This window comes from Oryza brachyantha, chromosome 4, assembly GCF_000231095.2.
Source record: "Oryza brachyantha chromosome 4, ObraRS2, whole genome shotgun sequence".
In the NCBI taxonomy this organism is placed as follows: Eukaryota; Viridiplantae; Streptophyta; class Magnoliopsida; order Poales; family Poaceae; genus Oryza; species Oryza brachyantha.
The window spans coordinates 3,702,885-3,772,141 of record NC_023166.2 but is presented as its reverse complement, the minus strand read 5'-3'; the positions used below and the strand labels follow the sequence as shown (position 1 = coordinate 3,772,141).

At 46.0% G+C, this 69,257-nt stretch overlaps 1 protein-coding gene across 1 annotated transcript; it reads left to right on the top strand.

Moving 5' to 3' along the window:
* Window positions 1-23,194: 23,194 nt before the first annotated feature.
* On the top strand, window positions 23,195-27,925 carry LOC102711880. Its single transcript, XM_015835893.1, has 5 exons — window positions 23,195-23,614; window positions 23,691-23,771; window positions 26,287-26,518; window positions 26,780-26,856; window positions 27,724-27,925. The coding sequence occupies exons 1-5, from the start codon at window positions 23,195-23,197 to the stop codon at window positions 27,793-27,795; spliced, it is 882 nt and encodes a 293-aa protein (XP_015691379.1). The 3' UTR covers window positions 27,796-27,925.
* Window positions 27,926-69,257: the final 41,332 nt, after the last annotated feature.

The window sequence follows — 69,257 nt, the reverse complement described above, 5'->3', positions numbered from 1 at the left end:
TCAGGGCTTGGATGTGTGCTGATGCAAGAAGGAAAGGTGGTTGCTTATGCCTCTCGTCAGTTGAGACCACATGAGGGTAACTACCCAACCCATGATTTGGAACTAGTAGCCATAGTGCATGCCCTAAAAATCTGGCGACACTACCTAATTGGTAACAAGTGTGAAGTGTATACGGACCACAAGAGCTTAAAGTATATCTTTACACAGCCGGATTTGAACCTTCGCCAGCGAAGATGGTTGGAATTGATCAAGGATTATGATTTAAGTATCCATTATCATTCGGGCAAAGCAAATGTAGTTGCAGATGCTTTAAGCCGGAAGAATTACTGCAATGCTGCGGTATCAACGGAAGTTTGTGAGCAGTTACAGCAGGACTTTGAATGACTAAATTTGGGTATAGTCGAAGAAGGTTTTGTGGCAGCCCTAGAAGCGCAACCCACATTGGTGGATCAAGTTCACCAATTTCAAGCAATTGACCCGGAGATAGCTGAACTAAAGAAAAATATGCGAGTTGGTAAAGCTCGAGATTTTTCAGAAGATGAACATGGAACAATCTGGATGGGAAACAGGTTGTGTGTACCGGATAACAAGAAGCTAAAGGAGTTTATTCTTCAAGAGGCTCATCAAACCCAGTACTCTATTCATCCCGAGAGTACCAAAATGTATCAGGATCTCAAGGAAAAGTTTTGGTGGGTCAATATGAAGAGAGAAATTGCAGAATATGTCGCCTTGTGCGATGTTTGTCAACGAGTCAAAGCAGAACACCAAAGGCCAACAGGACTGTTGCAGCCACTTTAGATTCCAGAATGGAAATGGGAAGAAATTGGGATGGATTTCATCACTGGTTTACCGAGGACCGCTGCCAGTCATGACTTGATTTGGGTAATCGTTGATTGATTGACGAAGGTCGCCCATTTCATATCAGTTCACACTACCTACTCAGGGAAAAGACTAGCTGAGATTTACTTGGCTAGGATCATGTGTCTACATGGAGTACCTAAAAAGATCATTTCTGACCGAGGAAGTCAGTTTACCTCAAAGTTTTGGCAGAAGTTGTAGGAAGAATTGAGAACCCGACTAAATTTTAGTACAGCTTATCACCCGCAGACAGATGGTCAGACGGAAAGGGTAAACCAGATTCTTGAAGACATGCTCAGAGCTTGCGCTCTCGACTTTGGTGGAACTTGGGATAAGAATTTGCCGTATGCAGAGTTCTCATACAACAACAGTTATCAAGCCAGTTTGCAGATGACACCTTTTGAAGCGTTGTATGGTAGGAAGTGTCGTACACCCCTCTTCTGGGATCAAAGAGGAGAACGTCAAGTTTTTGGTACTGAAGTTTTAAGTCAGGCGGAAGAAAAAGTCAGAATAATCCGTGAAAGATTGAAAACAGCCCAAACCAGACAGAAAAGTTATGCAGATAATCATCAAAGGGACTTAGCCTTCGTAGCAGGAGACTATGTGTACCTCCGCGTCACACCTTTGTGAGGAGTACACCGGTTTCAAACCAAAGGAAAGTTGGCACCATGTTTCGTGGAACCATACCGAATAGTGGAACGCAGGGGAGAAGTTGTGTATCAGTTAGAACTCCCTGCTAACATGGCCGGAATCTATGACGTGTTCCATGTGTCGTAGCTCAGGAAGTGTCTCCGTGTGCTTGAAGAGCAGACCAATTCCGAGCACATCGATTTACAGGAAGATCTGACTTATGTGGAGAAACTAGCACGGGTTCTAGAAACCAGTGAAAGGAAGACTCGGAACAGTGTGATCAGATTCTGCAGACTTCAGTGGAGTCACCACTTAGAAGAAGAAGCGACATGGGAAAGACAAGATGAGCTCAAGGACGCCCATCCGCACCTCTTCGCCAGTACCTTCGAATCTCGGGGTCAAGATTCCGTTTATGGGGGTAGGTTTGTCACACCCGGAGTTTTGTCCCAAGCCTAAATTTGTAAAAGAAATCCGTAAATAATAATTGGCTTAATTAACCTAGAAAAATCCCTCTAAAAAAACTTAATTTAATTAAATTGAGGTTCGCAAATCGATTAACTGGATTTAAACTCAAATTGAAGAAGTATAAAATTTGGCCAAACAAATTAATTTAAAATTCCGCAAAAGTGGGGTTCCCTTTTTCCCTTCTTTTTCCTTTCTTTTTCCCTTCCTCCTCAAATTGGGCCGAAGTCCAATTTTCCTCCTCTCTCTTTTTCTTTTTCCTTTTTCTTTTTCCCCTCTTCCTTCCCGGGCCGGCCCAGCCGAGCCGGCCCATCCCTCCGCCCGTCCAGGCCGGCCCAGCCGAGCCGGTAACTCTCCCGCACGTGCCTCCTCCCTCCTTCCTTGCGCCACTGACAGGCGGGGCTCGTCTGTCAGCGACCGCACCCAGCTATGCCGGCCGCGCCCGAGTCCGCCTCTGCCTCGCCTTCGCCTCGCCGTCGTCGCACGGTTGCCGTGCCGTCACGCCGTGCGCCGCCGCTGTCATCGTCGCTGGTTGCCGCCGTCGGCCGAGCACCCGCTCCCCGCTCCCCTGCTCTCCTCTCTGACCGACGGGCCCCACCCGTCGGCCTCACCCTCTCTCCCTCGCCCCGTGGCCCACCTGGCAGCCGCTCGCCCCTCTCTCCCTCTCTCTCCTCCCCCGGGCCCGCTTGCCAGCCTCTCTCTCCCTCTCTCCCACCGACAGGTGGTCCCCACCTGTCGACGCGCCTCCTCTCTCCTCACTGATGTCAGCAGCCCTATTAATTGCGTAATAATTGATTTAGGACTTTTCTGTTTAGTTAAAAAACCCAGAAAACTTCTAAAATTCATAAGTAATTCATCTAGTCTCCGTTTAGGTCCATTCAAATTTCATTAAATTCATAAAATTGTCAAGAATCCATTAAAAATACTTTCTTTTACTGTTTCAGTAGAGTTTGTGCCTGTTTTATTTATTTTTGTGCTTTGTCGCTTAGATTCTGTCACGCCCGGAGTTTTATCCCAAGCCTAAATCGTAAAAAGAAATTCGTAAATAACAATTGGTTTAATTAACTCAGGAAAAATCCCTCTAAAAGAACCTAATTCAATTAAATCGAGGCTCGCAAATCGACTAACTGGATTTAAATTTAAATTGCAGAAGTATAAAATTTGGCCAAACAAATTAATTTAAAACTCGGCAAAAGTGGGGTTTTCCTTTTTCCCTCCTTTTTCCTTTCTTTTTCCCTTCCTTCTCAAATTGGGCCGAAGTCCAATTTTCCTCCCTCTCTTTTCTTTTTCCTTTTTCTTTTTCCTCTCCTCCTTCCCGGGCCGGCCCAGCCGAGCCGGCCCACCTTTCCCCGCTCGGCCGGCCTTCCGGCTCCGGCCTCCTCCGCCCGCGCGCGCCTCCGCCTGGGCCGCCGCCCGGCCCAGCTCGCCAGCTCGCCCGCTCGCTCGCCCGCGCTCGCGGCGAAGTCCGTCTCGCCTCCCTCCTCCCTTGCGCCACTGACAGGTGGGTCCCACCTGTCAGCGACCAGGTTTCGCCAGCGCCCCCGCCTCCGCGCCGCGCCGCGCCGGCCGAGTCCGCCGCCGCCCCGAGTCCTCCGCTCGCGCCGCCACCGCAACTCCCGCCGCCGAGTTCGCCGCGTCGTCGACTCGGTCTCCACCGGCCGCTCCGCCCTAGCCGGCGCCACCATCTATAAAATCCTCGCGCCGCCGCCCCGCCGCCACTTTCCCCCTCTCCGCCGAAGCTTCCCTCCGTCGCCGTCAGCCGCCGATCTCCCCGTCGGCCATCGGACGTCGCCGCCCACCCGCGTCAACACCTCCGCCTCGGCTTCGCCGACCTTCCGCCGGCCTTCGTCGCCACCGGTGGTCGCCGAGCTTCGTCGCCGCCCCTTCGTCCCTCCCGCCGCCGTGCCCCGTCGTCTCGACGCCGTTGGCCGGTCTCGCCACCGAACGTCGCAAGCCGTCGCTCGTCCGCGTCTCCACCTCCGCCTCTTCCTCGCCGACGTGCTGTCGCCTTCCGTCGCCGTTGGTGAGCTCTCCTCTCCTCTCTCCCTCTTTCTTCCCTCTTCGCCGCCGCTGCAGACCTCCCCGTGCCGTCGGCAAGCGCCAGGAGCCACGCACCGCCGCCGCCGGGTAGCCGCCTGACGTCGTCGTCGTCACGCCGTCGTTTTGCCGCCCCCGCTTTCCCGCACCGCCGCCCTGCTGCATCCCCCCTGCTCTTCCTTCGTGCGCGCGCCGCCCGGCCGACACCGCCGTCGCCGCGATGCGCCGTCACCGCCTCCCCACCATACGCGCAGTAGCCACCACCTCTAAATTCCCCTCTCCCTCGCGCCACCGACGCTGCTCCGCCGCCGAGTCTGCCGCGCCACCGTCGCCCAGCGCCGATCGATCTTGTCGCATCGGCCGTCGTCGCCGCGCCACCCCGGTGAGCCCGCTCTCCTCCCTTCCTCTGTTTCTTCGTGCCACCACGAGTGCGCCCCGCCGCTCGCCATCGGCCAACGTCCTCCGCCGCCACCCGATCCCACCGACTCGTCGTCGCCGTTCTCGTCGCCGGTGAGCCACCGCCATCCTTTTCCCCTCTTTCTCCCCCGGCGGGCACCACTGCCAAGCTGACGCAGCCGCCACGCGCGTGCGCGCTCTTGTTGTTGTCGTAGTCCCTTCGCCCGGTTGTCGCCGTCGCGCCGTCGGACGTCACCACCTGTCCCGCCTCCTCGCCGACCTGTCACCATTGTTCCCATCGCCGGTGAGCCTCTCCGCTCCCCTCCTCCCCTCATTTTCCTCTCCGCAGGATGCGCGCGCGTGCCTTGGGCGTTGCCATCGCCCCTCCGCTTGCCGCTCGTTCCCGCCATTCGCCTCACCGCCGCGCTCGTCGCGCCGTCGTTGCCTCCCCGACCTGCCCGGCGTCCCCGTCGTGCCGCTGCGACGCATCTGCTGCCGGCCGCCGGCCTCTGTCCCGCGCCGTTGCCGCTGGTCGCGTCGTCGCCGGTCGTCGTCGGGCGCCGTTGCCGCCGTCGGCCATGTGCCTCCTCTCTTCCTCGGTCCCCGCCTAACCGCCGATCCTTAGCACCGCCCCTCGCCGCGCCGTCGGTCGTCGCCGCCGTCCGCTGCCGTCGCGCCGACGTCGCCGACCACCGTTCGCCCGGCCGCCTGCCGCCTAACCGCGCCACCTCCTCCCATACGCAACCATCGCTCTGCTTTCCCCCGGTCGCGCCGTCGCTCGCAACGGTCGCCGCCGATCCCGCCGCTCCGCTTGCGCTGGCCCAACAGTCGTGCCGCTTTTCCCGTCTGTGCCGTCGTGCCGTCGTCGCCGTGCGCCGCGCTCGGTCGCGCGCCACGCGCTGTCGTCGGACGCCGGTCGTCCTCGTCGCGCCGTCGTCGCCGTCGCCGCCCGCTTGTCGCCGCCCGACGTCGTCGCCGACGCCGTCGTTGCTACGCCGTCGCCGCCTCCCCGGCTGAACGCCGCATCCCATCCCCCTCTCCCTCGCGATGCCGTCGCTGAGCTCCTCCGCCCGCCGCGCTGCTGGCTGACTCACCGCCGTGCCGCCCCGATCCCTCTCCCTCTCGGCCGTGTCTCCACGCCGCCGTTCACCACTTCGTCGCAATCGTCATCTTTGCGTCGCCGTCGCATCTCCGCCCTTCGTCACCGTCGTCGCACGGTCGCCAAGCCCCGCTGCCGGCGTCCGTCACCGTCTTTCCCTCCCGCCGCTCGTCGCCGCTCCGAGCCGCGCCACCCCATCGCTGTCTCCGCCTCCTCCGTGCCGACTCGTCGTCGCCGTTCTCGTCACCACCTTCGCCATCGCCGCCTTCCCCGTCGCCTCGTGCCAGCGCTCGCCGACGCCGTCGTCGCCCCCCCCCGTCGCGCCGTCGTCGTCATCCTCCGCGAGCCGCCGCTGTTCTCCCTTCGTCGTCGCCGCTCCTAGCGCCGTCGCCAGCTCTCGCGTGGCCACCCACTGGGTCGCCGCCGTCCGCCGCATACCCGCCGGTCCCCGCCGCCGTCCGCCGGTCGCCGCCCGCCGCGCCGTCGCGCCGCGAGCCGCGAGCCGCGCGCTCTGCTCCCTTCCTCTCTGTTCCTCTCTCGCTGACGAGCGGGACCCACTCGTCAGTCGCCACCCCGCCAGCCCCTTCCTCTCTCTCCTCCCCGGGCCCGCGTGTCAGCCGCCCATTTCCCTCTCTCTCTCACCGACAGGTGGTCCCCACCTGTCAGCCGTCAGCCTCCTCTCTCCTCGCTGACGTCAGCAGCCCCATTAATTGCGCAATAATTGATTTAGGACTTTTCTGTTTAGCTAAAAAACCCAGAAAACTTCTAAAATTTATAAGTAATTCATCTAGTCTCCGTTTAGGTCCATTCAAGTTTCATTAAATTCATAAAATTGCCAAGAATCCATTAAAAATAGTTTCTTTTTCTGTTTCAGTAGTTTTACAGCCTGTTTTGTTGGTTTTGCCTTGTTGGTCGTAGGTTTTGACCCCGTCGCAGCGCCGTTCGCTCCCGAGGTCGTCGCCGAAGTTCCTCGTGGGTCTAAGCAAGGCAAGTGGCACCCTTCTTTGGTCATATTGAACCTATGTTTATAAAATCCCCCGCTTTTACATTCAAACATGCATTGTATTCAAATGTATTTACTTTATTTATCTATTGGGAATTTACCAATATATCCGTTGATTCCCATTTATTATTGTCATCCCAGGGTTAATTTGACTAGAATTAGGGTTAGTCAATGCTTAGCCATGCTTAGTTCAACTAGCTCACCAATTATTATTTAATTATTGTTGCACTTTGGTACACCTTCAATGGTTGTTAGCATTATTAATCTCCCGATGTGGATTAATACAACTAAAATATTGCTTATGGTGGGCTGTGGGTGCATGGTTTTGAGAGTCGCACCCATGACAATCAAGGACCGGTTCTCAGGAAACCCTGAAAGTCTTACACGTACTAACCACAAGCCAGAATGGGCAACGGTGAGACTCGTAATCTAGCTTGTCCCTATTCGACGTACCCAGGCAAGGGTAGGCATGATGGAGTATGGACGGGCAATCGTGGTGTAACGAAAGCTTCTCCTGCTTCCGGATCTACCAAGGCACAAGAGGGGACTGCCCGACTTGGTGTAAAGGAGGGGGTGAAACCTGAAGTGTGGTGCGATTGTCTAGGGAGGGTTAGGTGAAAGGTCTTATCATGGTTTCCGTACTGAGGTATCGTGGTGATATGTTGGGGCATGGTAACATACTTGGGAGCCATGTCTTGTGGGTAAAGTTGTACACCTCTGCAGAGTAAAACTATTCGAATAGCCGTGCCCGCGGTTATTGGGCGAACTGACAGATTCACTGGGATTAGTTGAACCTCTTTAATAATTTTATTAATCTTGGAATTGGTTTGACCCTGCGCAATGTGGTGTAACGTTGGCAGTGGTTTGGGTCTGTCGCAACGTGGTTTAACGTTGGGCAGAGGGTTGACCTTGTCGCTACGTGGTGTAACGTTCGACAGTGGTTTGGGCCTGTTGCAACGTGGTGTAACGTTGGACAGTGGATGATTATTTTAAATATTACTTTACTTTTATTTCAATCTATTTTATCTACTGTTTTGCTAAATTACTGCAGCTTTGTGCAATTTAACCTTAGCCTATCCTTGATACCCTATTGCATTCATTATTCTCCCTCTCTTGGGTGTTACTTGTTGAGTACGGTGGTTTGTACTCAGCCTTGCTTAATTTTTCCCCACCAGAGCAAGTGCCAGAGCCTGTGTCAGAAGAAGGTTGTTCCGAAGGTTGAAGTAAGGTTCAGTCCGCCGTCGAGAGTGCCTGTGGTGTGGAGCCGTCACCGCCAGCTAAAGCTGAAGATTAGATGGTCTAGTCTTGTTTTCCTCTTTCCGCTGCATTTCGATAGATAATTGTTTTTATTTGTTTTTAAGTCGTGGAACTGTGTATTAATTTGTCATAGTGTGTACTCGGGCTGATGCCTGGACCGAGATTTAATACATGCTATTGTTCAGAAATTTGGTGTAAATTTCTGGGCGTGACAGATTCGGACCCCACCGAAGAGCCGGTTTACTTCGAGATCATCACCGAAGTACCCCAGGGGCCAGAGCAAGGCAAGTGGCACTCATCTTTGATCATATTGAACCCATTATTGCAAATTCCCCGCTTTGTTTATTCAAATATGCATTGTTTTAATTAAAGTATTTACTGTATTTATTTTTCGGGTAATCCTTATTATTATGCCGTTGATTATCCAACTTTATTCATGATGGACCAGGGGTAACTTGATTAGAGTTAGGCCTAGGTTAATGCTTAGCCGTGCTTAGAACAAGTAGCTCATGGGATCACATTTAATCATGATTAGCTCTGAATAGCTGTAATAATGATTCATTACCCGGTTCGGGCTAATGTCAACTAAAATATTGATAATGGTGGGCTGTGGGTGCATGGTTTTGAGAGTCGCACCCACGGCAATTAAGGACCGGTTCACAGGAAACCCTGGAAATAAGTTAGTGCTAACCACATGCCGAATGGGTAAGGTGGGATTTGAAGCATGGCTTCGAACTATTTGACGTACCAAGGCAAGGGTAGGCGTGATGGAGTATGGATGGGCAATCGTGGTGTAACGAAAGCCTCTGCTGCTTCCGGATCTACCAAGGCACAAGAGGGGACTACCCGACTTGGTGTAAAGGAGGGGGTAAAACCTGAAGTGCGGTGCGATTAAATAGGGAGAGTTATGTGACGGGTCCTATCATGGTCTCCTTTCCGGTATACCATGGTGGTATGTCGGCGCACGTTCAAGTGTAGTGGAGTCTCATGTCTTGTGGGTACAGTAGTACACCTCTGATCAGAGTATAACCTATTCGAATAGTCGTGCTCACGGTTACGGGCGAACTCCTAGCTTCACTGTGATTAGTGAACCTTTAATGACCTGAGTAAACTAGTTTTCACTTGGGACTACTGCAACGTGGTGTAACGTTACTGCAATGTGGTGTAACGTTGAGTAGTGGTCGGGCCTGTTGCAACGTGGTATAACGTTGGACAGTGTTGTGGTATTTAACAACTGTTATTTACTTATCCTTTAATGTATTTAATTACATTTATTCGGTTTATTCTCTGTTATTTATTTAAGTGTTGCTTTATTGCAACTAACCCTAAGCCTGTCCTTGATAGTCCTTATGCATCATTTATTACCCTCTTTTTACTGCTACTTGTTGAGTACGGTGGTTTGTACTCAGCCTTGCCCAATTTCCCCCTCCAGAGCTAGAAGTTGAGTCCGATGGAGGTGACTCTTAGGAGTGAGCTGGTCTGCCGTCGAAGCTTTGCCTGTGGACTGGAGCCGTACCCGCTGGAGCTAGTCTACTTTTCTTTCCGCTGCATTTTCGTTAGAATAAGTGTTATTTTCAGTTGTTTCTAAGAATGATGGTTATGTAATCAACATTGTGTTTTTTGTACCCTGGCTGGTCCTGGATAGGGATTTTAATACACAATTATGTTCAGAAATTTATGTGAGGAATTTCTGGGCGTGACAATGTAACACCGAATATATACAATCAATCAACTCTTCCATCACAATATATGATAGTTAAATAGGTACATTGAAAAATTTGAACAAAATTTAAGACATTCAGTTATCCCTTATACTTGCTAGCGTGAAATTGCCCCTTTGGATTGATTACATCGGTTAACAAGAATGCGGCAATTTCTCCTCGGATCTTGCTCGCATCAAAGGTTGTTGACTTCACGGAAGCTAGCTATAGGATAAAAGGTTTAGTTATTAGTTAAGTTAGGAAATACGTAAGATGGTGGCATAGTTCGGGTGCTTTCGACAACCTCAGGATCTAACGTGTTCACCTGCTGGGATAAGTTGCTCATGTGGTGACAAACATGAAAACCACACATGAGTCTAGTTTGTTGAGTGATGGGGAAGTTGAGCTTATGAGTAAGACCCGTTCTCTTTGCATCATGCTTCCCACCCTTGGTGACATATGGTTCCCATGCTCTGTCCAAAGCTTCTGTGATTGGGACCCATGTGTAAATCGACGATATGGCCGAATTCAGGTAGTACACCATGTTGCACTTTGGGCATATGCATATGAGGATCCAATGCCTCCTATAATAGGTGAGAGTAAATTTGTAAGTACGTCATAATAGAATGGTAAACTCAAGTAATGAGCCATGACCCTTACTGTTGATTGTGAGCCAAAAATATAGCTTCCTTGTCTTGGGATGTCGCATTCAGGCCATTGTATGTATGTGCCCTTTGCAGCACCCAAGGTTAGGATCTCGTCATTTGGAGGGTTCTCAAGTGGAAAGGTGACCCAACCGTCCAGAACTCCATCGACTTGGACCTTAGCATGGCAATCCAACAATTGAGCACCATGTACTCTAATTGTTTCAGAGGGCTTGAAAACAAGTCCCTCAGCTGCATCAGAGCTGAACTTTGCTATCACCCTAACTTGTAGCACGCACGAGGCAGTATCCTACACGAGAAGACCAACAAACATATAAGTATAGTATGATTAAAGTTGAGGGATGTATCAACGGTCGTACCTGATTCATGTGGTCGACTGTGGAGGGTACCACACGTTCTTGAGCATCCATGCCCGTTGACGCACAGCTGCTTGGTAGACCTGTGGGGCTAACATCAACCTAAGGACCTGCATGTACGACAACTGGCGTGCCAGCTTGACTACTATGAAGCTCTTGCCTTATTTTGGCGACCTCGCGTGTGAGTCGTGCATTGAACTCCTCTATAAGCTCTTAGCTAAGTTGAAACCTTAGTTCCTCCATAAATTCAAAACAATTTATGTATACATGAATAATCTATAGCAATTATAGTATTTACCATTTTATATATAGAACATTACATTTTATATCAATTAAATTTATTCCATAAATTCATAACAATTTATGTATACATGAATAATCTATAGCAATTATAGTATTTACCACTTTAAATATAGAATTTAAATTTAAACCAACTAATATTATAAGTACAGCAAAATTAATTTTAGAAGTACCACTTGCACATCATTTCAGAACATTTAATTTCAAAACAATTAAGTACAATACATAATTTATTACACCTCGACGGTAAGGCCTTCAGCATGATCTACTCTCGCATACACATTACTATCTTCGGATGACTCCTCTTCTAGAGGTAGCTCTTGCGCTGCGTTAGCACATTTGTTGTAGTCCTCCTCGTCAACAACATGTTCAACCCCAACTATACTCCTTTTACCTTCTCGGACAATATGTTGCTTCTTATTTGCTGGGTCTTTGATGTAGGAAACTTGGACTACCTGTTTCGCAAGGACAAAAGGCTCATCCTTGTAACCTATCTTCGAGAAATCGACTAATGTGAAACCCTCTTTATCGATCGTCACCCCGCCTCGGAGGTTATTGACCCACGTGCACCGAAACAACGTCACCTTGAACTTCACATAGTTGATCTCCCAGATATCATTGATTCGGCCGTAGTATGAATTACACCCCCACCATCCTGAATGGCATCTATACGTACACCACTATTTTGCACGGTGCTTTTGTTGTCATGTTGATATATGCAGAATGTGTACCCATTGATGTCAAACCCTTGCCATGTTTGCACATCCCATGATGGACCATGTGCCAGCCATTTCAATGTGTCACTGACGGGCGAAGTACTAGTCACTATTCTGTTCTTGAACCATGCATTGAAGTGAGTCATGTGCTCTTTGGATATCCAACCTTCCGACCGACCACCCTTATCTTTCCATATATGTGACAAGTGCTCTTCAATGTATGGGCCAACATCCACCATGTGTTGTAGAATCGTCAAATGGACTTTGTCATACAACGATCGATCCAACTTAATAATATTTCTACCAATAATGCCTATACCATTAAGTCTTCCTTCGTGACGTGACTTCGGAACTCCGATGGCTGTTTGCTCTTCCATGTAGTCAACACAGAACTCAATGACCTCCTCCGTCGTGTACCCTTCCATAATACTTCCTTCTGGACGCGCTCTGTTACGCACATTTCCCTTCAAGATGCCCATGTATCTTTCAAAGGGGTACATCTGCCTCATGAATGTAGGACCACAATTCTTCGTCTGCTTCACAAGGTGCACGATGACATGGACCATGATATCAAAGAATGAAGGCGGAAAGTACATCTCTAGATGACACAAGGTTTTCACTATATCTTCCTGCAGTCCATCCAACATATCGGGATCTAGAACCTTCTAACCAATTGCATTGAAAAAGAAACACAACCGCATAACCGTGTGTCGGACTTTAGTTGGCAGAATTTTCCTAATAGCAACTGGAAGAAGTTGAGTTATCATGAAAGCGTATAGCAAGCAGGCGGTAGGTACACTTTTCTCATATCTTCATTCACTCGACCTGCTAGTCCAGGTCGAATCTTCATATCCTCCATGTCCTTCCATGCATTGAACCCATCCTTTGTTTTCTCTTTGATGTTGAGCAACAATCCAATGACACTATATGTCACATTCTTCTCGACGTGCATTAGGTCTATGTAATGTCGAACTTCCAGGTGCTTCCAATACTCTAGCGGCCAGAACACAGACTTTTTCTTCCATATTGTTCATTCTTTACTGTTTTTAGTTTTACTTCTCTTTCCAAAGACATGCTCAATGTCCTTCACCATATTATACACCTCATGTCTAGACAATGACCGAGGGGCCTCACGAAGCTCCTTCTTACCATCGAATGGTTTTGTCATATGTCTGTACGGGTGATTCCACCTAAGAAATCTCTTGTGTCCCATGTACACCATCTTGTTTGAGTGTTTCAACCACGTGGTGTGTGTTTCTTCCATGCACTCTGTGCAGGCACATTTTCCTTTGACGGTTTGCCCTGAAAGGTTTCCAAGAGCGGGCCAGTCGTTAATGGTGTTGAACAACATAGCATGCACTTGGAAGTTCTCCTCTCCGTACGCATCCCAAGTATCGACACCACCCCAAAGTACTTGAAGGTCATCCACGAGTGGGTGTAGGAATACATCAATGTCATTTCCAGGTTGTTTTGGTCCTTGCACAAGCAAAACCAACATAATGTGCTTTCTCTTGAAACACAACTAGGGGGGTAGGTTGTAGTTAACAAGCAGAACAGACCATGTGCTGTGACGGCTGCTCATATCCCCAAACGGGTTCATACCATCTGTACTTAAACCAAACCGTATGTTTCTCGGATCTTCCAGACGATTAGGGAATAAGTTATTGATATTCCTCCATTGCATGGAATCTGCGGGATGTCTAAGCATACCATCCTTCTTCCGATCGACGTCGTGCCAACGAACTAACTTAGCTTCCTGTGGATTGACAAAAACCCTTTGCACACGTCCTACAATTGGAAGATACCACAGAACTTTTGCTGGACCACCCTTCTTGGACCTCTTGCCATCGATGGAGCTAGTCTTCCTCTTGTAACGGGAAACATTGCACACGGGACAACTATCAAGATTTTCATATTCCCCATAGTACAGTACGTAGTGATTGGGAGAAGCATGAATTCTCCGTACTTCCAATCCTAGAGGGCACAACACCTTCTTAGCTTCATAGTTAGTACGCGGCAGTGTGTTCTCTTCTGGTAGCAGATCTTTTAGAACAACTAGAAGTTCTGAAAAACTCTTATCTGACCATCCATTGCTAGCTTTCAGTTTCATAAGCTCCAGGACAGTAGACAACGTGGTGTACTTTGTCTTGGATCATGGATAAACCGGTGTCTCCGCATCGGAGACTAATCGAGTGGACTTTTCATAGCTTCTCTCATTGTACTCTTTCTGCTCAACGTCTCGCAACATTGCGTCCAGTGTGTTCCGGTCCACATCAAACCTTCCCCCCCAAATGGTGACGGCACAAACATATGCTCAATTCCTTCTTATTCTTCATGTTCATCTTCGTTTATTTCTATTGCATCGCTCGTCGCTTCAACTTCCTCACCATGCCAGATCCAACGGTCGTAACCTGCCATGAAGCCTCTTCTCACTAAGTGACTCTGTATCTGCACTCGACTTTCCCATGACTTCTCATTCCTACAGTCTGTGCATGGGCAACACATGAAATGAGCATTTCTCGCATGCTTCTCAGCTTCTGCTGCATTTAGAAATTCCCCAAGTCCACTTCTGTCACGCCCAGAAATTTACACCAAATTTCTGAACAATAGCATGTATTAAATCTCGGTCTAGGAATCAGCCCAAGTACACACTATGACAAAACAAATGAAAACAATTATCTATCAAAATGCAGCGGAAAAGGAAAACAAACTAAACCATCTAATCTTCAGCTTCAGCTGGTGATGACGGCTCCACACCACAGGCATTCTCGACGGCGGACTGAACCTCACTTCAACCTTGGGAACGACCTTCTTCTGACTTCTGACTTAGGCTCTGGCACTTGCTCTGATGGGGGAAAAATTAAGCAAGGCTGAGTACAAACCACCGTACTCAACAAGTAACACCCAAGAGACGAGAATAATGAATGCAATAGGATAGGCTAAGGTTAAATTGCACAAAGCTGCAGTAATTTAGCAAAACAGTAAATAAAATAGACTGAAATAAAAGTAAAGTAAACATTTAAATAAACATCCGCTGTTCAACGTTACACCACGATTGCTCGTCCATACTCCATCACGCTCACCCTTGCGTTGGTACGTCGAATAGGGACAAGCTAGATTACGAGTCTCACCGTTGCCCATTCTGGCTCGTGGTTAGTACGTGTAAGACTTTCAGGGTTTCCTGAGAACCGGTCCTTAATTGCTATGAGCACGACTCTCAAAACCATGCATCCACAGCCCACCATAAGGAATATTTTAGTTGTATTAATCCACATCGGGAAATGAATAATGATAACAACCATTAAAGGTGTATCAAAGTGTAACAATAATTAAATAATAGTTGGTGAGCTAGTTGTACTAAGCATGGCTAAGCATTGCCTAAGCCTATTTCTAGTCAAATTAACCCTCGGATGACAATAATAATGAGTGAGAATCAACGGATATATTGGAAAATGCCCAATAGATAAATACAATAAATATATTTGCATAAAACAATGCATGTTTGAATGTAAAGCGATGAATTTTATAATCAAAGGTTCAATATGATCAAAGAAGGGTGCCACTTTCCTTGCTTAGACCCACGAGGAACTTCGGCGACGACTTCGGGAACGAACGGCGCTTCAACGGGGTCAAAACCTACGACAAACAAGGCAAAACAAGCAAAACAGGCTATAAAACTACTGAAACAGAGAAAGAAACTATTTTTAGTGGATTCTTGGCATTTTTCTGGATTTAATGAAACTTGAATGGACCTAAACAGAGACTAGATGAATTACTTATGAATTTTAGAAGATTATCTGTGTTTTAAACTAAACAGAAAACCTTATTGATTTATTGCGCAATTAATCGGAGGCATGACGTCAGCAGGGAGAGAGAGAGGGAGTGCTGACATCCAGGTCCCACTGGACAGTGAGACAAGAGGAGAAGAGGGGCTGACAAGGGGGCCCAGGGGGAGAGAGAAAGGGAGAGATGGAGGGAGCTGATGGAGCGGGCCCCACCTGGCGGAGAGAGGTGGTGGCTGGTTAGTGGGCCCTACCAGCCAGAGGGGAGGCAAAACAGAGGAGAGGGGTGGAGAGCTCGGCCGGCGCCGCGGGGAGCGGGCGGTGGTGGGTGGCAGCCGGCGTCGGCGGCAACGAGCCCCGGTGGCAGCGACTAGATGGCGACAGCGGCGCACGGTGGGTGGCGACCAGTGGGCGGCGGCGCACGGAGGGCGGCGACCGACGGGCGGCGCGGAGGGGAGGACATCAGCCGACGACGCGGGGCGGAGACAGCGACGACACGGCGAACGCGGGTGCACCCTGGCAACGGCGGGATTGCGTCGGTGATGGCATGGCGAGGGTGGCGGCTAGCGGACGGGCGACGGAGACGGCCGAAGCGCGCAAGAATGCGGCGGCGGCGTCGGCTCCGGTGGCCATGGGCGGAGAGGAAAAGAGAGGGATAGAGAGGACAGCGACGACTTACTGGCGACGAGGATGGCGGCGGCAAGTCGGCGAGGGCCAAGGACAGGTGGTGACGGCCGGCACGAGGTAGATCGACGGCGGCGATGGAGATCGCTCGGCGGCGCTAGCGCGGTGGCACGATGGACAACGGCCAGCGACGGCAACGGCCGAGAAGAGAAAAGGAATCCGACGGGGAGAGGAGGGAGGTGCGGTGCGCGACGACGGCTTGGCGTGGTGGCGTGTGCGCGGGGAGGCAGAGGAGGATGGAGGGAGGGGAAACCGTGGCGACGGCGGGCGGGGACTGGCGGCGCTGTCGGCGCGATGACGGCTTGGCGTCGCGCGGCGCGGTGGCAATGACCGAGGGGGCCCGCTGCAGCGATGGTGAGGCGAGGGAGACGACGCCAGGATGGCACGTCGGCGGTGAACAGTGGCGCACGCGCATGGCGGCCGCACATGGGCCGGCGGCGGCGGCCGAAGGGGAAGAAAAGGAGGCAGAGGGGAAGGGGATGCTCACCGGCGGCGCGAAGGGCGGCAGCGAGTCGGCCGACGAGCGGGAATGGGTGATGACGTGGCTCCACGACGGCGACCGGAGGTGAGGCGCGAGCTCGACTGGCGGTGGCGAGGCAATGGGCGCAGCGACAGCTCGGGGACGTGCGAATAAAGGCGGCGGCGGCTCGAGGACAGGGGGATTTATAGGTGGCGGCTGCCGCGCGTAGGGCGGGGAGGTCGTTAGCGCGGTGGCGCAGATTGCGGCCGGTGGTTGGCGACGGCGCGTCCGACGCGGAGGAGGCGGGGGAGGTTGTTGGCGGTGGGCACGGATTGCGGTTGGCGGTTGCGGCGCAGCCGTTTGGTTGGCGCGGGCGGAGAGGCGGCTCGACCGACGATGCGGCGGCACGGGCGAGGCAAAACCGGCGCGGCGAGGGGCAATGCAGCTCAGCGCGACGGCGAGGTGCGTGAAGGGCGGGGAGTTGATTGGCGCGGGGCGCGGATTGCGGGCGGTGGTTAGCAGCGGTGCGGCCTGGGCACAGCGTGCACGTGGGCCAGCGTGAGGGCGGCGCGAGCGCTGGCACGGCGCGGCGACGAGGCCGCGCAGCGATGCGGTGGCGACAGCCACAGTGAGGCGGCATAGCAAGACGAAGGCGGGGAGGACGTGACGGGGGTGGCCGAGCGGCGCATGGCCATGAAGGCGGCGAGGTCGATGGCGCGACTGTGGCCGAGCGCGAGGGCGACGGGCGACGCATCGTGGGCACTCGGCTTGTGCCGCGGTGGCGAGGGGTGAAGGCAGAGGAGGGCGGCGGCGCACAGTGCGAGCACGACGCGGCATGGGCGAGGCGGCGGCTGACGGCAGCCACGGCGAGGCGGCGGAGAGCGGTGGCGCGCGACAGGGGAGCGGCGCAACGCGGACGGTGTGGCGGCTAGGCGGCTCGACGTGACGGACAGCGCCACGACGTCACGGCCGAGGCACGGCCAGCGCGGCGAGCGGCGCGAGCGGGTGCGACCGGAGGAGCTAGACGGGCCCGACAGGTGGGGCCCACCTATCAGTGTCCTGGGAGAGGGAGAGGGAGGCGAAGAGGACTTGGGGCTCGGCGGTTTGGGCCGTGGCCTGGCTCGGCCCGGTGCGGGAGGGAGAGAGGTAGGGGCGAGCTGGGCCGAGAGAAGGACTGGGCCGGCCTAGCGGGAGAGGAGGAGGCTGAAGGGAGAGTGAGGGAGGGAGATGGGCTGAGGGAGGTGATGCGGACTTTGAGTGCCGGTTGGGACACGGCTCGGGAAATTGCAGACAGTACGCGCATTCAGACGACAGAACCAAATCATGCATGAATTAGAGATTCGTACGACAAAGTAGATTCGATACGTGAAACCGTGAACTGTTAGCGGAACAACGGCAGGAGTTAACGACCCGTTAAATTGAGATTTAACGACTCGCTAAACTAGAATTAGACGACTTTAACGTTAAACCAATCTACGTGTACGAAATTGAATTTCATACTGTAGATCAATCTCGCGTTAGCTAATTAGATTGGAAAACCTAAGCAATTACACGATAGATTAATGATATATTGATTCGCATGAGTGAAACGTATGCGAACCTAAGATTTGGTGGAGAGATCAGCGACGGATTGTAGTTGTTCCTTGCTGTTCGGCTAGGAAACCTAAACAATTAAAACGGTAGATTAATTTAGATTGATTCACAAGAATAAAATATATGCGAACCTAAAATTTGGTGGAGAGAGACCAGCCGGCGACGTGCTGCAAACAAGGATGCAGCAGGGCTGCTAGCGGCTTGCTGCGCAACTGCTGGAATAGGGGCGGCATAGCTGTAGCGGAGGCGGAAGAGGCGACTGGAGATGCACAGGAGAGGGAGACGGGGAAAAGAGGCAAGGGTGTAGGGGTTATTTATAGGGGGAGCTAGAGATTGCAGTTGTTCCTTGCTGTTCGGCTAGGAAACCTAAACAATTAAAACGGTAGATTAATTTAGATTGATTCGCAAGAATAAAATATATGCGAACCTAAAATTTGGTGGAGAGAGACCAGCCGGCGACGTGCTGCAAACAAGGATGCAGCAGGGCTGCTAGCGGCTTGCTGCGCAGCTGCTGGAATAGGGGCGGCATAGCTGTAGCGGAGGCGGAAGAGGCGACTGGAGATGCACAGGAGAGGGAGACGGGGAAAAGAGGCAAGGGTGTAGGGGTTATTTATAGGGGGAGCTAGAGATAAATCTTGTTACCTATCTCCTATTAACAAGGAATAGATAAGGTTTCATTGGGATAAGAAATAGAATTCTAATTGATAGGAATTGATTTTTTTGGTGGAGATAGAGATGAGGCTGCATGGCTTGGAGAGGAGGAGAGGATCGTACAATCCAGGGAGGAGGAGGAGTTCGGCCAAGGGAGAGAAAAAAGGAAAAGAGAAAAAGAAAAGGGAAAAAGGGAAAAAAGGGAGAAGGGAAAAAGAAAAGAAAAAGGAAGGAGGGAAAAAAAAGAAATTGCCTCCAATTTTGCCGATTTTTATTAAGTTGATTAGAGCAAATTTTATTGACTGCAATTCAAATATAAATCCTTTTAATCATTTAAAATGCTTTCGGGACATTTTAGAACATTCCGAAAAGCTTCCAATTAATTAAATTAATTTATTACACTGGGTTTCTCCTGAACTTTAATTAATAAATTATTTTTAATGCATTATTTACTTATTTCTTAGCTAGGGTAAAGCTCAGGGCGTGACAAATCTACCCCCTTAAACAGAATCTCGTCCCCGAGATTCGGAGGAGCTGTTAAAGAGGTTGCACCAGTTGCACCAGTGTTGTTGCGCTTAATGTCACTTCTTGCGTTGACCATCTTCATAGCAGAAGGAGAAAACAAAGGCAGAGGAGAAAACTAAGCAAAGGGCTTTTCTTAAATTATTCGACTGAAATTTTCTGATCTTGATTAAAACACTTAAAAAGGGCACACGACTCCTGATGGTACCACCATAACGCCTCCACTTGTTATGGTGAACCGCTAACCCAAAACAAACCTACACACACAAAAACTACCAAGCAACGACTAAAAGACGATGCTAGGATAACGTCTATGGCTCGAAACGCCTGCGACAACTGAAGAAGCAAAGCTTGACTCTTGAACGACTTGTCTTCATCTTGAGAGCGACGCTTGGAGTAGCGCAGACCTGACTCTTCACTTGAATCTTCGGTCTTGACACTTGATCGACTGAAGTTGCTGACGACTGCTGCGACGAATGCACTGGTTACGTTGATAGGATGACACACATCTAGAGGGTTGACAGAGGCAGCACGGTCATCGCAACCCCCACCTAGCACACTACCTGCTGCCGCCGGCGGCACGCACCGCTGCCACCTAGGCTGCCTCTGCCACCACCACCACTCACCACCGTTCACTGTAATAAAAAAATTAAAAAACTACATTGAAAAGTTTTTATTAGCCGTCACTGTGTACTGTCTGAAATAAAATTTAATAGTTGCGACGAATAAAAAAATCAAAGAGAGTATGGCTCAGGAAAATTGGTTGAAAATGCCATGACAGGCTTTGCATTTTTTCTAGTATATATATATATATATATATATGGACACGGGAATTATTCTTGTGCAACAATATGTCGCCTATGCATATGGAAACCCCATGAAAATTTATTACTAATTTAGCACCACTGTATATGATAGGATCATAGCCAAATAAATAAGTAGCAAAAAGTAACTCTTCAATGACATGGCATCATCTGGAACTCTGCAAACTGACTTCTTAAAGATGATGCCATGTCAGCATGCATATGACATGCCACCTCACCATCAAGTAGGATACCGGAGAGGTTGTGGTAACTTTGGACCTAGATTGCATGCTTCAACAAGTTATGGTATCTAGAAGTGCATTTAGAGGGTATGAGAACCAAGATGACAAAGGCTAACAGGTTTAGGGACTAAGCATGAACTTGTTATCCTATATTTCATTGTCTACGAGTGCCCCTTTGAATTTCTTAATTAAAAGTTGTAAACATCCATTAAATAAATTCCCTTCAAAATTTTGAGATGTTCTAGTCACGGCTTGCTGACATGTTTCTTGAGACTAGGGGCATGTCCTAGAGCTTGACGCCATAACCTGAGCCATGGCTCACCCAACAGTTTCATCTCTTGTGCTAGACGATGCAAATCTACCTAAGCCAATGAACTGTGGTGACAAGAACCTGTCTACACCTATCGATCCAGCGTGCTTCCCGCCCATAAAACATCCCATTGGATGGTCCTACAAAGATCAGATTACACCTGGAATTCATAATAAATCAACACTCTTTAGGTAGCAACAACATTTTGGTATTCTTGAACTTGGATGGACAGGATAAGAGAAAGGAAATCCCAACCCTAGTACAGCGGGTCCCTCTTGGCATGTATTGGAAAATAAAAGGAGATGAGGCTTGTTGAGATTCTTTGGAATCATACGGCTTGGCGTGTTAATCCATGTATGATTCCATTGCTTTGAATGCTGCTATATGAAAACTTAAGAAGAAATCAAAAATGAAATTATGGAAAATTAAACAAAGTCATTGGCATTATTTCTCTCCAGTTAATGTATTTCTTTCCGTGCTATCCACCACAATACAGTCAACATTGACATGGCCACTAGACCATGCTGCCCCCACCTCACAACCTCTGCTTTGACATCCTCCTCTGATGAGGACATCAGTCCTTAGGATACACACAACAATCCTCCGTTGATCATTCAATATCCATGACAATTGAATTTACAAGTGAGCTCGTTCCTAAGTTTTTCTGTATATGATTATATTATGATTAGGAACACTTAGGGAGGGACTTAGAGGCGTGGATGACCAGCAAGAGGCGTCCAAATCAAGATGGAGGACCAAACCAAGTCGACTTCAATTATGATTCGGAGTCCAGGATCAGTTTGCACTAAAACGGGCGCCCAGGTCGTATACGAACTCGGACTACAAGGTGACGATTGGGGTATTACCGGCCTCAAAGTATGAACGTCTTCAAGTCGTCGAATCGAACATATTGCAAGATTGGATACCTAATATCACATCATTAACATGGGCAAAAGGAAATATAATCACTAGAGCAACCATGGAATAACTAACAGATACCTCTTACCACTGGCTAGGTAGAAAATAATTTTGCCATTTTAAATACAAGACACTAGAGATTTCAAAATCTAATTTGCTCAAAATATGCTACGGGAGAGATCGCATAATTGAGGACATGATTAAATGAGTTCCCAATTCATCTGTAAAAAATAAAATACAAATATGATGGAGAATTTCCCTAGTTTGTTGCCAACAAACAAGGACATGATTAAAATAAGGAAACTGTCTACTTTACCCCCTGAACTATAAGGGTTGGTCTACTTAACCCCCTAATATATTAAACAGGATATTCCACCCCTGAAGTACAAAAACTAGATCAAATAACCCCCTAAAGTGGTTTTGTATATGGTTTTGCCATGTAGATGTTGACGTGGTAGAGCTATTGCTTGCATGGCACAAAGTTTTTTCATTGAGGTAGTGAGTTAAAGAGTATAAACTAGAAACAGAGGTACTTTGCTAGTGTACGTAAATGCCTCTGCCTAAAATAATGGGGCTCAAACTAAGCATCAGATAACGAAGAATGGACTTGAAAAATGCATCGACAGGTTTTTACTATATATATTGAGAAATAAACACAATAACTATTGCCATATGCTTTTTTGTCTAAAAAAAGAATGGACATTCTAACACATCACAAAGCTGGAGTTCCAAACAAAGTAATCAAGCAAGCTAGGCGACATCGCCATTACAGGATGAAGTACAGATGGTTAAACTTTTGATCTAACAAAACCCAAACTAAGCCTTAGGGGTCGGTAAGTATATATATATATATATATATATATATATATATATATATATATATATATATATATATATATACACATATATGTATATGGATCAACGAACAACCTCTAGTGTGTGGCACATCGCCCCAGGTCATACAAGACTTGTGGGCCCATGTGGAAGTGTTATAGCAACACTGGACTTAACTGTGGTCGACTAAGTATTGGAACAGACTGTCACTATTCGAAAGAGGATTTCATGCTCAAGCTGAATATGTTGGAAAGAGGATTCCGAGACCATTTGTAACATCAAGAAAAAATGGAACATGTAAAACATCGGAACTTTGAAAAACAATAGTAACCCTTTTGTGCCTTTCAAGATATTTCTTAGCCTAGTATTTGTAAGGCTCTAACTCATAGATTATTGGAGAATATAGAGTGTATGGTGCAAAAATGGTTAAAACCTTTATGTTTAGTCTATAGTGCACAAAGATGATCCAAACAATCTCAAATTTTCAATCTGCTTGTTATTCCAGCTCTACATATTTTTGGACATAACATCTAATAGGATTTTATTAATACTAGTAATTTTAATTTACCCCTAATTCAGGTGTATGTTAGGGGGATGCATTTGTGGACAGGGGGGGGGGTGCGGTGTGCATAGTACGCATTATGACTGGAGCGCCCTCGTAAACAAGACATCAGTAATTGGTGAGTTATGAATTTGGTGGCTGAAAATCATGGATCCAGCCCAAAAGATAAGGCCGACCATTATCATCTTGGCCTAATACACGCTGGCCCAATTTTTAGACAAGTAGTACCATCTAGCACAGGTTCATCCTCCCAAACCCTTGTGCTATTTGCCCTGCGCCGCCAAATAAAAAGCCACCTCATTTTCACCTTGGCTGCAATCCCCACTCTCCACCATTCCCAATTGTTTAGCTGCGATGCCAAAGCCGAGGCACCAGTGCCCTAGCAAGATTTGTCCCACAAGTGCCCTTGCGCCTAGCGCCTCCATGTCCACCCAGGGTGGGACGGGAAGCCAGAACAAGATAGGGATGGAGGATGAGGAGAAGGGCTCATCCACGGTGCCTGCCGTGTATGACATCAACGCCGACATTGAAGAGGAGTACCGGTTATTCTTAGAGAACGCGCGTGTCTATGAGAATGAAGATTTTGTGGTGGAGTATGGGGGCAAGGTTATTAGATATGGAGGAGAAGCAGTGGATGATGATGGTTGCACAGAAGTTCCTGTCAAGAAGGAGAAGAAGATGGTGGTGGTGATCAGCTCGGATGAGTCTTCCGATGACTGTGAGATGGGTGTTACTGACCACAGTTTGCTTGAATGTGAGATGCCTCAGAAAAAGGTACTGTCATGTTGCACTCTCAATCTCGATCATGTTTAATGTTTCTGCGCGTCTCTAACTCAGATATTTCACCTAGGCAAAAATTGTGGAAGATGAGAAGAAAAGGTCCATTCTTCCTCCTGATGGAGAAGAAGCTCCCATAGAGCATGCTGAGAAGGTTGGTTCTCATGACTTGATGTTTATTTTGTTTTTAATATAGAACATCTAAGAAACCAAGTGTGTTAAAACATTGATTTCCAATACAAAAAAACACTTGAACTAACATCACGTGGTTGATCTCACTTTCTCCCACTTATCAGCTTTACCACTAGTACATGCGTATTAACATGTAATATCTGCCAGTGATTGTGTAGCTTTTGGTGGTTGGTTGCCATATATATAAGTTTTTTTGTACTTGAACGGAGAAAAAAAAACAAATTCTATAATTTTCTGGGCTGGGCTTGTAGCAATATTTGAGATGAAAAATGCATTATGATTAAAACAACAGCCAGTCTTTTTGTTTGCCGGCCTTCTGTCATTCCTGATTTGTTTTATTGACCCTGAGAAGCCACTGTTTCATCTTGAGATAGCTGCAGCAAGCAGAACCAAATGATTCATGAGAACTTTGTGATTTGATATCGTGCTTGAGCTGCATCCGATTAATTAGGAAGCAACAGCTTGGAGTTCATTCTATGTATTTAAATCCAGCAAGCGATCAATCTTTTGAGTTTTTCCCTATGACTTCTCGATTTCAAGTGTGCTTAATTGGTATCTTTTGTTTCGAGAACATTTGTAGTGGACCAAGAGTTACATATATAAATGGTTGTTTGAGAATCCATAATTGCACTATATTAATTTGTTAAACATGCTATATTTGGTGAAAATGCATCTTATGACCTATTTCCAACAAGTACAATAAGATTATTCTCTTTTATTTTGTGTACTGAATTATTCTGGTATCCTTCTTTTGTCATGCCACATATGTCTGGCACACAATGTTCCCTGATCTTGAACTCTCTGAAAATTTTGTACTATGGTTTTGTAGCTCTCTAATATATTTACAGTATTGGATCTAGGCCACGGTCAGTGTTAGTTAACTTATGCGATGCGGAAAACATAGTAATAGATTAGTACATGATTAACTAATTATTAGTTATGAAAAATTGAAAAATGTATTAATATTATTGTTTAAAGCAACTTTCCTATATAAAGTTTAACAGAAAAACACCGTTTAACAGTTTGGAAACATGCGCACGAAAAATGAAAGAATCTGGCTTAGTAATAGGCAGAACGAACGGGCCCTAGTCTACCTGTTAAGATGTTCTGGCACTAGAACTTTGTTTGCCAATTTGGTTTATGAACTCCTGGTTTAGACTATGTATATATGTACATAGGACAAGACTCATATATTTGATTAACATGCTTCTTATAACCTATTTCCAGCAAATACACTAACATTTTTCTCTTTTTTTTGTGTTATGAATTATCCCAGTATCCTTCTTTTGTCATGCCTCATATGTTTGGCACACAATGTTCCCTGATCTTGAACTCAGAAAATTTTGTACTATGGCTTTGTATGTCTCTAGTATATTTACATTATTGTATCTAGGCCGCGTTCGTTTGGCCCCCCTAAGCTAACTTACCCCCTCTTTTTCCGGGCGCACGTTTCCCGAACCTAAACGGTATATTTTTTGTAAAAATTTTCTATAGGAAAGTTATTTTAAAAAATCATATTAATCTATGTTATATTTCTATAATAATAATTAATTAATTAATCATGTATTAATCTATTACTATGTTTTCCATTTCAGGGATAAGTTAACTTATCCTCCTCAACTGAACGCGGCCCTAGTCTAACTGTCTAGATCTTCTGCCACAAAAACTTTGTATGCCAATTTTGGTCGTGAACTCCTATTTTAGATTATGTATGTATATATGTCAAGACTCATATTTGCATGGTCCAATTGAGATGGCAGCTTTGTCCTTGATCATGCTGCATGCCATTCATAAGTGGAGTTGCAGACTCTTAGACAGTGACAAGTATTATCACTGTGGCAGTTATGCAAAGTCTGATAGGCATAAAATTCTCGCAATGAGTGACATAATTTCTTAGATAATTTCCATTTGGATGGGAAGCTGAGGTGTAACAAGATGAGAGTAGAAGTCTTCCCGTGCATAATTGCAGGAACCCGGTAAAAACAACAATGTAATAGAATCTTTTAAAACTTGTGTGTGTATTTTGATTAATATTTGGAACCGTAAATTCTATTAACTGTTTGGGTTATTAGCATGTTGCTTTTGAGTCATAGGTAGCTAGGAATTGTTGAAGTTGGAACACTCAAGCTCTTGGTTATTTCTGGATTATTCTAAATTAGTTGTTTTCAGTATACTTCTTGATATGATATGATGTCTATAGTGACAAGATGTTGTCTATGTAGTTCCACCATGTTCTTTAGAAATTCCCAAGAATATTCCTTTTCATCCCTTCTGCAGATTGATTTGGTAGATAATGTATGTTGCTTCTTTTTCTCTCATTCTGGTTAATGTGATGCTATATTTTAATTTATTTTCATAATATTGTTTGTCATGGTCCTTTTAGTTTTATAATATTAGAAGTTGTTAGTTTGTTACACCATATTACTTTATATCATGGCACATACATCTTCTTGTTTTAAACACATTTATTGCTGTAGAAATCATCTGGAGTTATATGGCCTGCACATATAAATGAAAGGGAAGAATCGGAGTTCAAGCAAAGATTGATTGGTGCTCTTAGCAAACCATTTTGCCACCAAGAGTATGACAAGCTCTATCGCATGGCTACTAATCGTAATAGACTGATGAAGGAACGCCAGATGCGCGGTCGTGTGAAGTATTACTATCCTGATGACGGGACAGAGAAATCATATTTTGACTCCTATCCAGGTATAACACCTTATAAATCATGCAAATACATTTATTGGCAAACATCTTTTCTATTTTTTCTCTTCCATAGTGGAATATGTTCTTATTATTTTTGCAAATATATTTGAATGATTACATCAAATACCTGCATAATATGTATGTTCCTATTTTTATTTGCCGAGGTATCTTTTTCTGTCTGAAAACTGATGACGTTTTCACCTGTCTAGTCTGTATTCTGTTGTAGACCTATTGTAGCAGTTAACTTTGTTTATTTGAAACCAGACCTTGCCAAAGAAGTTGAAGAAACAAGCTATCCCAAACGCCTGGCTCTATTGCGTGGACTATTCTTCTGGTTGGAGGTAACTTCATATTGTTTGTGGGAACTTTTTATTAATTATAATGCAGGAAAATTAAGTACAAAGTGTCCTGCTATTTAATGATCCCATTTCCATCTCTTATTAACTTCTGAATATATTTGAGTTTATTTGCACAACATGCTCCCTATGAGAAAAAAACTGTGAATTTTTGGCATTAAAAGAACTAGCATGTCAACTCCAAAATACAGAATTGACTTATATTTTAGGACCAAGGCAGTATATTATAACATAGGCATACAATTTGTCTAGGCCTATGGTTACGTATATGATGCCTGTTATTACTCACTCCATTCGATATTGTAAGACGTTTTGGTCTTAGCTAAATTTATCTATGGATCAATGAGTACGGTTTGGTCTTAACTAGTATTCCCTGTTTCATGCAACTTATGTCGGCCTGAACTATTTGGATTGAGAGAAATAATCTAATTTTCAATGGAATTCAGCCTGAGGTCCTTTCATGCAAATTTAAAGTTAGATTTGAGTCTATATTTACCTAGGCTCAAGGAGAGTCATCGTCCCCTATTGCAATATCAAGGATTGATCTTCTGTAATTTTTGTTATATGTTCGTTTGTTCTTTTCTTTCTTTTCACTGACTTTTGTAAATAACCTTGGTCTTACTATAATCTATACTGTGGAGGCCTTCTCCACTGTTAGTTCATCAAAAAAATGAATATGTTATGTATATATATATGATGTAAAACAGAGAGCATACTAGTTTTTCTTTCTTTTGAAGTTTTAATACTTTTAATATCTCCGTACTAGTATGCAGTTCTTCGTACCATGGCATCCTTTTGTTTGAGATTTTACACTTATTTGTAGGTTTTCTTCATAGTCTATTTTGTTTGCAGAATGTTGGGCAAGATCACCAATTCAGGCCATGGAGAGATGAGCATAAACGTTACAAAGTAATTTTTTCTTGAGGAGAAAAAATACAGTGTTATTTTACTTCAATGTGCTAGATTTTACCCGAAAGTTGTTGACTGTGTCAATCACTTGTATCTTCCTCAAAATTAAGTTACCCACACCATTTTCTTTTTAACATATAAGGTGCTGCAAAATTTTAATTTTAAAACATATGTTTCCAGTTGATTTTATGGTTTTTGCACTGCAGTTTATGTTCCAGCATTTTCTTTTTAATTCCTGAGTGCAAATATAAAGATGTTTGCTGATCAATTGTTTTTGGTAGCTGATAACATGTTACCGCTTATATTCAGCATAACCAAAATTGAACCATCAACATTTTCCATAATGTGTATCAGGATGGCTCTATTGTCTAGCAGTGTCGTATAATTATAAAATATATAATGTTAACGTAAACAAGCACCACATAAAATTTCATTCTTCTTAAAAGTATTTGCTGATCCAACAAAGCTCACGTGCCAACTAGACTGGTTGGCTGACCCATCCTTTTCCCCTAGAGCCCTATGGCAGCCACCAAGCACTGAACCGTGCAACTGTCAAAGCACAGGAGTCGTGCATCCACTACCCTTGCTGCCAATCCCATTTCCATTTTTCATGTTCATTCCTTAAGTGAAAAGGGAATTTGGTTTCATACCATCCAAAGAAGAGCAATTCAAGAATAAACCATCAAAATTTTGTGGTATACTTTAATACCACTAAATAGTCCTACCATCAAAAAATTCCCATTATGCCCTCATCTTATTTGATTACTCCTTTCTCTTTGCCAGCAGGCTTCAGGAACTCACTTAGATGTCAGTTATATAATTGTTAGTAGATCTCCTAGCCACCGAGCAAGACAGACAAGGGATGGACTCCGCCCACTCACACCCATAGTAGATTCTCCAATGTCCAAACCCTTTTCTGCCTTTCAGAAGTTTAAAAATAATAGTCTATAAGCAGTACATTGCAAAGAGACAAAACTCTATGGTTATTTGAGATTTGGTGTAGGATTGTTGCAAACAGGCTAGTAGAAATAATTTGTAACAAATACCGAAAAGGACCACTAGAAAAAATAATTTCTATGAAAATGTCAAAGGTTCACCTCATACGATGCATGCATTTGAAGTTTAGTCCCACTTCGCTTATTCTAGTAGATGGAGACGTACTTTAAAGAGTGAATGTTGTCTAGCCATTTGAGCAGTGGTGTGACATAAAACTATAGAAACATTCGTGCGCTCGCTCCCCTCGCCTGCTACTCTATTGATGTAAATATGATAAGCATGTAGATCGGCAAAAATCATCGGCTATAGACGACGGACCAACAACCAAGATCCACAAAATACCAACCGAGACAGTTCAAGATTAAACCTAGCAATGTCAGGATAAATACTAAACAGATCTAGATTGCTATCAAGCTAATGAGCCAATGACTGATAACTTATCGGCTGGTACTCCGATAAAACAATGAACAAAATACATCAATCTGATATAAACCATCTGACAAACGCAATCTACTAGATCGGATCTAACCGAGACAGTACTAGATTGAATATGTCAAACGGCGAATATCAAACCCACGTAGATCGCCCAAACTGGTCGACCAGATCAACTCAAAACACGAAAGCGCTCTAAGTTGAAACTGATAGGATAACTAGCAATCGCGCAACTAGATTTGAAGATTAGAGCAAACCGAGACAGTTCTAATCTAGCCGCACGAGTACCGTTGCCCAACGGAACATAGGACTTACCCCTCCATCGGAGATCGAGACGATGCAGCCCCACGTCAGGTGCCAAGTTCCGCCAGAGTTGAAACCTCGGAAGAGGGTGGCGATGCACCGAAGGTAATTGATCTAATTGATATGTAGATGAAAAACAAGGATCCCGGGCATATATATTTATACCCTCGGGTTGAGGCTAGGCCATGTTGGACATGACATACAACTCCTAATAGATAAAAAGAAATAACAAACTCCTACTTAGATTCTATCTCTAATACACAAGTCCCAATTGGACTCTAACTCCCTTAGAGAAAAAAATCCTAACTAACTCTAATTAATAGATAAATTTGTGCCGCCAAGCCCTGGGTCTTCACGATTTCTTCTCGAATTCGGCTTCTTGTGGATAAGATTTTCTATCGGCAATTGCACCTTTCCTTATCCGAATCCAATACGGAAATTTACCAAATTTTGGTGTTAATAGATGCTCATGCTCTTCTTCTAACTTGGAGTAGATAAGAATGTCATCAATAAAAACAACCACAAAACTTATTTAGGTATTTCATGAACACCTTATTCATGAGATTCATGAAAAAGGCTAGGGCATTCGTGAGTTCAAACGACATTACCGTACATTCATACAAGCCATAGCGAGTAGTGAATGCTGTCTTGGGGATATCTTCTTCTCGAATTCTCAACTGGTGATACCCTCATCTCAAATTAATCTTGGAGAAACTTTAGCTCCCTTCAACTGATCAAACAGATCATCAATCCTTGGCAGAGGATACTTATTCTTGATGGTGACATCGTTCAAAGCACGATAGTCCACATACATTCTCTTGGTTTTGTTCTTCTTCTCAACAACGATAACCGGAGCCCCCAAGGTGAAGTGCTCGGTCGAATGTAACCCTTCTGAAGCTGTTCATCTACTTGCTTCTTCACTTCTGCCATCTCGTTGGTTGCCATTCTTTAGGGTGTCTTGTAGATCGGTATAGTTCTAGGTACCAAGTTGATACAAAACTCGATCTCTCTTTCTCGCGGCATCGTTGTGAGGTCATTTGGAAAAACCTCCGAATACTCGCAGGCCACTGGTATGTCATCCAACTTCTTCATATCTTTGATTGCTTCTGATGGTTGCTCTTCCGCTTCCATGTGATTCAGACTTCATCCCATTTTTACGGACTCCGGTGACTGATAAGTCACGACTTCACATTCTCACTGGTCAAAGTGATGGTTCGCTTGGCACAATCAATCACTTGTTGGTGCTTGGTAAGCCAGTCCATTCCCAAGATGACATCTAGGTCTTTAGATTCAAGAAGGATAAGGTTGGCCAGAAACTATGCTCTTTCAATTTCCATAGGCACGAGTGGACTATAGCTGACCAAGGTCACACTATTTACTGGGGTACTAACCCGCATCGGGTTTTTAAGTTCTTCCTTTCTTAACCCATGCAATCCCACAAATTTCTTTGAAATAAAGGAATGCGTAGGACCAGAATCAAATGGTACTGTAGTAGGTATTGAGTTAACAGGCAACTTACCTAATACAACTTCTGGTGCAGCTTGAGCCTCTTCCGCAGAAGTATGGTTGACTCAAGCTTGGACAAACTTCTGCCCACTGCGGTTCGGCTTTGGACATTTATCAACTAAGTGCCCTGGTTCACCACAGTTGTAGCAGACGCTAGGCTTTCCTCTAGTGTCCTTCCTTGCTGTTGCAGACTGTGAAGGCGACGCTGATGGATTCTGTTGGCGAGGGGCTTGAGCTTGACGCTAGATTGGTGCACGTTGAAGCTGGCTCCCACTGTTGCTGAAGTTACTGGGATTGTAGGGATGGTGCTGGCACACTATTAGGGTTGACTGTCCTTGCGGCCGACCTGCAGGGCGTTGGCCGGTGTGGAACCGAGGCTTTTGGTTTCTTCCGTGAGTAGGCCTAAACTGTGAAGCATTCCTCTTTTTGTCCATCTGCAAATGCTGATCCTCCTAGCGAATAGCCTTATGCACCAGTTTCTCAAAATCAGCGTAATCACCTGCGAGCAGCTGCTTCTTAAGTTCATCATCCATACCTCCAATAAACTTTTCTTGCCTCTCGGCATCAGTGCGGACATCCTCTTGAGCATATCGTGCTAGGTGATTGAACTCATGCAGGTATTCAGTCACTGTCCTGTTGCCCTGCTACAACACATGACACACGCTTCTTTTGAGTGATTATCCCATTAGGGATGTGAGCTTTGTGAAACTTGAGACAGAATCCCGCCAAGGTGACTTCAGTGGTGGCTGTGCGGGTAACCAAGAATTTATCTCACCAAGCAGAGGCGGGACCCATCAGTTGGTGTGTGGCAAACGCGAAAAAGGACCACTAGAATAAATAATTTCTATGAAAATGTCAAAGGTTAACCTCATAAGATGCATGCATGTGAAGTTTAGTCCCACTTCGCTTATTCTAGTAGATGGAGACCTACTGTAAAGAGTGAATGTTATCTAGCCATTTCAGCAATGGTGTGACATAAAACTATAGAAACATGTGTGCGCTCACTCCCCTCGCCTGCTGGGCATAGCGCAAATGACGTGCTTGCGAATGGTCCTCTGCAATGGGTTGTCATTCTTGTGCAGAAGGAGCCCTTTGTAATTTTGTTTTGATGTAAATCTCAACAGATTTATCTGGAGTTCTTTTCTAGAGTTCATGTTCATCAGGTCCGCGTGGATTCTAGATTATCCGGTTTGGTTACGAGTTGTAGAGGTAACGCAAGTGTCATATTCACAAGTCTTGATATCTCTATAAATACAGAATCATTGCCTCCACATAACACACGTGAAAAACAACTTATTGTTTTCCCAACCCCTTTGTACGGTGTTGCTTGCATGGACCGGTAGGTTACAAGAGCAATTCTCTGGAACAGTCACCTTCAACATTTTGCACCGAGGTTTTTGGAAAGTGCACGCGTGGCTGCTGATAATTTATCTTATTATCTATCTCAGCGCAACTAACTTCTTCGACTATGGCACAACATCATTGATGTGTGCTGCTGTGCAATGCTTGTGCAGTCATTCATATGAACACTTTGGTTCAAAATCTAGTTTGGAACCGTTAGTACATTCCAATCGTGTTCCGTATATTCTATCTATTCACGCACAATGTTTTCATATATATCTAAGTTGTATTCATATATGAAGTTTTTATTACTTTTTGTATTCAATGTCATGATTTATTTGTTTAATAAATTAAATCTACATATGCTAATATTGTCAACATATAGGGTAATCTTGTGGACCACTGGTTTATAGCACTGCAAGAGCAGAGGAGGTAGGGACAACTCTAGCTCATGGTGGCTCACCAAATGCCCCGGCGACTCTAATGTCATGCTCAGAAATTCCTCACATGAATTTCTGAACTTAATTGTGTATCAAAATCCTTGTCCAGGACTAGCCAAGGTACACAAAAAGACAATGTTGATTACGTAACCATCGTTCTCAGAAACAACCGAAAATAACACTTATTCTAACGAACATGCAGCGGAAAGATAGTGTAGACTAGCTCCAGCGGGGATGACTCCAGTCCACAGACAACACTTCGACAACGATTAGCTTACTCCTGAGAGTCACCTCCATCGGATTCAACTTCTAGCTCTGAAGGGGGAAATTACGCAAGGTTGAGTACAAACCACCTTACTCAACAAGTAGCATGAAATACGAGTAATAAATGATGCAAAGGATCACAAGGGATAGGGTAAGGTTAGTTGTAATAACGCAACATTTAAATGAGTGATTGAGAGTAAAACAGAAAGGTAATAAATAAGTAAATAAATAAAGTACCAACCTTACTATCCAACGTTACACCACGTTGCAATAGGCCCAACCACTAGTGAACGTTACATCACGTTGCAGTAGTCCCAAGTGAAAGTAAGTTTACCCAGGTCATTAAAGAATCGACTAATCATAGTGAATCTGGCAGCTTGCCCTTAACCGTAGCCACGACTATTCAAATAGGTTTACTCTGATCAGAGGTGTACTACTGTACCTACAAGACACAGTCCCACTACACTTGAATGTGCGCGGACATACCACCATGGTATACCAGATAGGAAACTATGATAGGACTCCTCGCATGACCCTCACTATTCAATCGCACCACACTGCAGGATTCTTCCCCTTTACACCAAGGTGGGCAGCCCCCTCTTGTGCCTAGGCGAATCCGGAAGCAGCATAGGCCATCATTACACCACGACTCCCATCCATACTACATCACACTCACCCTAGCCTGCGTACATCGAATAGTTTACAATTACACATCAAATCCCACCGTTGCTCATTCAGGCTTGTGTTTAGCGCAGAAATAACTTCCAGGGTTTGGTGTGAACCGGTCCTTAATTGTCATGGGTGCGACTCTCAAAACCATGCACCCACAACCCACTATTATCAATATTTTAGTTGGTATTAACCCGAACCGGGTATTAAATAATAGTTACGAACTATTCATCACTACTAATTATTAATGTGTGATCCCACGAGCTAATCATTAACTTACGCCTAATCTATATTCAATTTACCCTTGGTATAAGATGAATAAAGGCGGATACACAATGGCATAATAATAGGTTACCCGAAAAAGTAAATATAATAAATACCTTAATTGAAATAATGCATATTGGAATAAATAAAATAGGCATTTTGCAATAGTAGGTCCAATTTGATCAAAGATGAATGTCACTTGTCTTGTTCTGGTCCTGGGGTACTTCGGCGATGATTTCGAAGTAAATCGGCGCGTCAACGGGCTCCGAGCCTACGCGACAAAGCAAAAAAATAAATAAAACAGGCACAAACTCTGATGAAACAGCACAATAAAGTATTTTTAGTGGATTCCTGCCAATTTTATGAATTTAATGAAATTTGAATGGACTTAAACAGATGCCAGACAAATTATTTATGAATTTTAGAAGTTTTCTAGGTTTTAAGCTAAACAAAAAGTCCTAAATATCATTTATTACGCAATAAAGGAGGCGTTGATGTCAGCGAAGAGGGAGAGGGGCGCCGACATGTGGGGTCCACCTGTCGGTCGGAGAAGGAGGGGCACGGCAGAATGACAAGTGGGCCCGAGGGGAGGAGAGAGAGGACGAGAGAGGACGTCTGGCTGATGAGCGGGTCCCACTGGTCAGCGGGAGAGAGGGGAGGGAGAGAGAGGAGAGGCTAACGGGTGGGGTCCACCTATCGGTCGGAGAAAACAGAGAGGGAGGGAGAGGTGAGTCGGCCGGCAGTGTACTTGTGCTCAGGCTTGAAGCAGTTGTACTTGTGCTGTTTGCCCTCCTATGGCCATGGCTGCTTGTAGTGACATCTTCGTCTTCATTTTCAAAATCATCATCATCACCAGAGCTTTCACAGTCCACAAGCTCAGTGCACTTGCAACATAAGAAGTGGACCCATCGACTTTGACTCTCTAAAACATCCGATCTATTTTAGGAAGATAAACGAGAAGACCTGCCTTGAATTTCTTCCAATCGGAACGTCCCTGCACACAAGGACATGAAAGCATTTACAAATGATGGTAGGTAGCATTTATAAATGAGAATGGGTGGTAAGATGTAAGATGCAATTGTCTACCTTTATGTTAGCAGCCCACCACTCATCGGGGACTACAATGGTGCCATCGGATCCATCCCTAAGCCCGAGCCTGTGTGGAGCTTGTTGCAAAAACACCACTGAGCCCTGAGCTATCTGAATTAACCCTAGAACTGTTGCTTGTCATGAAGCAGCCCGGTGGAACAATAGTACTGATGTATAATGAGCTTCCACCTAGAGTTGCTCATGACACCCCTTATGCAGTTCTTGACATCAATTTGACGGCACCATATCGAACTGAATGTGAATGTGTTCTCGATAGACCAATTTACCTTCAACTTCCTATCCTAAAGTGGGTACGACGCATGCAAAATGGTTGTATGATCGTAAAATCACATATAACTTGCTACCACCTAAGACAGTTGTCGAACGAAGTAATATGACCATCAATTTATTGCAATGTATGTGATGCACTATTAGGCACTGCATTTGGCGTTACCATAGTTATTTGCGATCATTGGCCGGAATGGGTGGGGGTGCTTACCAATTGGTTGTCAGTGTCATCTATGTAGTCCGTGCCCACTTGTATGTGCACAGCTTCATGTTGGAGGGCTGCGGTGGCCTAGGCTGTGACTCCACGGTCCACAGCCCTTGCCTTGCCCTGGGCCGGCCGAAGCCGACTAGCCTCCCCCATACGCCGATCGAAGTCCACCTCCACCATCGGTATTTCCTGACACCCTGTTCGCCATGGACCTACCATCGCCGGACCCTTGAAGTCGACCAGCTAGTGGAAGGGGATGAGTTCCCTCCCTGAAAGTTTCCATCTTGGCCTAGGGGCTACCGTCATCGAGGTCAGGAGACTACATAGGGAGGCCATCGTGGGGGTTCCCGCTACTCGAGCCTCCGTGGGGGTGGGGGCCGGTTGGCCAAGGGCCCCCGCCATAGCCGGACGCCCACGGCTCCAAGCCAAAGAAGGCTCCGGAGCCATAGGGGCCACCGCCAGTCCGGGTGAAGCCTTCAAAGCTGTGCGTGCATAATTATATGCCATTGGATCATAGTAGTACAAAGATATCAGTCGTTAGATTAAGCAGTTGCTATTATCCATTTAATTGAATGATTGATTAGTCACTCTTTCACATCCCCACTCCTAACATCATAATACATATTTATGTACTTATATTTTTACAATAACCAATTTTTATACAACTTTAATTTTTTCCTTCATCCATGAACTATAATTTAGTTTATATATGGAAAAAGTACTAACTACCCCTGGAACTATCGCGGTCAGCCAAATTACCCCCTCGAACCGCACAACTGGATATTTTACACCTTCAAGTATTCATACTAGACAAATTACCCCCCGAGCACTTTCAAAGCGGTTTTAATCCTATGTGGCATACACGTGGCATTGACATGGAAATCCAATTAAACAAAAATATTAAAAATAGGGCCCACAGTTCCGACGGTGGGCGAGCAAAGGCGGGGGCGGCAAAGGGCGCTGGCGGGCAGGGGCGAGAGCGAGAGCGGCGGTGGGGAAGGAGGTCACTGCCGCCGCTGCCACTGGAGTCGGGCAGGCACGTCGACCGCGTGGCATGCAGAGGGCGAGGCGCGTCGACCCCCCCCCCCACTTCCAAGGCCTCCAAAGGCCCATCCTACCTCCCACCCTTCATTCCAAGGCCTAAAAATCATCTCTATCTCAATTAATGGTTTGATAGATATGGCCTTCCCCATATATCTATCTAAGCCCACCTCTCGTCTCACAGAAATTCTACAGTAACACGAAGGCAAAATGCAGTAACAAGACAACTAATTTGCAGTAACAATGTCAAAACATACCCATGAGGGATCTACTTTTTTAAAGTATTTTATTCTAACAATGTGGTACAAACGTTTGTAGAAAATAATGTATAAGGTGAGAGATAAAGTTGTTTAAAGTTTGAAATCTTAAGAAATATCTATAAGTGCAATAACGATGTGCCTTATATGTAGTAATAATGCTATGTTGCTATGAAATATGTGTATTGTTTGTGCACAATTGCTATGACGTTGTGACATAATTGCAGTAACATCGCGATATACGTGCAGTAACATATGTGTTGCACAATTGCAGTAACATCGTGATAGAAGTATAGTAACATCACGATAGAAGTACAATAACATCATGAGTGCATAATGTTGCTACAGTACAACTAATGCATGTGAGAGAGATAAAAGATTGTATTCTCATTCTTTAGAGAGCAATATCTCATGTGTTTTATATTATTTTTCAAAACCGTTTTCACCAGAATAGTTAAAAAGTGTGATTTAAAAAACTAGATCTGTCATGACTATATTTTGACGTTGTTACTGCATTTTATAAGGCATATTACTGTATTTTTGACTTCGTGTCACTGCACTTTTCAGATAGACGGGAGTTGACAAAGATGGGGTTTGACCGGCGGAAGAGAGCTTTGGGGCTTTGGAAGGGGGTGGGAGAGGATTTGGGCCTTATGAGAGCATGGGGCATAAAACAACTTATTCTAAGGGGGTGCTGTCACGCCCAGAAATTTACACCAAATTTCTGAACAATAGCATGTATTGAATCTCGGTCCAGGAATTAGCCCGAGTACACAGTATGACAAATTAATACACAGTTCCATGACTTAAAAACAAACAAAAACAATTATCTATCAAAATACAGCGTAAAAGGAAAGAAAGCTAAAACCATCTAATCTTCAGCTTCAGCTAGCGATGACGACTCGACACCACAGGCATTCTCGACAGCGGACTAAACGCACTTCAACATTGGGAACAACCTTCTCCTGACTTCTGACTCAGGCTCTGGCACTTGCTCTGTTGGGGGAAAAATTAAGCAAGGCTGAGTACAAACCACCGTACTCAACAAGTAACACCCAAGAGAGGAAGAAATAATGAATGCAATAGGATACATGGATAGGCTAAGGTTAAATTGCACAAAGCTGCAGTAATTTAGAAAAATAGTAGAATAAAATAGACTGAAAGTAAAAATTAAAGTAAGCATTTAAAATAATCATCCACTGTTCAACGTTACACCATGTTACAACAGGCCTAAACCACTATCTAGCGTTACACCACACAGCAACAGGGTCAACCCTCTGTCCAACGTTAAACCAAGTTGCGATAGACCCAAACCACTGCCAACGCTACACCACGTTGCGCAAGGTCAAACCAGTTCCGAGATTAATCAAATTGTTAAGGGTTCAACTAATCCGAGTGAATCTGTCAGTTCGCCCCATAATCACGGGCACGGCTATTCGAATAGTTTTACTCTACAGAGGTGTACAACTTTACCCACAAGACATGGCCCCCAAGCATGTTACCATGCCCCAACGTATCACCACGATACCTCAGTACGGAAACCATGATAAGACCTTTCACCTAACCCTCCCTAGAGAATCGCACCGCACTTTCGGTTTCATCCCCTCCTTTACACCAAGTCGGGCAGTCCCCTCTTGTGCCTTGGCGAATCCGGAAGCAGCAGAGGCTTTCGTTACACCAAGATTGCCCATCCGTACTCTAGCACGCTCACCCTTGCCTTGGTACGTCGAATAGGGACAAGCTAGATTACGAGTCTCACTGTTGCACATTCTGGCTTGTGGTTAGTACGTGTAAGACTTCTAGGGTTTCCTGAGAACCGGTCCTTAATTGCCATGGGCACGACTCTTAAAACCATGCACCCACAGCCCACCATGAGCAAGATTTTAGTTGTATTTAATCCGCATCAAGAGATTAATCATGATCACAACCATTAAAGTTCTATCAAGGTCTAATCAATAATTAAATGATAATTGGTGAGCTAGTTGAACTAAGAATGGCTAAGCATTGCCTAAGCCTATTTCTAGTCAAATTTACCCTAGGAGAACAGTGGTAATAAGTGGGAATCAAAGGATATAATGGTAAACACCCAATAAAGAAATAAAGTACATAAATACATTTAAATACAATGCATGTTTGAATGTAAAAGTGGGGGATTTTATAATCATGGGATCAATATGTTCAAAGAAGGGTGCCACTTGCCTTGCTCAGACCCACGAGAAACTTCGGCGACGACTTCAGGAACGAACGGTGTTGCGACGGGGTCAAAACCTACGTCAAACAAGGCAAAACAAGCAAAATTAGACTATAAAACTACTGAAACAAAGAAAGAAACTATTTTTAGTGGATTCTTGGCATTTTTATGGATCTAATGAAACTTGAATGGACCTAAAGAGAGACTAGATGAATTAGCTATGAATTTTAGAAGTTTAACTGCGTTTTTAAACTAAACAGAAAAACTTAGTGATTTATTGCGCAATTAATTGGAGGGATGATGTCAGCATAGGAGAGAGAGAAGAGTGCTGACTGGATGGCCCCACCTGGCAGTAGCACATCGGAGGGGAAGGGAGTATGATGAGTGGGGCCGACGGGTCAGAAGCGGGCCCATGGGCAGGCGTGAGAGAGGAGAGGGAGGCTGACTCGCGGGGCCTGCGGGGAGAGGGAAGGGGGATGCTGGCGTGCGGGCCCGGAATGGCAGAGAGAGAAAATAGGGAGGAGGGGAGAGCTCGGTCGAGCATCGGCGGCTAGCTCGGCGATGGCTGGTGGGATGCCGGCAACGACGGTGACCAGCGGCGGCGAGTGGCAGCGAAGGTCGACCGACGGCAGGGAGAGGAGACCGACGTGCATGAGGAGGCGGTTGTCGGGGAAGAGCGGCGGCGGTGGCACGACACCGGCGCGCGCAGCGGATGCGAGGGAGGGGAAAGGAGGAGGAAGGGGAAGCGCGGTGACGATGGTCGGGAGGGACGACGCGGCGGCTGGGGAAAGGGCGGTGCGAGGAGGAGACGGTGGTGGCGTGACCCGACGCTGATAGTGGCGCACGGTGTGCGTGGCGGCAAAGCGGTCAGGGATAACAAAGGAAAGGAGAAAGAAGCTCGGCCGTGCGGGCAACGGCGGGAAGCGTGGCACGGCGCGGCGGCGATGCCGAGGGGTGTGGCGCGCTCGCGGCGGCAGCGGAGAGGAGAGGAAGGGGAGGGAAGGGGGCGGCGCAAACCGGTGGTGGCGGACGGTGAGGCGAGGGCGATGGCGGCTGGAGGGGTGACGACGACGACCAGAGTGTGCAAACGCACGGTGGCGATGTCGGCTTGGTGGCGACGTCGGCAAGGAGGGGAAAGAAGGAGGAGTGCGAAGCGAGCGCTTACCGACGGTGGAGGACGGTGGCGACGACCGACACGACAAGGAAAAGGGAAAGCTCACGGCGGCGGTGACGGAGCGCGGCCGAGGAAGGAGGAAGGAGCACGACGGCGAGATCGTCAACCTCCCGGGGCGGCGGCGTTGATGCTCTAGCGGCGGCGGCTCGAGGGAGCGAAGGGGAGAAGCGGCGGCTGGGGAGGCGATTTAAAGGTGGCGGCAGCATGTAGGGCGGGGAGGTGGTTGGCCGTGGCGGCGCGTGGATCGCGGCCAGCGGTTGCGGGGTTGTTGGCGGCAGGATGCGCGCGTGGGAGCGATGGGATCGGCGGCGACCATTGCGGGCGACGGTGCGACCGGGGCAAGCGGAGCGGCGGTTGCGTGCGGGAGGAGGTGGCACGGTGGCGGCGTGGCGCAACGAGGCAGCAAAGGCAGTCGTGACGCGACAGCGGCGTGGCCACAGCGACGTGACGGGTGTTGTGGGGTAGAGAGGTGACCGAGCACGACGGTGGAGCGGCGTCATGCAGCGCGAGGCAGTGGCGGCAAGGACGATGGCGTGGGCGCGGTGGAGCGCGTCCGAGGCAGCGGGCGCAGGGGCAACGCAGGCGGAACAACGCGGGCACGAGGGCACGGCGCGGCTAGCAGCGCGCGACATAGTGGCGACGGCCACATGCCGAGACAGCACAGCGAGATGGAGGCATCGAGGACGCGAAGGGCAGCGGCCAGAGGCTCACGGCCATAGTGGCGGTGAGGCCGACGCGCGATGTGGCTGTCGCACGCGCGAGCGAGCGGGCGGACGGAGGCGGGAGACCTCTGACAGTTGGGCCGTACCTGTCAGTGGCCGAGAGAGAGGGGGAGGTGAGCTAAACCTCTGGCGCGGGTGATTGGGCTGGCTTGGTTCAGCCCGGGACGGAGGAAGGAAGGAGTGGAGGGGAAATAGGCCGGCCGGGGTGGAAGCGAGGGGATGGGCAAACGGGGAAGTGGGCCGGCGACCTGCTTGGCTGGGAGGAGAGGGAAAAGGAGTGGGCCGAAGGGGGCGATGGAGACTTTGAGCGCGTGTTGGGCCGTGACTCGGGAAATTTGCGAACAGTACGCGTATTCGCAAAATAGAACCAAATCGTGCACGAATCAGAGATTTGCATGACGAATTAGATCCGAAATACGAAACCGTGAACTGTTAGCGGAACAACGACAAGATTTTAACGACCCGTTAAATCGAGATTTAACGACTCGCTAAACAGGGAAACTAAACGACTTTAACGTAAAATCAATCTACGTACGAAATTAAAGTCCGCACTGTAGATCAATCTCACGCTAGCTAATTAGATTAGAAAGTCTAAGCAATTACACGGTAGATCAAAAATAGATTGATTCGCAAGAATAAAACATATGCGAACCTAAAATTTGGTGGATAAATTGGCGACAGACTGCTCCTGCGAACAGGGACAGGACAGGAGCGGCGCAAAGGAGACAGCCGGCGGGTTGCTGGACAGGAGGCGGCGCCTACGAAGCAGAGCGACGACGTGGGCACCACGGCTGAAAAAACAGGAAAAAGGTGGGGGCTTGGGGTCCTATTTATAGGGGAAAACTAGAGATAAATATAGTTATCCATCTCCTATTAAAAAGGAATAGATAAGAGTTTAAAGGTATAAGAATTGGAGTCCTAATTGATTGGAATTAGTTTTGGGTGGAGAGGTGGGGCTGCTCGGCTGGCAGGGAGGACGTGCGATCCTGGGGCAGGGTGGGAGATCGCACAAGCAGGAGGAGGGGAAGAGGTGGTGCGACCAGGGAGGAGAAAAAAAAGGAAAAGAGAAAAAGAAAAGGGAAAAAAGGGAGAAAGAAAGAAAGGAATAAAGAAAGGAAAAAGGAAGGAGGAAAAAAAAAGAAATTGCCTGTAATTTTGCCGAATTGTATTAAGTTTATTTGAGCAAATTTTATCCTCTGAAATTTAAATTTAAATCCTGTTAATCATTTAAAATGCTTTCGGACATTTTAGAACATCCAAAAAAGCTTCTAATTAATTAAATTAATTTACACTGGGTTTCTCCTGAACTTTAATTAAACAAATTATTTTTAATATATTATTTAATTAATTTTTGGCTATGGTAAAACTCATGGCGTGACAGGTGCACATATTAGTTTTTCTATATATATATATACGATGGCGCTACACAACGTGCCACACACATGCTACAAAGCAACATAGCGCGTCATAACAGCGATCATCGAATCAACCTCCACGTTAGCCGACCCCCTCCCACCACCACCACCCCAACAAAAGCTAGTGGAGTTAAAAAATAACTTATATATGTGTTGGGTGTCTACAAGATACACTATAGAGTTAAAATTTAACTGATCACTATATGAAAGGTATATGTTTGTTTACTAGTTGAAGAGTTAAAATTTAAGCATCTGTTGAGTTGTTCAATAAGTTAAACTTTAACTGGATAGTATAACAGCGTGTTGTGCGTGCTTGGTGGTGGGTGTGTCACTTAAAAAATAACTCAATTTGTGTGCAACGTGTTCTTGAGTTAAAAATTAGCTCGCGTTAACTGGCTTATATTCATGCTTCAGTAAGTTAAAATTTGATTGAAAGGAGTCAAAGCTTAACTCTCTTTACTCAGGGCACCCCGCAAGTAATTCAAAAGTTAAAATTTAACTGGAACATGCAAAGGTGGGGTGGTTGCTTTGTTGGTGGGTGGTGTGGGGTCTGGTTTGATTGTGGTGTGTCACGCGCTATTTATTACGTAGCGCTCAAAGCGCTGTATAGTAGTTAATTACTTGGTCGTGCATAATTACTTAACTTGATTTCCTATTATTATTCAGCATTCAGCTTAAATTTATTCATGTTTCGAGATGACAGTTGAGTTTCTCATGACAGTTTGAAGATTAATGATTCTTGTTCTTTTCTGATTAACTCAATCAAGTAACATGGGTAAGTAACACGATTAATTCAATCATCACAGAAATTTTACAACATAAATTTTGCTTCAGTCACTCCACCGCCAACGCTGAAATAGATCTGGGACAGTAAAGTTAATATGGAGATTACGGTTTTTGGGTGGTTATTCTTTGTAGACAGACTCAATACAAGGGACCTATTGGATCAAAACAAGATGATTCCTCCCACAAGCAATGATGTTGTACAATCTGCCAAGCAAATATTAGAGAAACTAGAGGTCATTTATTCTTTAAATGCTGCTTTAGTAAGTTCTGCTGGAATGTGTTGGGTTGGAGCTGGCCCACTAATATGGAGTTTCACTAGATGATCCAACTCAAACGGACTGCTTTTGTTGCACCGTGCTTCATGGTGCTTTTTCTGCTTGCAACCTGGAACATTTGGAAGGAAAGAAATGGACTGATTTTTGAAAGTCCTTAACCTCCTTTGTCTTCATGGAAAGGAAATCTGAAGCTAGATCTCAGCCTACATTTAATTAGGCTGAAGGATGCCCATCAAACTAAAGTTCAATCATGGATTAATTCTTTGTAACTAGTTTGCCCCTCAGGCCGTGCTGTAACTTCATTTCTTAATTTATAAAATTTTAACCGTGAGGGCCTCTCTTATTGTCTTCCGTTCAAAAAAAAAGTAACATGGGTAGTCATAGAGTGTTTCGGTTGATTTTTGATTCATGATCCTTGTAGTAAGCACTGACCCTGCTTAATTGACTTACCGGTAATGCTAAAAGGATGTTTGCCCTGAAGGGGAAATATTATTTGGTGTTTATTCATGTCTACCTAGAATTGAAACTATGTTGATTTAATTCTGAGTTTCTTTTCGAATAAGAGAAATGATTCTTGTTGCTCTTTGTTTCCAAATATATAATGTATGTTTTAATTCCATATTGTACTTGTTGAGTATTAGTCAACCTTGTGTTTTATTAGGTTTATAGGTAGCAAGTATCACTCACATGCATTGGCGGGAAGTAGCACCCTATTAATTGATACTTAGACACATCTGTAACTCTAATTTAGTTTCAATATATTATAACAAATACTCCCTCCCATTTTATTTGTTTGACATTGGTTACCAGCATTATACATTTGCAGATGGAGGGAGTAACATTGTGTTTATATGATTTTATATATGTGACACCATGAAGTTTTCAATGTAGTTTTTTTTACCTGTTTTGCGTACACTAGGTTAGTGAAAACTTGAGGTGTTACACCAAGGTACACAATATTATTTTCTTGACAACATTCTTAAACTTCACAATGGTTATGCACTACAACATATTACTTACTTGATGACACAAGTAGGATATATAGGTTTGTTCCGGCATGCAGAATAGATATTCCTACGCAGCCTAGCTGACTAGCAGTAACGAAAGGCCTCTGAAACTTTTGTAGGTGGGCACATAGAGACACCCACCCATAAAAAATGGAGAAAATAAATATCACCAAATAATATCCCCGTGATCACACCCAAATCATGGTCTAAAATCATAAATTGCTGTGCCATCGCCATTGTAGAATCATGAATGGAGCCCCTGGCCCCATCTACCCACCCGATGCTGCCATTATTGTCCCATAGCCACCGCATGTGGGACCGCTGCTGCCTAAGTGAGGAGAGGTTGGGTATGGTGTTGGGGGCAAGGAGAGGCTGGACCCACACTACTCCCGTGATGCGACGACACTGGATCCACCGCTATCTAAATCGTTTGCCACATAATTGACATGACAAGTTGACAAGATGAGGATGCCAGAGTCCCTCCCCCCTTGGCTGGTGCCTGGCCCCTTTGGCTTCACTGCATATCGAAGGGATGTTTCCCATGATGGGGTGTGGTCAATGGCAGCAGTGCTGTGGTGAAGGAGGCAGAGGTTGTCGATGGTCGCATAGCTAGCTAGGCTGCCGGTGGGGCAGTTGGTTGGATGGAAAGAGAGATCACGGGGAGAATTTTGCTAGCTGGAGGTATTCCTGCAGAAGGCACCACCACTCTATATATCACATCCCTATTATCACACTTTTTTTTATACCACCGTCTGTGAAAAATGTTCTATTTTCTTATGTGGTTCCTTACAGGGTCTTCCTATAAAAATCATATTTTTATGTGGTGCTCTTAAGGATTTGAATGTGAAAATCAATTATCATAGACCAAACTTATTTCATGTCATTGAAAATTAGGGCCACGTCTATGCTATTGCGGGGCACCTAGAAAAATATATTTTATAGCAATGTGATGTTATGAGTTGGGGAGAAAGTGTTCAATGCACAAACCTACTTAAATGTCATATACGTGGGTTCCCCATTTCTTAGATTAACTTGCCTATAAATGTGTTTGCATGCAAAGCCCCTTGACACAAACATTGTGGGTATTCATTACATGAGAATTATTTTGGTAAATACAAGGCAAACATAGAAGAGAACAAATATGCTGAAAACATTTCGGTTTGTACTCAAAAATATATATTCCTCCAGCTCCTTTTTGGACTCAGCTGGAACTCCAAATCCATAACGACCCAACCATTGAGGCCATTAAGCCCATTAAGCTGAAACTCGTATGTTCCACTCCAATTGAGCCCAAACCAGTTAGCCCAACTTGCTGTGGCCCATCTGTGCTTCTGGCCTATCTGGCGCGGCAGCACACGCACAACTGCATCCCCAAATATTCATCCACCCACGCGCCTCTTCGCCCTGTGCCAGGGCCTCCTCGCCAGAGCAGAGCACCAACCATGCCGCAGCAGAGCCACCACGCTCCCGCTGCCTCTGACAAGAGGACAGCGACCCTCGACGAGAGCAAGATCCGCGTGGAGGACGCAGAGAACGGCTCGTCCGTGGGGGCCCCGTGTATGACGCCAGCGCCGACATCGAGGCGGAGTACAGGCTATTCTTAGAGAATGTGTGCATCTACGACAACGAGGACTTCGTGGTGGAGGATGAGGGCAGGGTGATCAGGTATGGAGGAGAAGCAAGCACTGGTGGTAGCAGTAGAGACCCTCCCGCGGAAGCAGAGAAAAAGAAGACAATCAGCTCGGATGAATCTTCCAATGAGGCTACCATTAGAACTTCTCCCAGGTGCAGCAATCTCCACTGTGGCGTGCTTCTACAAAAGGTTACCGCATCGTTTTACTTCCAATCTTTTTCTTCTGTTAGGGTTGGTAAGCTTCTAACAGAAATGTTGTGGTTAGGAAAAAATAGTGAAGAAGTAGAAGGGGAAGAAGGTCAAGAAGAACAACAATATCGTTGTTCCTTTTAAAATAGAAGATGATCGCACAAAGGTTGTTGAAAACGTGCCTCGGTAAAAAGATTACTACATCGTTTCACTTCCAATCATTTTCTGTTTAGTGTTGTTGTGCCCGTAACACAAATGCCGTGGTTAGGCGAAAAGAGTGCACAAGGAGAAGGGGATGAAGATCAAGAAGAATGACAATATCGTTATTCCTCTTAAAATGGAAGATGGTCGCATAAAGGTCGTTGAAAACACGCCTCGTCAAAAAGTTACTACAGCATTTTACTTCCAATTCTTTTTTCATTTAATCTTGTTGTCCCTCTAACATAAATGTCGTGGTTAGGCGAAAAGAGAGAAGAAGGACAAGAAGGGGGTTGAGAAGAATGCCAATATTGTTGATACTAAAATGGAAGATGGTCGCATACAAGGCGTCGAAAAGGTTTGTTTGCATCTCCGGTGTTTATTTCAGAGGCTGATGTGATGTGTCTGAAAACAGTATGTATCTTGTGGCTGGGCAGGTTCAGATTATGCTGGCATTGGAGAAATCAAGGACTGGAACAAACTTGACAAACCCAAGTGATGGCCATGAGACCACATCACAGAAATCGAGAACAAGAACTACTGTGACAAACCCAAGTGATGGCGCTAAAACCGAGCGTTATATGACCTCAGTGAGAATTTCTTGCACTTATTGTTATTACCAGTTCCTGCTGTTGGTTAGTTGTATGACAAACATCACATTTGTCATGTGTGCTTTGAGCATGCTTGTCATTGGTGTCTAGGGTTGTACATATGAGAAATATATATGCTTTCCTGTTGAGTGTGTCTCTTTTAACTTATCTCAATAATATAAATGTCTCATACATACATTTCTGAAAATAAATGTCACATACATTATTGTTTCAGGCAGAAACATATTTATTGTCCATCATCCACTTTTAGCATCCATAATTTACTACAGACGATCCAACTTTTGTCTTATTGCCCATGTAATCCAATGTGAACATCATAATCAATAAGTTTTTACACTTGAAAACCAAAAGAAGTGTTCTCTTTTGAAATTTAATTTGTTTGAGTTAATACAAATCATAATCATGTGAACGCCATCACACCTAGCTAGAATCATCATATTTGTATGATTGTCTATAAGCACCTTTATTAATATACGACCAGTAGATGCCATTGCTTATTACTAGTTTCCAGATGGTGTAGTATGTAAGGGCATTGAACTGGTCGGAGAAACACCGTTTTGTTTGTTTCCAAAATCTGCTATTGATAGTGTAGTTTTTGGTAGTTGGTTGAGACTTGAGTGTTGGCGGTGATCCTTTTTATTTTCATTTTATTTTTGATTATGCTGTTGCTCCTGGGTTGAGAGGGACTAAGATTTAGGATGGCTTAACAGAAGGAAGACAAAACAAAATTTGAGTTGTCTGGGGTTAGGCTTCCAAATATAATTGAGATGAGACATGCATCAGACTAAAACATTTTTTCTGTTTGCCGGCCTTTTCAAAATTTTTATTTGTTTCTGTTCCCCCTGGAGCTAATGGCTGTTGAGATTGCTGTAGCATGCAAAACCAAATGCCGTGGATTTTTCGTTGTTTGATTTCATGTTTAACTTTCATCTGTACCTGATTACCAGGAGGTCACAGTAACACAATTCTATTAGGAGCTCTATATGTACATAAATCCTGCATGGCATCTGTCTTTTGAGTTTTGCCCTAAAATGTCTTGATTTCGTCGCACCTTGGTTCTCATGTTTTGATTAAGAAGATATCAACTAAACAAATTATAGTGCTACATGCAGCATTAATGAAGATACAAAATTGGGAATTATTTCTATAACAAGCTTTATTAATTTAATCGGTTTTTTTAACATGGTGTAGAATTAAATTTGAAAACTATATAGTTCCCATAATCCCTATTTGCTTGAATATATCGCTGTTGCATGACATGCTTGTTTCACTCCCCCTCCATACGACACCGGCATCCATCGTCACCATGTTATGATAGCATCATCATGACAAATGAATGTGATGTTTGTCAGTTGCTTCGCGCAAAGACATCATCATGACTGTCATGGAATGGTTGCTGGCTATAGTTGGCTATCTCTACAACACTAGTTTACTTTTGTTAAAAAGTCTGAAAACGAGTATATTGATTAAAAAAATAGATGAACAGTGTATTTTCAAATATATACAGTAGGAAATAACACTACAAATTTTTTGTTGGATTTAGATTAATGAATTGACTTGGTATCATTCTTTTTTGATGCCTCGTACTTCCGGCCCACCATGTTTCCTAACCTATGTTATGTGGGGGCGCATGTACACCAAGCGGCGACGGGCCCGCGACGTGTGCCGTGCAGCAGAATACATGGCAGGCACGCGTGACGAGGCGCATAAAGAAACCGTCACGAGTGGCTAAATTAGGAAAGATAGATTGGTTTACTATTTTAGTTCCTTATTTAGGAATAATTGGTTGAGGATAAATTAGGAAAGAGAGATTGCTTTACTATTTTAGTTCCTTAAGTTTAGGAATAACTAGTTGAGGCCTTAGGCTATATATTCCTATAACTGCTCGTTGGATAAATTCAAGCAGACATTAGTCATCTATTCTCTCTTCTCTATTCTACAACTAAGCCTACAGCAGAGGGGTAAAATCGCATGGAGCTGGATGCTGGCCTCTTCAACCACCGGCGGCTTGAATCGGTTGGGTTGTGGCTTAACACCGAAAAGATGGCGAAAAACGTTGAAGTGAGGGGGAATGCCAAGCAAGGTTTCGCAAATGTATACAAACACCACGACTTGCAAAATGGAGTTGGGATTCAGATGGTGTAACTTGATTCTGTAGAGATCGATCTGACCTTGAAAGAAGATACAGGGAGCCCAAAACCACGCTCAAAGAAAGTTTCAAAAACAACGATTTCCCTAGAGTCGGGGGTCGGAAAGGGCTCATCTTGATCACTGCGTTAACCCAGCAGCTCTTTTCCCGGGATCAGCCTAGCCTTCGTCATTTTGGAGAGATTTTGGTCCATGCTTGATGAAGTGTGCCAGGAGTTAAGTGGCAGCGTCTTCCCCGAATCCGCTAAGGCAGCCATGGGCGGCGTCTTCCTGTGAGTGAGAGGGAAGGCGGTAACTCGATGGGGGCTTGCGGTGATGGCCTCGGGGGTCTTGATCTAGGGTTCGGGCACTCGAGAATCATTGGAGCAGTTGGGGCTACCGTGTTTGAATGGGGGAGATCGAAGAAGTGGCAGTGGAGAAGAATACGAAGAGGCAGAACAGAGGAATAGCTAAAGGCCGTAAACGGGCACAATGGCTAGAAATTTCTGTTAGATAGGCTAAGTGTTATTGCGTCTCCTTGCGAGAAATGCGAGGCCAAAATTTTCGGTGCTGGCACAATTGATACCATGCCTACAAAAGGGACGTTACAAGTTTATGGTTGTACTTAACAGTAACATAAATGTCGTAATTTCGTTCAAAATTGGGAATCAATGGTGCACCTATGATTTCGGTCAAAGCTGTATTTGCACATGCACTGCTTGATATCGCCCGTGGCCCTTAATCTGTGCCAAAACTTTGAGTAAACCTGAATATTCTCGATACTAACTATTCGGATGTAACGGTTAAGAAATTTTGCGTAAACTACCCTATAGGCAAAACATAATTTTAAATTATATTTCTGGGAGACGAGGCATAAAAAATATCTCCAAACCACTCGGGTACAAATTGCCCGGAGAGAGCAACCAGAGCTGGGTACCACTCGGGCCCGGAAGCACTCGGAGCAGTGTGGCCTGAGTCGGGATACTCGAAACTTTGAGAATGCCTTTGGGTAATAGTCCATAGCAGACTCTATGTTTAATTGTTACGCATTTAAGCATAGAGTCGGGGGGGCTACACCTAATAGGTGCATCTTCAATGCACCTATTTCTTTCTTCCATTCGAAACCATCCACAGCCTCTACAATCATTACAGAGTACTCGAGATCACCCGGGAAGCACTCGGATACAACAAGCATACCGTGTGAAGTTATTTTTGATGATCTGGCCATCTATACACATCATTTACTCTGCTATGAATGACTCGGAGGACTGCTGTGAGATACATGTATAAGGGGTATACGTAGACTACATGTAGACATGTAGTCATAGGGTTACCCAATAAGGAGATTGTATCTGTATGGTATCAACCGGAGTTTGGCAGCTGTCGGATTACATGCCGCACATACCGGATCCGAGTTGTAACCAAATTAGTATAGATCTTAGCCTTATCAGATTAGGACTCTACCATATTTGTAAGTCCTACCCCCACTATCTAAGCGGATACACAATCATATATCCAATACAATCACTAATCAGGAGTATGGTATTATCTCGCCAGCTAAGAGCCTAAACCTGGTTAAATCACCTTCTTCTTCATCCTACCCATCGAGTTCCTAGCCCAATAGCCACCCTATAGTTTTATTGCCGACACCGTTCATCGACACCATCAAACTAATGTTCGATCATTGATTAATTCTTTTTAACTGGTTTGGCCCTTAGGCCTGGCTGTAACTTCTCTTCATAATTACAAAATTTTAACCATGGGGGTGTCGTTCACTGTCTCTCGTTCAAAAAAAAATTAACACGGGTAGCCATGGAGTGCTTCAGTTGATTTTTGATTCATGATCCTTGTAGTAAGCACTGGCCCTACTTAATTGGCTTACCGGTACTTCTAAAAGGATGTTTATGTTTGCCCGGGAGGGGAAAAACTATTTCATTGTATTTGGTGTTTATTCATGTCTACCCGGAAAGGAAACTACTTTGATTTAATTTTGAGTTTCTTTTCAAACAAGAGAAATGATTCTTGTTTCTCTTTGTTTCCAAGTATATAATGCATGTTTTAATTCCAAATTATACTTGTTAAGTATAAATTAACCTTGTGTTTTATTAGGTTTTTAGGTACCAAGTATCACTCACATGCATGGATGGGAAGTAGCACCCTATTAATTGATACTTACACACATATGTAACACTAATTTAATTTCAATATATTATAACAAATACTTCCTGCCATTTTATTTGTTTCACGTTTGTTAGTTCAATTTTCAACTAACCAACGTTATACATTTACATATGGAGGGAGTAACATTTTGTTTATATGTTTTTATATAAGTGACACCACGAAGTTTTGGATGTAGTTTTTTTACCTGTTTCGCGTAGCACACTAGGTTGGTGAAAACTTGAGGTGTCACACTAAGGTACACCACATTATTTTCTTGACAACATTCATAAAGTTCACAACGGTTATGCACTACACCTTACTTGATGATGAGACAAGTAGGATATATAGGTTTGTTCCCGCATGCAGAATAGATGTTCCTAGGCAGCCTAGCTGACTACCAGCACTGAAAAGCCTCTGAAACTTTTGTAGGCAGGCACACAGAGACACCCACCCATAAAAAAAATGGAGAAAATGAAAATCACCAAATAACATCCCCGTAATCACGCCCAAATCATGGTTTAGAATCCCAAATTATTGTGCCATCTTGCCATTGTAGAATCATCAATGGAGCTCCTAGCCCCATCTACCCACCCAATGGTGCCATTATCGTCCCACAGCCACCACATGTGAGACCGCTGCTGCCTAAGTGAGGAATGGTTTGGTATGGTGTGGGGGCAAGGAGAGGCTGGACCCACACTACTCCCGGGATGCAATGACGCTGGATCCACCGCTCTCCAAGTCATTCGCCACATAATTGACATGACAACATGAGGATGCCAGAGCCCCTCCCCCCCTGGGCCGGTGCCTGGCCCCTTTGGCTTCACTGCATATCGAAGAGATGTTTCCCATGATGGTGTGTGGTCAATTGCAGTGGTGCTGTGGTTAAGGAGGCAGAGGTTGTCGATGGTGGCATAGCTAGCTAGGCTGCCGGTGAGGCAGTTGGTTAGACAGAAAGAGAGATCACAGGGAGAATTTTGCTAGCTCAAGGTATTTGTGCAGAAGGCACCATTACTTTATAGATCACATCCCTATTATCACGCTTTTTTTTTATACCCTCGCCTGTGAAAAAATGTTCTATTCTTTTATGTAGTTCCTCACGAGGTTTTCCTATAAAAATCGTATTTTTAATGGTGGTGCTCTTAAGGATTGGCTTGCGAAAATAACTCCATGATGTTCGCAAGGGTTGACCTTTAAAAATCAATTATCATAGGCCAAACTTTTTTCATGCCATTGAAAATTAGGCCCACGTCTATACTATTGCGGGGCACCTAGAAAAATATATTTTATAGCAATATGATGTTATGTGTTGGGGAGAAAGTGTTCAATGCACAAACCTACTTAAATGCATATACATGGGTTCCCCATTTCTCAGATTAATTGCGTACAAATGTGTTTGCACGCGAAGCCCCTTGACACAAACATTGTGGGTATTCATTATTTGAGAATTATTTTGGTAATTAAATAAAAGGCAAACATTGAAGAGAACAAATATGCTGAAGACATTTTGGTTTATACTCAAAAATATATATTCCTCCTGCTCCTTTTGGACTCAGCTGGAACTCCATATCCATAATGACCAAACCAGTGAGGCCGTTAAACTTGTCTGTTCCACTCCAAATGAGCCCAAACCACTTAACCCAACTCGCTGTGGCCCATCTGTGCTTCTGGCCTATCTAGCACGGTAGCACACGCACAGCTTCATCCCCAAAAATCCATCCAGCCACGCACCTCTTCGCCCCGCGCCGCGGCCTCCTCGCCGGAGCAGATAGCACCAACCAGTCCACCCAAATCGGTGTTGCACCAACCATGCCACACTAGAGCGACCACACTCCCGCCGGCTCCGACAAGAGGACAGTGACCCTCGACGAGAGCAAGACCCGGGTGGAGGACGTGGAGAACGGCTTGTCCGTGGGGGCGCCCACCGTGTATGACGCGAGCGCCGACAACGAGGAGGAGTACAGGCTATTCTTAGAGAACGCGACAATGAGGACTTCATGGTGGAGTATCGAGGCAGGGTGATCTGGTATGGAGGTGAAGCTGGCGCTGGTGGTGGCAGTAGAGAGTCTCCTGTGGAAGCAGAGAAGAAGAAGAAGAAGACGACGATCAGCTCGGATGAATCTTACGATGAGGCTATGATTAGAACTTCTCCCAAGCCCAGCAATCTCCAGTGTGGCGTGCCTCTATAAAAGGTTACCGCATGGTTTAACTTCCAATATTTTTCTTTTGTTAGGGTTAGTAAGCTTCTAACAGAAATGTGTGGTTAGGCAAAAATAGTGTAGGAGAAGGGGAAGAATGTCGAGAAGAACAACAATATCATTGTTCCTCTTAAAATAGAAGATGATCGCACAAAGGTTGTTGAAAACGTGCCTCGGCAAAAATATTACTACATCATTTCACTTCCAATCTTTTTCCGTTTAGTGTTGTTGTGCCTCTAACACAAATACCGTGGTTAGGCGAAAAGAGTGCAGAAGGAGAAGGGGATGAAGATCAAGAAGAATGACAATATCGTTATTCCTCTTAAAATGGAAGATGGTCGCATAAATGATGTTGAAAACATGCCTCAGCAAAAGGTTACTACAATGGTTCACTTCCAATCTTTTTTTCATTTAATCTTGTTGTGGGTCTAACATAAATGTCATGGTTAGGCGAAAAGAGAGAAGAAGGACAAGGAGGTTTAGAAGAATGCCAATATTGTTGATCCTAGAATGGAAGATGGTCGCATACAAGGCGTCGAAAAGGTTTGTTTGCATCTCCAGTGGTTATTTCGGAGGTTTATGTGATGTGTTAAAAACAGTATGTATCTCGTGGCTGGGCAGGTTTAGGTCATGCTGGTATTGGAGAAATCAAGGACTGGAACAAGCTTGACAAACCCAAGTGATGGCCATGACACCACATCATAGAAATCGAGGACAAGAACTACTGTGACAAACCCAAGTGATGGCGCTAAAACTGAGCCTCATATGACCTCAGTGAGAATTTGTTGCACATATTGTTATTACCGGTTCCTGCTGTTGGTTAGTCGTAGGACAAACATCACATTTGTCGTGTGTGCTTTGAGCATGCTTGTCATTGGTGCCTAGGGTTGTACATAGGAGAAATATTTATGCTTTCTTGTTGAGTGTGTTTCTTTTAACTTATCTCAATAATATAAATGTCTCATACATACATTTCTGAAAATAAATAAATTCACACTAGTTCAGAAGAAATGGAAGTTCATACATTATTATTTCAGATAAAAACACATTTATTATCGATCATCCACTTTTAGCATCCATAATTTACTATAGCCGATCCAAATTTTGTCTTACTTGCCCATGTAATCCATTGTGAACATCATATTCGATAAGTTTTTACACTTGAAATCCAAAAGAAGTGTTCCGTTTTGAAATTTAGTTTGTTTGAGTTAATACAAATCATACTCATATGAACGCCATCACACCTAGCTAGAATCATCATATTTCTATGATTGTCAATTAGCACCTTTATTAATATACGACCAGTAGATGCCATTGCTTATTACTAGGTTTCTAGATGGTGTATGTGAGGGCATTGAACTGGTCGGAGAAACACTGTTTTATTTTCATTTTATTTTTTGATTATGTTGTTGCTCCTGGGTTCAAACGGACTAGGATTTAAGATGGCTTAACGAAAGGAATACAAAACAAAATTTGAGTTTTCTGGGGTTAGGCTTCTAAATATAATTGAGATCAGAGATGTATCAGACTAAAACATTTTTTCTGTTTCCGGACTTTTTCACATTTTTTATTTGTTTCTGTTCCCCCTGGAGCTAATGATTCCTGTTGAGATTGCTGTAGCATGCAAAACCAAATGCCGTGGATTTCGTTGTTTGATATCATGTTTCACTTTCAACTGTACCTGATTACCAGGAGGTCACAGTAACACATTTCAATTAGGAGCTCTATATGTACATAAATCTTGAATGGCAGCTCTCTTTTGAGTTTTGCCCTAAGATATCTTAATTTCATCGCACCATAATTGCTTCTCATGTTTTGATTAAGAAGATATAAACTAAACCAATTATAATGATATGTGTAGCATTAATGAAGATATAAAATTGGGAATCATTTCTAAAACAAGCTTTATTAATTTAATCTGTTTTTTAACATGATGTAGAATTTTGAAAACTATATAATTCCCATATTCCCTTTTTGCTTGAATATACTGCTTTTCAAGCCAATTGTAAAAATACACCACTGATGCATGGCAGGTTGTTTTGCTCCCCTTCCATGCAACACCAGCATCCACGGTCACCATGTTATGATGGCATCATCATGACAGACGGATGTGATGTTTGTTAGTTGCTTCGCGCAAAGACATAATCATGGCTGTCATGTAACACTTGCTAGCTATGGTTGGCTATCTCTAACACTAGTTTAGTTGTGTTAAAAAGTCTGCAAACGAGTATATTGATTAAAAAATTAGATGAGCAGTGTATTTTCAAATGTATATACACTAGGAAATAACACTATGAATTTTTTATTTGATTTAGATTAATGAATTGTCTTGATATCATTCTTTTCTGATGCCTCGTACTTCCGGCCCACAATGTTTGCTAACCTATAAGTCCAGAAATACTGTACATTACATATTTTTTTGTTTGTAATATGTTTACATTAATTGTTTCATCTAGTATGTTAGGAAATTCAATTTTAAATCCAGACATTTATCATGAAGAATGGTTTTTAGCAATGCACTGTACATAGAAACTGATGTGTTTCTTTGGTTCCTCACCATCCTTTTCTGTCTTGCATGCCATTAGTGAGCAGATTTGCTCATGGCCAAAAACCTCAGCTTATCCTTGTTATCTATTGCATCATTCATTCTTCTCTTATGTGCTACTTGTTGGGTACTGTGGATTGTACTAAGACTTGCCTAATTTCCAACTAGAGCCAGAGTACGACTCGGACGGAGGTAACTCATATGAAATGAAGCTTAACTTATCATCGAGACTTGCCTGTGGCATCGAGCTAGATAGCCTTTATTTTTCCTTTCCGCTTCAGGAACAGCACAAGGATTAAGAGACTCACGTACATAACCTTTGTTGAGTAGTTCTTGTACTTGGTACTGTATCTCTTTTGTTTCTTCCGGATTGGTCATGTATGGCACACAGTTGGGCAATGATGCACCGGGGATGACGTCGATCTGGTGCTCAATACCTCAAAGTGGTGGTAGCCCCGATGGTATTTTGCTTGGAAACACATCAGAACACTCCTGCAAAATCTTAGCAATAGCAGGGGACAAATAGTGTTGCATATCTTGAATGGAAATCAAAGCTTCTCTGCATACCCGAGCATAGGCAACAGAAGTGGATGGATTCAACTCATTAATATCAGATTTAGTAGCAAGCAAACAAGTTACTTTCAATCTTATCTCATCGCTCTTAGCAGCAACAAATTTATCATTTTTAGTTCACTCACTTTAGGAGACATAGGATGAAGCACAATTTTTTAGTTCACTCACTTTTGATCGACCATGATGCATCGAATCTACATCAAATTGCCAAGGTCTTCCTAGCATAATACTAAAAGCTTGCATAGGCACAACATCACATTCAACATCCTTATAAGATCCAATGGGAAAATTAATGCACACCGGTTTAGTTAGCTTGACCTTACCTATATGGATGTGGGTATTGCTTGGTGCTGAGTGCAAGTTTCTCCACCATGTCGCTGCTCGCCAAATTGTTCCAGCTGACTCCATCAATGATCCTGCGGCACGAATACTCTTTCAATAACACACTTTGTGTTGGAACAACATGTGTCACTAATTTTGCTCTGCCTACTCTATTTGTGTACTAAGTACACGCTGCACAATGAGACTTTCGTAGTGTTTTGCTTCATCTGCACCAATATGCTCTTCATCATGATCCTCACGTCCTGCATGGTCCGCTCAAAGCAAAGCACGTGTCTCTTTATAAAAATCCCTAGCAGAGGAGTACTCAGCATCTTCCCTGATAACCAGAACACGCTGGTTTGGACAATCACGCTGCACATGTCCATAGCCCTTGCAACGGTGACACCAAACTTTTCTCGTGCTACCCGTGGATGCCACCGAAGAAGCGCTAGTAGGTGGCTTCTGGACAGTCTTGGTTGCTAAATTTGTTGGAGGAGCACGTGGCTTGTTGGTAGATGGAGAAGATGCTGCTGCCGATGGAGTTGTACGCTGAGTCACGGGAGTAGTCGTGCGTTGATGCCATGATGTAGATTTTCCAGTAGAAAATGAGCTCTAGTACTAGCATGTTGTCCTTGCACTTCCCTTTCAGCTTTGAAAGCAAGATGAAACAAACAGGTTATGTTAGCATAATCTTTATGAGCAAGGATGTCCTAAATTTCTCAGTTTAACCAACCATAAATCTAGGCATAGAAGGTTCCTCATCCTCCACTAAATTACAATGAAGCTTACCCATTTGCAATTCCTGATAATTTTCTTCTACACTCTTGTTACCTTGTCTTAAAACTTGTAACTTATGTAAAAGATCATGAGCATAATAAGAATGAACAAATCTAGCATCCATGACCTGTTTCAAAGCATCCTAAGTTTGTGGTATGTTATTAGGATCATTCTTGCCATGTTCTATCCACCAAACAAAGGCAAAATCAGTTAACTCACTAGTAGCAGCCGAACACGTGTATTCTTAGGGAATTTATGACCTGCAAACTTTTGATCAATAGCAATCTCCCAAGTAATGTATGCATCACGATCATATTTACAATCAAAAGGAGGTATCTCAAATTTAATCTTACTGAAAGCATCATCATTGCTGCTTACCTCACGTTGTCGGTGACTACCCATACCTCTATGATAAGTATGTAGGCAACGGCCAAGGCGAGTGTCACGGTTATCTTGTTCTGTATTAGCAGAATAATCATCCCAATTATTCTTGAACGAGTCATGTTTGGTGTCATCTTCCTTTTTATTGTCATCATCTTCATAGTTGTTGTCGTCATCACGAGGCGCTCCCTTTTCAGCATGGAGGTCATCAAAACACCTCAAAAGAGCAGCAAGACTCTTGCCAATACGAGCAATCGACATCTCCATACTAGTAAGCTTTGTGTTGGTGGCGATCTGCGTGGTCTCCAAGCTCCCAATCTTGTCATTCGTCACCTGCAAGTCATTATCAATTCCCTCCATGTGTAGCCACACCGTTCTCTCAAAATGTTGTATGATGCCTTGGTGTGAGCTGAGTGAACCTGACATGGTTCGAAAGACAATGGAAATAAGAAAGCAGGTGAAGAAATAAAAGCCCTACAACCAGTATGATGTGGATACTGCAAGGCGCTCACTCTCAACCAGAATTCACAAGCTCTTACCAATCCTTAATGAGCCCAACAGGAGGAGACAGCACCAACAAGTCTGCAACCATGCAGAAGAAGTGTACCGGTACCGTAGCAAAAGGACCTGTCAAACTGTAGTCGAGTATATGTGGAGCTGTAGGTTGGCACAAATTATTAGACACTAGCAACATGTTAGTCAAAAAGCAAGCTGAAAAATGATTCAACAGTGGTACTATGTTGGTCCTAGCCTAGACCATGCTAGAGACGTGAGCTTGGACACAAAGAAAATCACAAAGCACCACTAGAACAGAAGGAAAAGCACAAGCAAAACAACCTGTTTTTTCTCTTCTCCTTTTCTTTTCTTCATTTTCTTTTTTCTTTTTTTAGGGGAACAAAAGAATACAAATGAGCAAGTCACCACACACACTTTTGTTGTAAAGAGTAGGGGTATAACGGTAATAAAAAACATATGAGCACTATGTGTGAAGTCGAATACCAATATGACATCCTGCAGCCTTATGAAACTTCAATATTTGGCAGACTGCAACAGATGGACAACATCAAAATATATAGCATAGAAGTTTGGCGGCTACAAATCCTTCACAAAGTGGGACTCGAGTTCCACAGGGACTCGGTCTCAGCCAACCTAGCAGCGCTGCTGGTAACCAATTCCAAGTCGGATTTGAACACCAATCTGTACTCCAACTCAACCAACAGAGAGATTATATGGTAGCGTAGGTATGTGACCAGATCGTGACAAGAGCTCGAAACTCTAAGGGACTACGACTACATCTAGCAACTTGACACAGCGATGCAACAAAAAACTAAGTAAGCCCTAATTAAGTAGTACTTGTAAAAGGGTCGAAAAGGTTTATGGTATTGTGGCGGGAAAAAATTCTACTATTTTTGGCTTTTTTCTAGACTATATGAGATTAAAACAACTAAAATCTAAAAATCTCTCACCGATAAACCTTGCTCTTATTACCAACTGATTTAGACTCATTAGGGTTGAAGCCCAATCTTTCGCAGAGAGGAGATTTGATAAATTGATTTGGGTAGGAGGTAACGTTCATGGCTCGACTACAACAATCTAAAGATGTTGTGCATTAGCAATCGATACACCACCCCCAACGATCCACACGGTCTTGCAGTACGCGTCGTCCATCCCCTAGGGCACTCGTCCTGCAAGCAATCAAAGAACTAGCAAGAACAAGTAAATCAAATACTAAAATACGAGATGTGAATGAAGTTCTCAAAATGAATCTCAATTATGGTGCGGTTCCAAAAACAAGAAGATGGACGGGAGCTCCTGCACACGCACTTCAAGGAAGTAGCAAAAGACTAAAGTTGGATCTGTCAAAACCCAAATGTTCTTGGCAGTGGCTAAGGGGTAGAAGAACTTGGGAGAATGACCTAAGAGCTTCTGACGTCGTGCCCCATCCCTAGGGCGCGTCCATAGTGGACTCGACTTGATACACGACTCATTGGGCCAATGTCACGCCCGGGGTTTTATCCCAAGCCTAAATCGTAAAAAGAAATTCGTAAGCAACAATTGGCTTAATTAACTCAGGAAAAATCCCTCTAAAAGGAATTAATTCAATTAAATCGAGGCTCGCAAATCGACTAACAGGATTTGAATTTAAATTGCAGAAGTATAAAATTTGGCCAAACAAAATAATTTAAAATTCGGCAAAAATGGGGTTTCTCTTTTTCCCTCCTTTTTCCTTTCTTTTTCCCTTCCTTCCCAAATTGGGCCGAAGTCCAATTTTCCTCCCTTCCTTTTCTTTTTCCTTTTTCTTTTTCCTCTCCTCCTTCCCGGGCCGACCCAGCCGAGCCGGCCCACCTCTCCCCGCCCGGCCGGCCCAACCGAGCCGGCCTCCCGCTCCAGCCTCCTCCGCCCGCGCGCGCCTCCGCCTGGGCCGCCGCCCGGCCCAGCTCGCTCGCGCGTCCGCGCCCGCGCTCGCCGCGAGTCCGTCTCGCCTCCCTCCTCCCCTCGCGCCACTGACAGGTGGGGCCCACCTGTCAGCGACCAGGTTTCGCCAGCGCCCCGCCTCCGCGTCGCGCCAGCCGAGTCCGCCGCCGCCCCGAGTCCTCCGCCGCGCCGCCGCTGCAACCACCGCCGCAACCGCCGCCGCCGAGTTCGCCGCGTCGTCGACTCGGTCTCCACCGGCCGCTCCGCCCTAGCCGGCGCCACCACCTATAAAATCCTCGCGCCGCCGCCCCGCCGCCACTTTCCCCCTCTCCGCCGAAGCTTTCCTCCGTCGCCGTCAGCCGCCGTTTTCCCCGTCGGCCGTTGGACGTCGCCGCCCACCCGCGTCACCACCTCCGCCTCGTCCTCGCCGACCTTCCGCCGGCCCTCGTCGCCACCGGTGGTCGCCGAGCTTCGTCGCCGCCCCTTCGTCCCTTCCGCCGCCGTGCCCCGTCGTCTCGACGCCGTCGGCCGATCTCGCCCCCGAACGTCGCAGGCCGTCGCTTGTCTGCGTCATCACCTCTGCCTCATCCTCGCCGACCTGCTGCCGCTCCTCGTCGCCACTGGTGAGCGCTCCGCTCCTCTCTCCCTCTTTCTCCCCTCTTCGCCGCCGCTGCCGACCTCCCCGTGCAAACGGTAAGTGCCGGTCGCCGTCCGCCGCGTCACCCGCTTGTCGCCTTCTCGCCGTCGGCCGACGTCCTCCGCCGCCACCCGATCCCGCGAGCCGTCGTTTGGTGTCGGGCGCTGCCGGTGCTTGCCGTTGCATCTCCGCCCTTCGCCACCATCGTCGCGCGGCCACCAAGCCTTCGCTGCCTGCGCCCGCCGTCGCCTCCACCTTCCGGCGCCATCGCCATCGCCACCTCCCCTTTCCTCCTCAGCCGTCGCCGTGCCGCCGTGCCGTCGTCGTCGTGCGCCGCGCTCGGGCGCCGTTGCTCGCGCCACCGACGTCCTCGCTTCCCGGCCGCCGTCGCCAATCGCCGCCGTCCGCCGCATACCCGCCGGTCCGCGCCGCCGTCCGCCGGTCGCCGCCCGCCGCGCCGTCGCGCCGCGAGCCGCGAGCCGCGCGCTCTGCTCGCTCCTCTCTGTCCTCTCTCGCTGACGAGTGGGACCCACCCGTCAGTCGTTCCCCGCCAGCCGCCTCCTCTCTCTCCTCCCCGGGCCCGCGTGTCAGCCGCCCATTCCCCTCTCTCTCCCACTGACAGGTGGTCCCCACCTGTCAGCCGTCAGTTCCTCTCTCCTCGCTGACGTCAGCAGCCCCATTAATTGCGCAATAATTGATTTAGGACTTTTCTGTTTAGCTAAAAAACCCAGAAAACTTCTAAAATTCATAAGTAATTCATCTAGTCTCCGTTTAGGTCCAGTCAAGTTTCATTAAATCCAGAAAAATGCCAAGAATCCATTAAAAATAGTTTCTTTCTCTGTTTCAGTAGTTTTTTAGCTTGTTTTGTTTGTTTTGCCTTGTTTGTCGTAGGTTTTGACCCCGTCGCAGCGCCGTTCGTTCCCGAAGTCGTCGCCGAAGTTCCTCGTGGGTCTAAGCAAGGCAAGTGGCACCCTTCTTTGATCATATTGAACCCATGATTATAAAATCCCCCGCTTTTACATTCAAACATGCATTGTTTTATGCAAATCTATTTATTGTATTTATCTATTGGGCATTTACCTTTATATCCGTTGATTCCCATTTATTATTGTCATCCCAGGGTTAATTTGACTAGAATTAGGGTTAGTCAATGCTTAGCCATGCTTAGTTCAACTAGCTCACCAATTATTATTTAATTATTGTTGCACTTTGGTACACCTTCAATGGTTGTTATCATTATTCATTTCCCGATGTGGTTTAATACAACTAAAATATTGCTTATGGTGGGCTGTGGGTGCATGGTTTTGAGAGTCGTGCCCATGGCAATTAAGGACCGGTTCTCGGGAAACCCTGAAGGTCTTACACGTACTAACCACAAGCCAGAATGGGCAACGGTGAGACTCGTAATCTAGCTTGTCCCTATTCGACGTACCCAGGCAAGGGTAGGCGTGATGGAGTATGGACGGGCAATCGTGGTGTAACGAAAGCTTCTCCTGCTTCCGGATCTACCAAGGCACAAGAGGGGACTGCCCGAATTGGTGTAAAGGAGGGGGTGAAACCTGAAGTGTGGTGCGATTGTCTAGGGAGGGCTAGGTGAAAGGTCTTATCATGGTTTCCGTACTGAGGTATCGTGGTGATACGTTGGGGCATGGTAACATGCTTGGCAGCCATGTCTTGTGGGTAAAGTTGTACACCTCTGCAGAGTAAAACTATTCGAATAGCCGTGCTCGCGGTTATTGGGCGAACCGACAGACTCACTGGGATTAGTTGAACCCCTTTAATAATTTTATTAATCTTGGTACTGGTTTGACCCTGCGCAATGTGGTGTAACGTTGGCAGTGGTTTGGGTCTGTCGCAACGTGGTTTAACGTTGGACAGAGGGTTGACCCTGTCGCTACGTGGTGTAACGTTCGACAGCGGTCTGGGCCTGTTGCAACGTGGTGTAACGTTGGACAGTGGATGTTTATTTTAAATGTTTACTTCACTTTTATTTCAGTCTATTTTATTTACTGTTTTGCTAAATTACTGCAGCTTTTGTGCAATTTAACCTTAGCCTATCCTTGTTACCCTATTGCATTCATTATTCTCCCTCTCTTGGGTGTTACTTGTTGAGTACGATGGTTTGTACTCAGCCTTGCTTACTTTTTCCCCCACCAGAGCAAGTGCCAGAGCCTGTGTCAGAAGAAGGTTGTTCCGAAGGTTGAGATAAGGTTCAGTCCGCCGTCGAGAGTGCCTGTGGTGTGGAGCCGTCTTCGCCAGCTGAAGCTGAAGATTAGATGGTCTAGTTTTGTCTTCCTCTTTCCGCTGCATTTCGATAGATAATTGTTTTTATTTGTTTTTAAGTCGTGGAACTGTATATTAATTTGTCATAGTGTGTACTCGGGCTGATGCCTGGACCGAGATTTAATACATGCTATTGTTCAGAAATTTGGTGTAAATTTCTGGGCGTGACAAGTTGGTACCAGAGCCAATCTTGACCGTAGGATGAGCCAAATGGAAACCCTAGGAGCCTTCTGTCATATGCATTAGGATTTGCAAAATTTGAGTCGTTTGCAAAAAAAAAAAAGAGTCGAGTCTTTTGGTTTTGAAAATTTAGCGAGCATTCTTGCTTCTCAAACCTTGATCTCTCTAGATGTGTGTCATCCCACCGACGAGCCCGTGCCTTCGTCGCAGCAGTCGTCAGCGACTTCAGCCGATCAAGTGTCAAGACCGAAGATTCAAGTTCTTCCCGAAGTGAAGAGTCAGGTCTGCGCTACTCCAAGCGTCGCTCTCAAGTTGAAGACAAGTCGTTCAAGAGTCAAGCTTTGCTTCTTCAGTCGTCGCAGCCGTTTCGAGCCGTAGACGTTACCCTAGCATCGTCTTTTAGTCGTTGCTTGGTAGTTTTTGTGTGTGTAGGTTTGTTTTGGGGTTAGCGGTTCACCATAGCAAGTAGTGGCGTTATGGTTGTACCACCAGGAGTTGAGTGCTCTTTTAAATGTTTTAATCCAGATCAGAAAATTTCACTCGAGTAATTCAAGAAAAGCCCCTTTGATTTTCTCCTCTGCCTTTGTTCTCTCCTTCTGCTCTGAAGATGGTGAACACAAGGAACAGTAACCGCAACAACAATGGAGCAACTGGAAGTCAAGAAAACCATGAAGGTTCGCGCAATGGACCGAGATTTAATACATGCTATTGTTCAGAAATTTGGTGTAAATTTCTGGGCGTGACAAGTTGGTATCAGATGATGACCATGATGATGCAACAGATGCAACAACAACACCAACAGGTGATGCAGCTTTGGATGAATCAGCAGCAGAATCAACACCAAGGACCACCACCAGCACAGTCAAGGTTATCAGAGTTTCTTTGAGTTCGACCACCGACGTTTGCGAGCACAACCAACCCGATGGAAGCAAATGACTGGCTACATGCAATCGAAAAGAAGCTGAATCTTTTGGAGTGCAGTGATCAAGAGAAGGTCGCTTTCGCGACTCACCAACTGATGGGACCCGCCTCCGTTTGGTGGGATAACCTTCTGGCTACTCGGACTGCCACTACAGATATCACTTGGGACGAGTTCTGCAACAGTTTTCGGAAAGCTCATGTGCCGGATGGAATAGTGGCACAGAAGAAGCGAGAGTTTCGTGATCTACAACAAGGGGATATGACAGTTACAGAGTATCTCCATGAGTTCAACCGCCTAGCATGTTATGCCCCGGAAGATGTGCGCACCGATGCTGAAAGACAAGAGAAGTTTCTTGAAGGATTGAATGATGACCTGACCAAACAGCTGATCTCAAAGGATTTTGCGGACTTTGAGAAGTTAGTGGACAAAGCAATCTGCCAGGAGGACCAGTGCAACCAGATGGATCGCAAGAGAAAAGCGGAACAAGTCAACACAGGAAAGAACCAGAAGCCACGTTTGCACTTTGGACAACAGCAGGGGTCTTCGACACCGATTGTTCGTCAACACCGACCTTTCAACCCAAGCAACTACAACCCCCATGACAACGACAGCAATGGAGGACCACTGCAGCCCTTATCAGCACTGCCACCGCCAAGCCAGGCAACACCAGCTCAGAAGCCAGGGGTTTGTTTCAACTGCAACAGACCGGGTCACTTCGCCAAGGAGTGTCCACAGCCAAGACGCAACAAACGAGGATTCGTGCAAGCCCAACTCAATCAAGTCTCAGCCAAGGAAGCTCAAGCCGCACCCGAGTTTGTTCCAGGTAAGTTCTGCCAACTCTAGGCTGCTTGTCTGCACCTCTTTAACAGCTCCTCCGAATCTCGGGGACGAGATTCTGTTAAGGGGGGTAGATTTGTCACGCCCGGGGTTTTATCCCAAGCCTAAATCGTAAAAAGAAATTCGTAAGCAACAATTGGCTTAATTAACTCAGGAAAAATCCCTCTAAAAGGAATTAATTCAATTAAATCGAGGCTCGCAAATCGACTAACAGGATTTGAATTTAAATTGCAGAAGTATAAAATTTGGCCAAACAAAATAATTTAAAATTCGGCAAAAATGGGGTTTCTCTTTTTCCCTCCTTTTTCCTTTCTTTTTCCCTTCCTTCCCAAATTGGGCCGAAGTCCAATTTTCCTCCCTTCCTTTTCTTTTTCCTTTTTCTTTTTCCTCTCCTCCTTCCCGGGCCGGCCCAGCCGAGCCGGCCCACCTCTCCCCGCCCGGCCGGCCCAGCCGAGCCGGCCTCCCGCTCCAGCCTCCTCCGCCCGCGCGCGCCTCCGCCTGGGCCGCCGCCCGGCCCCGCTCGCTCGCGCGTCCGCGCCCGCGCTCGCCGCGAGTCCGTCTCGCCTCCCTCCTCCCCTCGCGCCACTGACAGGTGGGGCCCACCTGTCAACGACCAGGTTTCGCCAGCGCCCCGCCTCCGCGTCGCGCCAGCCGAGTCCGCCGCCGCCCCGAGTCCTCCGCCGCGCCGCCGCTGCAACCACCGCCGCAACCGCCGCCGCCGAGTTCGCCGCGTCGTCGACTCGGTCTCCACCGGCCGCTCCGCCCTAGCCGGCGCCACCACCTATAAAATCCTCGCGCCGCCGCCCCGCCGCCACTTTCCCCCTCTCCGCCGAAGCTTCCCTCCGTCGCCGTCAGCCGCCGTTTTCCCCGTCGGCCGTTGGACGTCGCCGCCCACCCGCGTCACCACCTCCGCCTCGTCCTCGCCGACCTTCCGCCGGCCCTCGTTGCCACCGGTGGTCGCCGAGCTTCGTCGCCGCCCCTTCGTCCCTTCCGCCGCCGTGCCCCGTCGTCTCGACGCCGTCGGCCGATCTCGCCCCCGAACGTCGCAGGCCGTCGCTTGTCTGCGTCATCACCTCTGCCTCATCCTCGCCGACCTGCTGCCGCTCCTCGTCGCCACTGGTGAGCGCTCCGCTCCTCTCTCCCTCTTTCTCCCCTCTTCGCCGCCGCTGCCGACCTCCCCGTGCAAACGGTAAGTGCCGGTCGCCGTCCGCCGCGTCACCCGCTTGTCGCCTTCTCGCCGTCGGCCGACGTCCTCCGCCGCCACCCGATCCTGCGAGCCGTCGTTTGGTGTCGGGCGCTGCCGGTGCTCGCCGTTGCATCTCCGCCCTTCGCCACCATCGTCGCGCGGCCACCAAGCCTTCGCTGCCTGCGCCCGCCGTCGCCTCCACCTTCCGGCGCCATCGCCATCGCCACCTCCCCTTTCCTCCTCAGCCGTCGCCGTGCCGCCGTGCCGTCGTCGTCGTGCGCCGCGCTCGGGCGCCGTTGCTCGCGCCGCCGACGTCCTCGCTTCCCGGCCGCCGTCGCCAATCGCCGCCGTCCGCCGCATACCCGCCGGTCCGCGCCGCCGTCCGCCGGTCGCCGCCCGCCACGCCGTCGCGCCGCGAGCCGCGAGCCGCGCGCTCTGCTCGCTCCTCTCTGTCCTCTCTCGCTGACGAGTGGGACCCACTCGTCAGTCGTTCCCCGCCAGCCGCCTCCTCTCTCTCCTCCCCGGGCCCGCGTGTCAGCCGCCCATTCCCCTCTCTCTCCCACTGACAGGTGGTCCCCACCTGTCAGCCGTCAGTTCCTCTCTCCTCGCTGACGTCAGCAGCCCCATTAATTGCGCAATAATTGATTTAGGACTTTTCTGTTTAGCTAAAAAACCCAGAAAACTTCTAAAATTCATAAGTAATTCATCTAGTCTCCGTTTAGGTCCAGTCAAGTTTCATTAAATCCAGAAAAATGCCAAGAATCCATTAAAAATAGTTTCTTTCTCTGTTTCAGTAGTTTTTTAGCTTGTTTTGTTTGTTTTGCCTTGTTTGTCGTAGGTTTTGACCCCGTCGCAGCGCCGTTCGTTCCCGAAGTCGTCGCCGAAGTTCCTCGTGGGTCTAAGCAAGGCAAGTGGCACCCTTCTTTGATCATATTGAACCCATGATTATAAAATCCCCCGCTTTTACATTCAAACATGCATTGTTTTATGCAAATCTATTTATTGTATTTATCTATTGGGCATTTACCTTTATATCCGTTGATTCCCATTTATTATTGTCATCCCAGGGTTAATTTGACTAGAATTAGGGTTAGTCAATGCTTAGCCATGCTTAGTTCAACTAGCTCACCAATTATTATTTAATTATTGTTGCACTTTGGTACACCTTCAATGGTTGTTATCATTATTCATTTCCCGATGTGGTTTAATACAACTAAAATATTGCTTATGGTGGGCTGTGGGTGCATGGTTTTGAGAGTCGTGCCCATGGCAATTAAGGACCGGTTCTCGGGAAACCCTGAAGGTCTTACACGTACTAACCACAAGCCAGAATGGGCAACGGTGAGACTCGTAATCTAGCTTGTCCCTATTCGACGTACCCAGGCAAGGGTAGGCGTGATGGAGTATGGACGGGCAATCGTGGTGTAACGAAAGCTTCTCCTGCTTCCGGATCTACCAAGGCACAAGAGGGGACTGCCCGAATTGGTGTAAAGGAGGGGGTGAAACCTGAAGTGTGGTGCGATTGTCTAGGGAGGGCTAGGTGAAAGGTCTTATCATGGTTTCCGTACTGAGGTATTGTGGTGATACGTTGGGGCATGGTAACATGCTTGGCAGCCATGTCTTGTGGGTAAAGTTGTACACCTCTGCAGAGTAAAACTATTCGAATAGCCGTGCCCGCGGTTATTGGGCGAACCGACAGACTCACTGGGATTAGTTGAACCCCTTTAATAATTTTATTAATCTTGGTACTGGTTTGACCCTGCGCAATGTGGTGTAACGTTGGCAGTGGTTTGGGTCTGTCGCAACGTGGTTTAACGTTGGACAGAGGGTTGACCCTGTCGCTACGTGGTGTAACGTTCGACAGCGGTCTGGGCCTATTGCAACGTGGTGTAACGTTGGACAGTGGATGTTTATTTTAAATGTTTACTTCACTTTTATTTCAGTCTATTTTATTTACTGTTTTGCTAAATTACTGCAGCTTTTGTGCAATTTAACCTTAGCCTATCCTTGTTACCCTATTGCATTCATTATTCTCCCTCTCTTGGGTGTTACTTGTTGAGTACGGTGGTTTGTACTCAGCCTTGCTTACTTTTTCCCCCACCAGAGCAAGTGCCAGAGCCTGTGTCAGAAGAAGGTTGTTCCGAAGGTTGAGGTAAGGTTCAGTCCGCCGTCGAGAGTGCCTGTGGTGTGGAGCCGTCTTCGCCAGCTGAAGCTGAAGATTAGATGGTCTAGTTTTGTCTTCCTCTTTCCGCTGCATTTCGATAGATAATTGTTTTTATTTGTTTTTAAGTCGTGGAACTGTATATTAATTTGTCATAGTGTGTACTCGGGCTGATGCCTGGACCGAGATTTAATACATGCTATTGTTCAGAAATTTGGTGTAAATTTCTGGGCGTGACAGCCAAAATAGGATCACGCAGCACCGTGGGCTGAAAACATGTTGGTACCAAAATGACAATTGCGGTTGACTCCCAACATATATTGATGTGAGGTTAGATCCGTTGGAAACTAGATAAGCTTTCTCTGAAGTATTTGAACACGCAAAACGGAGTCCGTATGAAGTCGTGGTGGCCATCAAAAAGAAATCGTTGTTGTCCTGCAATCCAAATCCAGCCCGCGTGAAACCTCTCCCCTTATGA

Bases quoted from the DNA above. Each gene is read 5' to 3' on its own strand.
- LOC102711880 (XM_015835893.1), top strand. From the start codon at position 23,195: ATGCCAAAGCCGAGGCACCAGTGCCCTAGCAAGATTTGTCCCACAAGT. The intron at 23,615-23,690 runs GTACTGTCATGT...TATTTCACCTAG, and splicing joins GTGAGATGCCTCAGAAAAAG to GCAAAAATTGTGGAAGATGA. The intron at 26,519-26,779 runs GTATAACACCTT...ATTTGAAACCAG, and splicing joins ATATTTTGACTCCTATCCAG to ACCTTGCCAAAGAAGTTGAA.